At 43.2% G+C, this 58,872-nt stretch overlaps 1 protein-coding gene across 3 annotated transcripts; it reads right to left on the reverse strand.

Annotated features, from left to right (window-relative positions):
* Positions 1-630: 630 nt before the first annotated feature.
* LOC133368960 (C-signal-like) lies at positions 631-34,694 on the reverse strand. Of its 3 annotated transcripts, XM_061593676.1 has the most exons (7): positions 34,444-34,680; positions 28,656-28,707; positions 25,733-25,920; positions 17,416-17,574; positions 16,123-16,233; positions 4,854-4,939; positions 631-825 (listed from the first exon to the last, which is right to left on the reverse strand). In XM_061593676.1, the coding sequence occupies exons 1-7, from the start codon at positions 34,588-34,590 to the stop codon at positions 810-812; spliced, it is 759 nt and encodes a 252-aa protein (XP_061449660.1). In that variant the 5' UTR covers positions 34,591-34,680; the 3' UTR covers positions 631-809. The 3 variants fall into 3 exon arrangements, with proteins under 3 accessions (XP_061449660.1, XP_061449662.1, XP_061449661.1); XM_061593678.1 differs by lacking the exons at positions 631-825; positions 4,854-4,939 and adding an exon at positions 12,640-12,879 and having other exon boundaries at positions 34,444-34,694; XM_061593677.1 differs by lacking the exons at positions 631-825; positions 4,854-4,939; positions 17,416-17,574 and adding an exon at positions 12,640-12,879.
* Between the last annotated feature and the right edge of the window lie 24,178 nt (positions 34,695-58,872).

Raw genomic sequence — 58,872 nt, forward strand, 5'->3', positions numbered from 1 at the left:
GTGGGGACATCAGCCTCTTAGAGAAGCCTCTGTTGTTATCTTGGTTGATGGCAGCCCTGTGTATGCAGCGCGCACAGCACATGCAGCAACAGCAAAAAAGAGAGAGGTAGGTGGAACAGGCAGGAGCTGGGTGCCTGGGGCAGGCTGGTGCCCAAGGGCCCACTCATGCCTGGCGCCGACCCTGACTGGGCGCACAAAAAACAGTGTGTAGCTACATCATACCAGGAGGTTATTAGCTAATACGAATATTATCAGTGCTTGGAATGAACTAGTTCAGTTGAATGAAGTTGACTGAATGAGGTAAAAAATCTCTGAATTAGAACTGAAAGTAGTTCCATAACAGCTGGGTGAACCTTTTTCATTTTGAAGAAGAACTTTGAATGATTTCTAGCTCTTATTCGCATTATTTCCTCCCCCACCCCAGAGGAGTCCAGGACTCTTAGATTTCATTTTTAAAAAAGCAGCCCATCAGACATCTATAAAGAAAGTTAGAAAGCAAAATGTGGAGGCAATGTTCTAAGGCTGTGGTTCCTGAACCTTTTCCCCCCACGGATCACTTGAAAAATGTTAATGGACCACATTATAATTCTTCTGCTTGTTGTAGCAACTGTAATGTGCTATGCTAGATCCTTTTTTATTTTTAATTGTATTTTTATTGTTTCTTTTACTTCTTATATTGTTTTTTATTGTATTACAATTTGAATTCTGTTGAATGCTCCTCGGGTGGTCATGTTGGCTTGGGTCCAGGAATGTAGTCATCCAGGTCTTGGGGGATCTTAGACCCTTTACTTTTTTTGGGAGCAGGGTCCCTATGTCTCCAACATCCTACAAGCCAATCAGCATGAAAGAGGAATATATTAGCCATTGAGAATAATCTTCTAACTTGCTTCCTTGTCCTTCCCTGCTGATTGGAGCCAATCTGAGTGGAAGGAGGTGAGTCAGCCACTGAGAAGACTCTTTTCAGTAGCTAACATTCTCCCCTTTTTTGCTGACTGGCTCCTATGGGCGTCTGTTGTGAGGGAAGGCATTAACAAGGATCTCATTCCTCACCCAGCAGCAAAAGGAAAAAAAGGGGAAGGATGTGGCTATGACTATCATGAAGGGACCCTGAACGTCTGAACTTGCCACTACATTACTGCTTGGGACTGACCCCGGTTATAGACTTATAAACTTGACTGCACAGACCCAGTCAACATTCTTCAAGTCCTCCTGTTCCTGGCCAAGAAAAAAGAAGTATATTGCAGCTGATAGGGAAGGCAGTGCCTTGGGAGATGCAGGCTGCTTCCACGTTGGGTATTTACCACAGAACAAACACACTCTATTTACTTGGCTTTGCAATGTGTATATGTAAAGGAGCGCCTCCAAGCATCATCAGCTCTGCCGCCCAACAAGATCAGCCTCAAAAGACCTTCTCTCCATCCCATCAGTCAAAACAGCCAAACTGGTGAGGACTAGAGAGAGGGCTTTTTGAATTGTGGCCCCCACCCTGTGGAACTCCCTCCCAAATGATCTCCGCCATGCCCCTTCTATGATGAGCCTCCGCCGGGCCTTGAAGACCTGGCTCTTCAGGCAGGCTTTTGGGGTGGGTTAGATTTTATCTTCATTGTTTTTAGATTTTTAATGCCTACGTATTGTATGCCTATGTTGTACGTCGACTAGAGTGGCTGGGCAGCCAGCCAGATGGACGACTAATAAATTCAATAAATAAATAAATAAAAGTAAATAAATAAATAAAATGGATCACCTGAATGAAGCTCATGGACCATAGTTTGGAAATCCCTGTTATAAGGCTCATCAGCAAGACATGAATGTGCTGCTTTTGCTGCGGATGCTTAGTCACTTAATCACTATTGCTAAGCAATCAGAAGCAATGTGAAGCATTTCCTATATCTTCCCTGCTGGAGAAATTTACTCTCTTCCAACAGGAGCAGCTTGCAGTGACAAGTACAGGAACAAAGTGAATGATGCCTTGTGCCTTTAACGTTTATGATCTATTAATTACATTTATATCCCACTCTTCCTCCCAGAACATCTTTGTGGCTGGCACAAATTAAGCAAGAAACCAAAAAAGGGGTCAAAGACCAAGATGCTGGAAAATAGGAACTTTTATTATAGATAAAACCCAACGCGTTTCAGCCTATTATCTGCAGGCTTTCATCAGGGGATAATGGCTTATAAGATTATAAGACCAGCAAATCGCTTTCTGTACTGTGTCAAAGTCAAATGTCTCAATGTCTCAAATACAATTACGGGGAAAGCTTCACCTGCTCTCCTTCTGTCAGATACGTTATTATCTGATTTACTTTTGGACCCTACACTTCAGCACAGCAGCTTGTAATATTGTGAATGCTGGGGAAATATGTTAAGGAAGATCGGTTCATGAACGGAAAAGTTCATGTGGATGAACTTGAACTGACCTAGTTCATTTTGTGAAAGGACAAGGTGAATTGGAATTAGTTGATTTTTGGACAGGATAAACTGGAATGGGAACTCATTTCTTTTAAAAACGAACTGTCCAAACACTGATTATTATAGAATTCCTTACACAGTAAGAACTTTCAGGGGGCAGTGGGTATGGTTTTCTTTAAAAGAGAGATCATTGGAGTCTAATTGCTCTTTTAAATATTTGTTTTTATTTACACATACACAAGTTGTTCTTTTTATGTGCAGATCTCAGTTATAGCAGGGAAAGGCAGGTGGGAAAGGTGTCACTTCCCCTTTTCTCTTCCAGTGAGACAACCCATGACCACTTCTTTTGAGCTACTACTCAGCGATCCTCTAACAAAATGAAGGTTACATAATGCAGTGTGGGAACATTTATTTTTTGCACTGAGAGACCAGCCCATAATTGTTAGCACAAGCCCTGACAACTTGGGTCAAAATTCTTAACAAATCCCTCTCCTGACATTTCCAGCTTCTTTGGGTCTGTCATGGGTATGAGCTGTGTATTCATACTGTGCATTTTAAAGCAAGGGTAGGAAACCTTTTTGGCTCCACAGGCCAAACCCTCATCAGGATTGCTTGGACAGGCCAAATTTAACATGTGGTCAGGGTCACCCACCTGTCAATCACCTGATGTCACAGTAATGTCCTGTGATTTGGGGCTTTGAAATCCCAAAGTTGGGACTTCACAGCTCCTCACAGGCAGCAAGGTACTGCTAAAACCCTTCATTTTAGCAGCGGTTTCAATGCAACCCCCTTTGTGATCAGGAGGCGGTTTGAATTGAATCCTGCCAAAATGAGCAGGATTTAACTCCCACTCATCAGCTGATGAGCAGTGGGTTTAATCCTGCTGCACTGGCTGCACACACCGCTCCCTGCATGGAATTGGCACATGCAGTCAAAGCAGAATTCAACCCCACTCCTGCCCATCAGCTGAAGTTGCCCTCCCATCTGAGTGACATCCGTTGATTGATAGATGGGTGTGGTTTTGAGAGAATGGCCTCACGACCAGATCGGAACCCCTGGTTGGCCAAGGTTGGCTTGCAGGTGGGAGGCCCCCCACCCGTTTTAAAGCATTTTGGATGCCCATCTCAAAATGTAATGGTTATGGTGTGTTGGGAGTAAAGCACCACCAATGCATGTTGCAAGTGACCTGAACCAGTGGGGATGATAGACAGAAAGGCAATGTATTCTTTCCTCCACTGATTCTTTCTCCAAAGTGTTTGTTGTTTTTGCAGACTTTGCTCCTCGCCTTCCTCCCTTCTCTTCCTCTCTTTGTTCCCAGTGAATTAGTCATAGTTCCCTGAGTGGAAGCTGCATAGCTGCTTTAGCATGTATGACTTTATGTCTTTGTAGTAATAAATCTTAAGTTTCTTTATTCTTTCAGCTACCAGACTTAACAGACTAGTTATTTCTAATTTATATCTACCCAAAACTCTAACACGGTGGATATCAGGAGGGGAAGAACCTTGTTTATTGCCCGCTCTAAAAAGCTACGGCTGGAGGTAACAGAAGAGAAAATTCCCGCTCTGTTCAAAGGTCATCCAGAAGGTTAGTGCAAATCAATGGCCTGCATACAGCATTCCTCTCCCCCTTTGAAATATCTTTTCCTATTTTTTGCCAGGCATCCCCCCCCGCAGGACAACAAGCCAAACTTCTCCAGTCTCTTGCTAAGCAGTGCATGAAGGGAGCCCCCAACAAATCTGTTTCCCTTTATTTTTGTCATGTTGAATCTGGACTAGCCAGTTTCTCAAACACAGGATCTGAACAGACACAGGAGCCAAGCACTTTACCTAACCTTTGGAGGAGGAACTGGATGCTACAATAAGCTGTCTTTAGGTGCCACACAGCTTTGTTAGGTAGGCATGGGCATTTAATGTTTTGTTTTAATATGTTTCAAAGTCTTTAAAGATATTTAAAGTCTTTTTTAGTGTTTTTGTTTGCTGCCCAGGGCTCTTTCAGGGAGGAAGAGTGGGATATAAATTTAATAAATAAATAAATAAATAAATAATGTAGGGGCTTCTAAATTACTGCCGGCCTCACTCTGCCAACTTCCCTCCGCTGTTGGGCAGCAAGCCCTGTTCATCCAGCTTCCCGCTAATAATTGCAGGGACCCTGCAGTAAACCTCAGTTGGTTTCCCATTTCTTTTGACGGATGGCAAGTGCAGAACGTGAGCTGCTACAAGAGCCAAGCAGCTCATGCAAGCTGGGCTGGAAGAGCTGAGGGCTCGATTCAGCACTGGGATTGGGCTGGCAAAGGGCTTTGTCAGTCAGGCACAGTCTGGCAAGAGAGATGGCACTGCTGAATGCGCACAGCATCTTAGCGACTGGGTCGAATCGGGGCATTGGGCTAGCTGGTGGGGAAAAGCAACCGGCCAGAATTGGTATTTGCTTAAAAACAGTTGAGTTACCTCTTTATGTCCCTTGAGAACCCCTGTTCTTTGTAGAAATATGGAGGAATGTGTAAGAAGGAGCCTGATTTTCTCCGTGGATTGATCTGAAGAACATTTCAAGAGAGATGTTATTACCTTATTGGGTATTGGAAATTAGAAGAATAGCCAAGATTACACATTATAAAATACATGGCATGGAATGGATGGACATCACTATATAGTCAATCACATTGAGCTGAGTGCAGATTTCCTCTATGTCAAAGTCTCTAGGACTGCAGTATCTCTTTTTATGAAAGTGTAGGTATAGGACCAGGAGTGGGAGAAAAAACCCTTACAGTTTGTCAGAGTGGAAACTAATCTATATTAACCCATGGTGAGAACATAGCCCAATAAAAAAACCACTTGTTTTAACATGAGTTGTTTGCGACGACAGGATCAGTGAGTTGGTGGGTTTTGCAGAATTTACCCTACATACATTTTCCTGCATGAACTATAGTTGCATGATCTTGAATGCTCCCCTAGGACTCCACACTAAGGACAGGGCTCTTTACAAAACTCAAGTTCAAGCTGAGATACTTTCTGCAGGACAATTCTGCAGAGTAACGGCAACGCAACGAAGCAAACCCAGGTGGGACCTAATTTTCTCCTGTCTTCCCTTTCTTTCCTATATCCTTATTTCAAATAATCCTACTTCTAGGACGATGTTCCATCCTAAGTCTCTGGTTTATATATCTTTCAGGACTTGACTAATTTGGCTGCTAAGCATCAAGAAGTGGAGGTCATCCCACTGGGTATGTGTTACCATCCCCTCCCCAAATTCCCATACTGATAGGGAGAAGAGCAGAGAATCAAGGTCATTTCACAAGATTGCTTTTCTGAAGATTAAGTGTGTATTGGTTCCCCATTTATGGTGTTCAGTTAGAATGTAAAAATTTGAGAAATATGTGGAAAAAGTTTAGCTCAAGTACCAAGGCAAGCTAAGAAACCTAATATGCCAAAAATATTACAAAGAAAAGAATATGAATAGAGAAAACATTGGACTATGCCACTGAATTTGACCCAGTGTCCTTTCTTCTGAGAACACAGATTCTATAAGAAAAGACCACAGAGAACTTGCTAGCTGCATCTGGAGTAGGGATGGGCAAATCTGTCAATTTTGGTTTCACTCAGTCTCTCATTTTTCCAATGTTAAATTTGGTTCCCCACATTTCCACATCTCTGGTTGCACCAGCTGCAACTTCTGGACCAACCTCAAGGGCAGGCCCACATAGAGCACATTACAGTAATCCAGCCTGGAGGTTACCAGTGCATGGACAACAGTGGTCAGGCTTTCCTAGTCCAGAAACGGCCGCAGCTGTCTTACCAGCTGAAGCTGGTAAAAGGCTTTCTTAGCCACTGAGGTCACCTGGGCCTCTAGCAACAAAGATGGATCTAGGAGCACCCCCAGACTATGGACCTGCTCTTTCAGAGACAGTACCACCCCATCCAAAGCAGGCAACTGACCAATTATCTGAACTCAGGAACCACCAACCCACAGCATCTCCGTCTTGCTAGGATTCAGACTTAGTTTATTGGCCCTCATCCAGCCCACCACCGAGTCCAGGCACTGGTCCAGGACTTGCATGGCCTTTCCTGATTCAGATGTTACAGAGAAATAGAGCTGGGTATCAGCGTACTGCTGACACCTTGCCCCAAATCTCCTGATGACCACTCCCAAGGGCTTCATACAGATGTTAAACAGCATGGGGGACAAGATGGTACCCTGCAGCATCCCACAGCGCTACTGCCAGGAGGCCGAAAACAATCACCCAATGCTATTCTCTGAAAATGACCCTGGAGATAGGATCGGAACCACTGTTAAACAATGCCTCCAGTACCCATCTCAACAAGTCAGCCCAGAAGGATACCATGGTCAGTGGTATCAAAAGCCGTTGAGAGATCAAGTAAGGGTAACAGAGTCACACTCCTGTCCTTCTCCCGATAAAGGTCATCCATCAGGGTGACCAAGGCCGATTCAGTCCCATAACCAGGCCTGAACCCAGACTGGAACGGGTCAAGATAATCTGTTTCATCCAAGAGTACTTGCAAATTTTGCCATTTTTACTCTCCTAGACATTTTTTTGCCATTTTTACTCTCTTACACATAGAACTACATAGTTGTTTTATCCCATAAATCCCAACACAGATCACAATTCGCTCTCCAAGAACTCAGCAGCACCTTTATCAGCATGAGCAGTTGCAGCCCCCTCGTAGAACTGCATGCTTGCAAGTGCAGTCTTCTTGTATGGGATGAGAATCATGTGAATGAGCTTGCCACACCTTGTTCTTTTAAAGCTAGGCAGGCAGGGTGTGGCGACTTGCTGGGACATCTTTGTTGCTACCTTCTAGTCTTGAATCCCAGACTCTGCTCTTAGACTTTTGTATTGTGCCTCCCTGTTGCTGATCCTGCACTGAGCCCTGTTGAATAAATCTCTCTGTTACCTGAAAGTAAGAACCTTGACCTGGTGTTTTGGGGATGGTGAGCCAGGTCCAGGACAAGTACTTTAGAAGCAAACTCAAATTATATCTTCTTTGTTAGAAGAATAAGATGCCAGTGTACCTGTCCTCACAAGGAGGATATATCTAAATATTGACAGCGAGGAGAAAAAACAAAGGAAGGGCATGGACCAAAGACTTAGAAAGAGTGTGTAATGAAAATACACTTTCCTTTTTCTTTTACAGGTGTCAACATAGGCACCCTTTACCTTTTGCACATCTGTGAATATCTTGAATTCCTGGAAATATCTCCATACCTTGCTGCAACTGTAATTGTAACTGATTTATACTGCATTTGGTGGTGAGTTTCTGAAAAATAACCATGTTTGCAGATATGTTTGTAACTGTGAAAAATATACATTTGTTTATTATTTAGCCATATGTGGTTTGTTAATATAAGGGATGTTAAAGTGTGAAAAGAGTTTGAATGGGTTGTTTAACAAACACGCTCCGGCCTGTTTACCTATAAGGTGGGCAGCTGGTCACTGGTGTCTACTTTTGATTTCCAAATAATCAACTGGAAGGCACCTCATAACGACGACGTATGGGAGGAGGGGAGCAAAACCCACCCTCAACCACCTTATCACTCTTAGCTTCTTTTATTCTTTATTTATATAGTGCATTAATATACCACTTTGAATGTAATTAGGCTTAAGGTCTCTGTCTCATGCTGTCTGTAACATTAGGGAATGAATGATTGGGTGAAGTTAGACGCTGCTCATATTAATTGTAATTGAAAATGCTATTTTCCCTTTTCCTCTTTCAATAAACCAAACGTTATGTTACTCTTTGTGTGCTTTATTGGGGTTAAGAGTGGATTCATACACACGTAAGAGTGACACGCAGGTTTAATTCCAGTAGGAGGTTCTGCTACACTCTCGGGGGTGATGTTTGAGTTCCCAGTGAGTATACACGCATGTGGGGATTCACACCTACATGTGAAACAACCTCACTCTGCCTAATGGTAGAGGTGGCTTTGCTTTAAGATCCTTTCCCTCTGTCTGCCTTTTACTGACAGACAGCAATCCAGGCTAGAAGACAGCAGCTGAAGGCAACCAAGCACAGCGAGGAATGGGGGTGGCAGGATGCTGATTTAACATCCCTCTCTCGGATGTTCATTTTGATGTCAAAAGTAGACCTCCCACCACGGCTGATGTGGAAACAGACCAATGTGTATTTAATGAATAGACAGATAGATGGAGGCTTGCTTTTCATTCTCTCGAACAGCAAATGAGGTGGTCAGGCCGCCCTCCAGACTGCATCACATCAGCCTTTCAAAACAACTCTCAAAACATTCCCACACACAGAAAAAGTAACACAATCGGAACAAAGCCTGTCTACAAGTAGGGATGCAGGAGACCTTGGATTCAGTTTGCATAAGACGACTCTATCAAAATTGAAGTTTCCGAAACAATATGAGAACCGAAACGCAGCCATCCTTTGAAATTTACACTTATCCGAGTTTTGCGATGCAGTTCTCCAACCATGCAATGTTTACAAAAATGGATATATTAGGGGGAAATGCTCATGAAATGAATAATGTATTATTAGTGAAAATAATACAAAAATGCATTATATTAGGATAAGTTGCTCACAAAAAATGTGTACGTTAGTCAAACTGCATGCAAAAATATCTTAGGAGAAAGTCACACTAAAATGCTGAAGAATTTTCGCAAGGATTTCTTTTTAAAAAAACTGCAAATTGCTGCAACAATGTGGAGAATCAAATTTGTGATAGGAAAAATGAGAAACCGAGACAACCGAAATTGACAGATTCCATCCCTGTCTACGACCCTTCTCTCAGATGGAGAAATATGCCTGTCTTTTGTGTTTTGTGCTTTGGGAAAAATTTCTGTGACCTCTGTTGATGTCTTAGTAAATCTGTCAAAGTTCAAGGCCTTGTGCTATTATTATATGATAAGCCTGTTTAGGAGTAGCTGCTCGGTGATGGGTTCTGAAAGGAGTGTGGATTGCTTTTAATATTTATAGATGGGACCCAGATCAGGTAAATTCATTTTAATTGTTCTGACAAATGACAGGCTCTGATCGGCTGGAGGTCCTAATCAGTGAAGAATGGGGAGTTAACTGTCAGTTGGGAAAGTCAGTTGATAAAGGAGTTGCCAGGCAATGAACAGAGGTCAATGAGGGAGAAATGGAGAGCAGAGGCCTTAAGCTATTCTTCCCCAGAATGATAACTATACTTGCTGGCAAGGATCAGGAAGAGGGAGCCTGCGGCTAGATTATGTTTTCTATATGCTGTTTTACCAGGACCAGTCCTACCATGTGGCAGAGTGAATGAACCAGTTCAGGAGGCACTATGCTGGGGGGCGGGGATGCGGCATTTTGGCATATAGCAAGAGTTTTGGGCTGCGATGTCATCAATATGCCGATGACACTCAGCTCTATCTCTCCTTTAAGGCCTCACCAGAGTTGGCTGTGGAAACCATGTCCAAGTGCCTGGAGTCCGTAAGTGGATGGATGGGCGAGAACAGACTGAGGCTTAACCCCGATAAGACCGAGGTGTTGCTTGTGGGTGACAGGAGAAGGTTGGGAAACATCGACCTGGTCCTAAATGGGGTAAGATTGCCCCTGAAGGACCAGGTCCGCAGCCTAGGGGTCATTCTTGACTCCCAGCTGTCCATGGAGGCTCAGGTGACAGCAGTGAGCCCGGCAGCTTGGTATCAATTACATCTGATACAGAGGCTATGACCCTACCTTCCTGTACATCTGCTCCCACAGGTGATACATGCCCTGGTCTCCTCTCGCTTGGACTACTGTAATGTGCTCTATGTGGGGTTACCCTTGAAAACAGTCCGGAAACTGCAGCTGGTACAGAATGCGGCGGCACGTTTGATTAAGCATAGCCGTCGCCGAGATCACATTACTCCAGTGTTAGTGGATCTACACTGGTTACCAGTTGTTTACCGGGCTCAATTCAAGGTGTTGGTGCTGACCTTTAAAACCCTAAACGGTTTCGGCCCAGTTTATCTGAAGGACTGCCTCCAGTATCATCAATTAGGCCACCTCACTAGATCAGCCACACAGGACCTCCTCTCGGTCCCACCAGTCAAAGCAGCCAGACTGGTGCGGACCGGGGAGAGGGTGTTCTCGGTGGTGGCCCCCACCCTCTGGAATTCTCTCCCTTATGACCTCCGACATGCTTCCTCCCTGACGGGCTTCCGCCGAGCTTTAAAGACCTGGCTCTTCAGGCACGCCTATAATTTTGGGGTGGATTAGCTTTCTGTTGTATTAATTGATGTTTTATATCAGATATATTGTATATTGTAAATTGTTTTTGTATTGTATATTGTATTTTAACCGTTGTTGTAAGTCGCCTAGAGTGTCCGAATAGTCGGACAGATAGGTGACTAACAAGTAAAATTTAGTATTATTATTATTATGTGCTGATGCTGCCCTCAGGGACAGGAACATAAGAAGTTGCCATATACTGAGTCAGACCATTGGTCCATCTAGCTCCATCCCTAAAGATGGAGGAGATATTCAACTTAGGATGGATTTAAAGGCAAATTTAACTAATTTGCACTTTCCAAAACAATGCACAAACTGAAACACAGCCATCCTTCAAAATTTGCACTCTTCCAAATTTGGCAATATAGTTCTTTGGCCATATAATGTGTGCAAAAATGCATATACCGACGTAAAGTGTGCATAACGATGCACAGGGTAGTGAAAATAACATACACCAATGCATTATATATGGGGAAACTGGTTTGCAAAAATGTGCATATTAGGCAAATTGCGGACAAACATGTAGATGTTAGGAGGCATTCGCACTAAAATGCCGATAAAATTTCATGAGGACATTTTGTTAAAAATTTGCATACTGATGTGGAAATATGGAGAACCGAATTTAAGGCTGGAAAAATGAGAAACGGAGAGAAACTGAAATGGGCAAATTCACCTATCCCTGTTATCCACAGTGACTCTCCAGGGTTGCAGACAGGAATCTTTTACAACCCTACCTGGAGATGCCAGGGATTGAACCTGGGACCCTTTGGATACAAAACCGATGCTCTACCACTGAGCTGTGGTCCTTTAGCTTTGCTTACGAAGTCTGAATATTTGCTTTAAAGGAATGTAATTGGGCTCCTACAGCCTGGTATTTATGTTTCACTGCAGATTCTGGAAGCAAGTGACCTGTTCCATTATTTTTCATTCTATGCTCATGACACTACATACAGAATCCCATACATTGCCCATCACTCAGAGACTGTGTTGATGAGATGAGTAACTAATTTGCACCACCAGGGCCCAGAAGACAGAAGAGTGACACAAGACTTGCACTGTGCAAAAAATAAAATAAAAAAAATAACAGGCAGGTAAGATCATATAAGGTAACCAGAAGGAGGTTGTGAGAGTCCATTACATTATTCATCACTTGGATACTGTGTTCACAAAGCGAGTGGCTCACTTGTACGCTTGGGGCCCAGAAAAAAGAATAGCAATATAAGACTTGCACTGTGCAAAAAATAAATAAGGGTGGGGGAGAGTAACTATGATGTTCCATATATTTGTGTTAATGTTTCATGCTGTGGTATTCCTATATATATGGTAAGAGGTTTGTAGTAGAATGTTTTAGGTGAGTGGTGAATGTTGGGAGGGGGAAATGAGTAGAATGCTGCAGTGTGCTGGATGGTGATTGGCTGAGTGACTAGGAGAGGTTTATATTTGTGTGTGTGGCAGTTTGGCAGTTGGAGCGACTGTGTGGGATGGTTAGTGGTAGAGAGTGCAAGGTCAGTGTTGGTTTATTATCTTGGATTTAGATAGTGAAAAGGTAGAGACAGTGTAGGAATATTTGGATGGGCAGGCCAGGTAGGACCTTAAGGTGTTTAAAGAACATACAGTAACGTATGTGTAAGACCCTCATACAATGAATGAAACCACATGCTGATGAACAAGTAAACTTCCATCTTTTTAAATGCTTCTGTTCTATAAATAAATATAGTATTGGACTACGACCTGGGAGGCCAGGGTTTGAATCCCTGTTCAAAGTATCAGGTTACAGGAGCTTAACTCAGAGCTGTGAGCTTTAAGGAGACAAAGTGTCACAGGGGAGTTGAGGCTTGCCTAAATACCTGAGCCATTATGGCAACAGGGCTGGAGGAATATAGGAAGGAATTCCTAACAGTATTGCCATAAGTGATGTGAAAATCATAACCCTGTGTGTCCCTCTGCTAACAAAAGTGGGTTAATAAGGGGTGAGGGCACGACAGAGATCACATAAGGCAACCAGAAGGAGGCTATGAGATTTTCAGCAGAACATGTTGCATTTATTGAAAAGAAGGCTTGGTTATTTAGGTGTTGGAATTGCCTGTAGAGATGGGTTACTTCTGCAGAGCAGACAAGCGGGTTGTCATTTCCTGGTGTTTCACCAGGGAAGGGGTTTCCCGTCCAAGTTTACAAAAGTGCCATTTTCTTTCTCAGAGAGATGGGCAAGGGTGTTCAGGATCTCTCGCACACCCTCATCCACTGTCATTGGGGCTAGTCCCTGATGGAAAGAGATAATAGGTGAGTGATCCAATATTTGCACTGTGCAAAATATCATCATTTGCCTTTCCGTAGCAATCTATTCTCAAGGCGGTTCACCACATGAAAATAGTTACATAATTGACTGCTACAAAACAAAATTCAAATTGTCAAACAAGAAGTTAAAGAAAACATCTTATTAAGAAATATACAATAAACTGAAACAATACCCTTATAATTCATAATAAGGTTCAACAATAATACAAAAACATAATGCCAATAACAGCAAAATAACTGACCAGCAAAATTAAATTTGGGGCCAAACAAAAAACCCTAAACAACACCCCATAGTCTTTGCCATCTCCAGGTAGGAGTAGCTTTTATAGCTGCAATCAGTAGCTGCAATCAGTCAGGGCCCCACCCTCCCAGTCCAGGTGGAAGGAGACCAGCAAGCAGGGAGAGGGTCTTGCAGCACTCATTGTCAAAGTGGTCTCTGGCACAGTCAAGATGATGACAAATGGGTGAAGTCAATGAGATCCCATTTCAAAATATCCTTGTGGCAAGTTCAAGTATCAAGAGCAACCAGAGAAGTGTTCTTGATAGCTCCCCCACATGCCAAGTCTGAGGACATTTGGAAGCAGTGGATTTTTGCACCTGGGTAATATTTGGCAGATAGAGTTTTTATTAAATATGCAATTCTAAGGTCAGTGTGGTGTAGTGGTTAAGGTGCTGGACTACAACCTGGGAGACCAGGATTCAAATCCCCACACAGCCACGAAGCTCACTGGGTGAGCTTGGGCCAGTCACTGCCTCTCAGCCTCAGAGGAAGGCAATGGTAAACCACCTCTGAATACCGCTTGTAGTGCCAGCCTGCCAGCCTTGCCCTGGCCTGTACTTAAAATACGGCGCGGGACCACAATACCTTTCGGAACGCCTCTCCCGATATGAACCTGCCCGTACACTACGCTCAACATCGAAGGCCCTCCTCCAAGTTCCGACTCATAGAGAGGCTCGGAGGATGGTAACAAGAACTAGGGCCTTCTCAGTGGTGGCCCCCGAACTGTGGAATAGTCTTCCCGAAGAAGTGCGCTTGGCGCCGACATTGTTATCCTTTCGGCGCCAAGTCAAAACCTTCCTATTTTATCAGGCATTTTAGCTTTTCTTAAACATATTTTAATTGGTTTTAGATTGTGGATTTGCATTTATATTTTTTGTATTGTTCTGTGTGATTCTATTGTATTTATTGTAATGGTTGTACACCGCCCAGAGAGCTATGCTAGTGGGGCAGTATAAAAATTCAATAAATAAATAAAATAATAATAAAATGGCTGTACACCAAAGCCTTGTGGGGATTTTTCCCCTTGACATCTTTTTCTGTAACTTGCCAGCAGGCAGTTAAAGGTTTAGTTTTGCCTCATCGCTGTGACTTGGCAATTTACAACCCCAGCTGTATGAGATTACAAGCTAGCTTCATACTTTGTTATCAGTAGAAGGGGCCTGGTTCCATCAAGGCCATAAAATTCAAGGAACTGCCTTGGGAAACCAAGAGGAGGCGCCTGGTGTTGTGGGAACATAGTTTTTTCATCCTTTTGATAAAATCCTAATTGGTTAATTGTCTCCGGCTGGGCGGAAGATTTCTTCCATAAGAAGGAGCTCAGAACTTTGGGTTTTTGTGTCCCACTTCGGAGCACCACCTTGTCTCTTAGGTGATGTTCTGTTGTGGCTCCATTTCCATCCTGACTCACAAATCCCTGAGGGGAGAAGGCTATCCATCTGTAGATCCTATGGTATGTGAGTATAGCTTAGGCAAGAAAGCTTTGTTATTTTTGATTTGTGCCAAAAACTATCTTATTTGTTTTTCTTACCAAACCTTGCCTGTTTGGGGTGTATGGTAACAGGATTCAATTTGCTGCTAAAACTTACTTTGTGCACCTCTTTGTTATTTGTAATACTTTTATGCTTTTCTTATTTTTCTTTTTAATAAACTTTAATTACTTTAACCAATGTGTGTTCATTTCAGAGACAGGGGTCAGTTCCTAAATTCAGTCCTTGCCATTCAACTACAACTACCGTGTAACAAGTAACGTTTTACCTGAGACTTCAGAAGGGGCAAGGAGTGTATAAATACTCTTGTCCTGAAAAGCTCTGGTGCTTAACTGGTCTCTGGGATTCCCTTTGCCCCAGAGTAGTTATCCAGTTGGAAGGATGGTGGCAGTTACTACCTTGCAGGGTTGTTGTGACCGTGCACAACCTTGGCAAAGCAGGATTTGCTGGGATCAATTGCCCAAGGCTGGGAATTGACTCCTGGGACAGTGAGAGCAGACGGGGAAGGCTCCCCGCTTTCACTACATGGTGGTAGCGGGTGGGGTTTGCCCTCCCAGCTTTCACTACACCGCTTACCATGAAATCCCTATTCATAGGGTCGCCATAAGTCAGAAATGACTTGAAGGATGGTGTCTGTCTGGTCACACCCACTTTTGCCACATGCAGCATTGGTATGCAGCCCCCATAGGGTCGGCATAAGTCAGGATCGACTTGAAGGCAGTCCATTTCCATTTCCAAGGCATAGGGTGGCAAGGGAGCCAAAGGTGGTCCCACTGCCTTATCCAGTGCCTTGCTAAGGCTCTCATCAACAGGGTGGAAATATGAGCAGAGGAACACTTAGGCAGTCCACCATATTTCCCAGACCTTTTTATTTTAAAATCTATTTTCCTCCCTTTGGAAACAACGGGGAATAAATGGGATTGATTTATACCAGCTCCTGGCCTAATGTTAATTTCCCCCAGGTTTTGGGACATGTCAGGGAGCTGAAAAGGCATTGCATCCTTTGGTTCTTTCAACATCAGAGTTCTTGGATAGGTAGAGTAGCCATAGAAGTTGCTGCAGCAGTGGGAAGAGAGGATTAATCATTGGATCTCTCTCAGAGAGTGGAGCTCTCTCTCTCTCTGACCTTGGAGAGGGAGATTCAATATGGCTAATGGGTTTTTGGAGGGGATGGGACTAATTTGTGAAACTGTCAGCCACAATAATCAAGAAAAAAACCCTCCTTCTCCAGGGGTAGTATACCTCTTAATACTGGAAGATAGGGACAAGCAATTGGGGATGATCATGATCTTTATATATAGCATCATATTTTTTTATGATTTATTATTGTATGTTTTATTATTATTATTTCAAGATGCTTAGAGAACCTTGATATCATATGTTAAATGTTTGAACAGATTTCATGGTCTCTGCAGTTGCAAGTTCACCACAAATCACTTACAATTAAGTTTCCCATGTCTGTCTGTAGCCATCCCGGATGCAGCGAAATGCATAGGATCTCATCTTCAGCAAATCCCCGGGACTGGCATTGTGTGAGCATGTTCAGAGCAGCCTAGGAAAGAGACATATCAGAAGCAAGGAGGTGGGTGATGCATCCTAGTTCCATAGGAGGCAGCAGGTTCACAGGAGACCTCTGTAGGAATAAGACAGGGCTGGGGAACCTGTGGTTCTCCAGATGTTGCTGAACTCCAACTCCCATCAGCCCCAGCCAGCATGGCCAATGGTCCATGCCAGGAATGACAGAAGCTGCAGTCCGACATCATCTGAAAGGCCATTGGTTCCCCATCCCTGGACTCTATTATTTTAAATTCTCCATACAGACACAGTGAAGAGATACTCCTAGTTTGCCTCTAAATAAATGATGACAAAGATACTACTTTGGCTCCCAGAGTATGGTCACAAGATGACCACTGTGCTGAAGCTAAGCAGGACTGGGTCTGGTCATTGCCTGGATTGGTGACCACCTGGGAACTACAAGAATGCTGCCTTGAGTCCCATTATGGAAGAAAGGCAACATGAAAATACAGGAAAATAATTAAATGAAAATACTGGTACTATTTCAGAAATAAACTGAAATTCTTACAGTGCTATCAAGGTATGTTTTACATACTGTTTGAGAAGCAAAAAAGGGGGGGAGAAGAGGAGAAGGAAGACAGAGTACCTGCCCTTCAAGAAGCTGATATCTAAGGGCTGATCTACACGGTGGTTTACTGTATGTTTGGTGCTACTCGCATCTCCTTTTAATTTGCATGGTCCACATGACATTACCAGCAAACAGAAGCTATCACACAGTTTCCTTCCTGTAAATCTGTACTAACCCATCCACTGATAATATGAAAAGAGAAGAAAAAAAGTCTTCACTCTGTATCTCTAGTGCTTGCAGACGCTTTGCTCCAATGCTTTTATATGGGTGTGTCAATCATTCCCCTCTCCACACCCACTATCTGCTCCTCCCTTCTTTCATTTTCTTTCCTGTGGGCTGACAAGCAACTTCCAGTTGCTCTCCTCCATTCTGCTGGCCTTTTTATGTTGCTTCAAACGGTGCCTTATTTTCCCTCCCCTAACCTGTGTGCAAAAGCATAACACTGCTCAAACAAAGATTTGTATTTCAGCTGTATTGTAACAGTGAAAATACAAATAGGGTATTGGGCTCTTACTGTGGATGGTGCAAATAGAAAAAGGAGGTTCTTACATGTGAGCATAGCCTCCCTTCATCATTTGTATACCTCCATACCTTGCTGCAGCGATAGTTGATGTTATGTCCTAATTCCCATGCAAGGATATCTGTGATGGAGCCGCATAAACTGGAGATATTCACAATGGCAGCTTTGCTGCAGCTCATCCCTTTCTGTGAGCTTACTTCAGATGCCTTCCTCAGCAACGGCAAGAATGCCTGGAAAAGAAGAGGAAGAAATGAAGGACTGCCTTATATTTGGTGCGGAGGACAACCATCCCTTTATCAGTGCAGAGGCCACAGTCTGCCAGTGGTGTATTTTAATGGGATGCGATGGGCATCCCTTTACTTTTTTTTTGGAGCCACTCCCCTGCTGGGTCCCTCTGTCTCCAGCACTACAACCAATCAGGAATCAGGGGGGGAAATCCCCTTTCATGATTATTGCTCCCACTGACTATTGGTTGTGGGAGGAGGGGATCATGAGGAGACACAAGGAGGTGAGGAGACACACAGTGTGTGTGAGGGGAAAGTTTACAGAGAGGAGAGGAGAGTCCACAGAGAATGGTTTTCATTTTTTTCATCCACTGTGGCCTTACTAGCATTTTCCAGGTTAATTTCACTGTATTCTAAGTAATTTTGGGGAGTAATTCCCCCCAAATCTGTTTGGTGTCAATTGCTAGTTCTACTTCCTTATTAAACACACTTCCTTTTGCAGCAGTTGCCTTCTTCCGCTGCTGCCTATGACTATTTCTGCTGCCGCCACCACTCCCACTTTCTGCTGATAAGACCAAAGGCTGTCTGAGCTGGCAGTGGCAGAAGCAGTGTTGACACTGAGACCACATCCAATCTAGAGTGGGAGTAGTGAGTGGCCAATTTTTAAAAGTAAAAACATTTTTCAAGTATCTCAGGTGAAATAGTTTGGACTACCTCCTGTGAATGCACAGGATTGAGGGTTCAGACGAGTTCCCTTTTAACCTTGTAGCCCTGCAGAGCTCCACTTGCCAAACGCTGTGCTAACCTAAGCATGCACTGTCTCTGAACACAGGAGATGTCCACAGGGGCAGATCCAAAGTGAATGACACATTACAAACAACAAATCACATGGTACCTTGAGAATTTCTCACACTTATCAGTCTGGCCATCTCTAAATTCCCATGGAGATAGAGATTTCTATCACTACTAGAGGCGTCAGTCAGGGCTTATCCACGAAGGAGCATTACTTTGTACTAAATACGCTGTTTTTACCTCTGTTTTCTATTTGCATTGTCCACAGTAAGGACTCAATGCCAGCTGCAAACATGGTGGTTTCTATTCACACTGAGGGGAAGGATCAATCACGTAGTTTCCTAATGACCACATCCTCTAATTTAACATTTCTACTCCCTCTGGTTGCTTGGCAATCAAGCATGCTCATTTGTTCTACCAGCTGTAGTATCTTCTTCTTTATTTATTTACAGTCAACTGACCACAAATACAAAACATAATACTGGGAGTTATAAAATAAGACTACAAAGTAACACAGGGTACAACAAGCAACAAACTGGGTTATATAAACAACTCAAATTATTTGATTACTGTTGACAATCATAGAGGGTCTAGTCCAGATGGCCAAATTCAGGAATTTTGTCACTTGCTGAGTAATTGCCTTATCTGAACCCTCAAGTAAAACAATCAAAAGGGACTCACAAGAACGGCCTGGCCCCTTCATAATAGCTACAATTAAACAGGACATGTGAAATAGACTCTACTTCGTCATTATCACAGGGGCAGCACCTGTTGTTTCTTGGAGTTTTTTTTATATCTGCCTTCCAAAAGTGTAGATGGTAGAGCATTAAATCGAGCCAAAGAGAAAGCCCTCCTATACTTGGGAATAAATAACCAGCTTAGGTAGGGCATCCCATCTTTTCGAAGGAAACCTGATAGACCCAGTGACTGGGGAGAGCAAGGACCCTGTGCGGTTGCGTAAAGCTCTTGATTATCGATATCCACTAGCCTCTGTTTGACAATCCTTTTGGCACTTGCAAAATCCATAGAGAGCAGATCAGAAGGAGAGAGGCCTACTGAGGTAACTTTTTTCATCACTGTCTTTGACCAAGCTGACCCTGCGGAATCTCTCATTGCCTGGGATGTGAAGGAAATGTGAGTAAGTACCAGACAGCAGCAAAGCCAGAAATGAATAACGTAAGTCCAGGCTAAGCATTTTAGGGAGTTGAGGCCAGCCTCCAAATTGAGGGTGGCTCCAGAGACACATCTTGGGACACCAAAGATGGACCTGAGGAAAAAGGACTGAATTCCTTCAGGTGAACCCTTAGAATATGGAAACCAAATTGCTGCCCCGAAAAGAATCAGAGGAACTATTTTAGTTTTAAAAACACGGACGGCCACTGGCAGAAATTTCCCACTGTTGGCATGAAAAATATTAGTGCCTTAGAAGCTATTTTACTGGATCTAAAAAGCTTTCCCTTTCTGACTTCTGTTCTAACAAAAGTGTTTCTCTCCAAGAGAGAAAAAACTTCCCAGTGTTGTGGAAATTCTTTCGTAAACGTACTGGCAATTAGAATTCATTGAAGTGGCCTTCCTCCCTCTGGAGCAAAGGCAGAGAATGGAATGTGTGACTTTCAGATACACATTTCAAATGGGTATTTGACCCTGGGAAATAACTAAACATGCTCTTCCACTGTACTGATCACAGAAGGGGTGATAACATTAGGGTAAGATCTAACAAGAACAGGAAGACAGAAAGGATGAGACTTCACCTCCTGTTTCTTTTCAACATGTATGTTCCCTATATTACGTCTGTTTACATCCTCGTTTGATGACTCTGTCTTTTGCAATGTTTACTGCTTGGCATGCCATGTTGATCTATAAATTGTTGCTGTTTCCTGAATAAAGGTTGTACTCTCAGTTGGACTGAGAGCTTCTTTGGGGAAGTTAGAACCTTTGACCAAAGTTCTATTGTGTTTGGATCATGTTTTTCTTCCTCACTTGATTCTGGGTCCAATTGCAGCTCGTGTCCTACCTGGGGAAGGTGGCACAGCGAGATAGCCATTGAGATCTCGCCCAACACCACCCTTTGTAAGAAAAAAGCGGGTCAATGCACCCATATTTTTCTCAGCTTTAGCCCTAACAATTTTTTCCTGGGTTCTCCAGCTTGCTGCTTTGTGGAACCAAATACCCAGGTATTTATAGGAATCAGCCTGTTCAATTCTATCATTTCCCATAGACCAAGAATACCTGACCTTTCTCTTAGAGAATACCAGTACTTTGGATTTAGAGTAATTAATTGTGAGAAGATCTTTTTTACAATACTCCACAAAGCCACTCAGTAGTCTCTTGAGGTCCAGCCGAGTTTGAGAAATTAAAACCGCATCATCCGCATAGAGCAGAATAGATACCTTCGTATGCCCGATCTTGGGTGGATGAGATTGTATCATCTCCAACACAGATGGAAGGTCAGCCAAATGTAGATTGAATAAAGTGGGAGCAAGGACACACCCTTGTCTGACACCACGTGAGGAGATAAAAAGTGACCTCAGTTGCTACAGCGTACCTGAGCTGATGTGTTGTAATACAATGCGCTGATCAGGAACAGTAGCCTTTTCTCAATAGAGTACTGTTCTAATTTGCTCCACAGACAGTCACGAGAGATAGAATCAAATGCAGATTATAGATCTATAAAGGCTGCAAAGAGTTTACCTCCTCTTGGGTTAGAGTATTTATGCACTAAATGAGCCAGTACCAAACAGTGATCAAGGGTAGAACAGCCAACTTTAAAACCTATCTGCTCTTCCCCCAGGATGTTATTAACATTGATCCACGTTTTCAGTTTAAGACCTAAAAAGCTAGCGTATACCTTCCCTATTATAGATAGCAAGCTGATAGGTCGATAGTTGCTTGGATCATCTCTGGGGCCTTTCTTATAGATTGGAACAATGAAAGCTTTCAGCCAGGCTGCAGGAATTATACCAGATTTATTTATTAAGGTGAAGAGGGAGGCCAACAATGGGGCCCACCAACTGATGTTAGCTTTCAGCAGCTCTGGGGGAATACCATCTGGTCCTGGGGCTTTGCCTGACTTAACTGGAGTAATAGTAGGCAGATGGCGTTTCAACAGCTCCGCAGTATTTTCTACTTCTAGTTCTAAAAACTATTCAACTGTCGACAGTCGCGTTTTTGCTGCTTTTATCTCCTACCATACCAATTACTTTTGCAAAGCTTAAAAGCTTTAAAGCTGTTGTCTTTTGGCTGACGGAGAGTGAAAGTTTGTACAGCGTCTTATCTTACCTTCTCCTCCCGAAAGCGGCAGCCGCAACAGCAGAGTCAGCTGTAGTAGATTTCATTTAAAAAACAACAACCAGGAAGTGACATTATTTGTATTTTCACTGGTACGATACAGCTGAAAACAAATCTTTGAGCAGTGTTATGCTTTTGCACACAAGTTAGGGGGAAAAGAAAAATAAGTCATCCTTTGCAGCAACATAAAAAGGCCAGCAGAATGGAGGAGTGTAGCTGGAAGTTGCTTGTCAGCCTAGAGGAAACAAAATGAAAGAAGGGAGGAGAAGATAATGGGCGTGGAGAGGGGAATGATTGACACACCCACCTAAAAGCATTGGAGCAAAGCGTCTGCAAGCACTAGAGATATGGAGTGAAGACATTTTTTCTTCCCTTTTCATATTATCAGTGGATTGGGTTAGTATGGATTTAGAAGGGGACAACTGTGTGATAGCTTCTGTTTGCTGGTAATGTCATGTGAGCCATGCGAATTAAAAGGAGATGTGAGTAGCACCAAACACACAATAAATCACCATGTAGATGAGCCCACAGGCTGCAGTTGGGAACAGGAAAAACCACAACAGGCACTAAAGCAGGAAAAGCCATATATGGGCTGTCAGCCTTATCTGTTTATATTTCATGCCTGGGAGCTTGGCTGGCTTCCCAGAAGTGAATAAAAAAAACCTTGTATTTTTAAACTGGAGAAAGGAAAAAAATTGGACTAAGTGGCCTCTTTAAAACCTGGGGCTTCTTCTTAGAACACACATGGGGAACTCTGAGAGGAAATGTATAACTCATCTGAGGGGAAATCTCACTGATCAATATTCTATAAGGGCAGCTGACTCACAACAAAGGCATTAACAACTGAGTTCATTAAACTTGATGATTAAAGTCCTAAATGAACTCAGGAGTGTTGGGAGAGAGATTTAAATGTGAAAAAGGATGAAAAGCAAGAGAGCAAGTATACACTGATTATTGGAGCTTAAACTGCAGATTGCTTGAGAGAAGAGGATCTTTAGTGACGATCAAGAGACAGTGGGCTCATCTACACGGTGCTTTATTGTGTGTTTGGTGCTACTCACATCACCTTTTAATTCTGACTGAGCATGCTTGGTCACCTAGCAATCGGATGGAGTGGAGATCTATAATTAGAGGGCAGGGCCACAAGAAAAAGCACGGCTAATCCTCCCCAGAGGAATGCCTGCTTGTGTGAATGGGAAAAAGCAACTGGCAACTAAAATGGAGCAAGGACTGCGGACGATGTAAATGAAAAGCGAAGGTAAAAGAAGTGTATTTCCTTTGAAGAAATGCTCCCATGCAGATGAGCCCAGCATTTCCTCCTCCTCCTCCTCTCAGCATGGAGATGGGAGGAGGAGGAAGAAAAAACGTCATCTCCTGATCTTTCCTGAAAATCAGAAGACGTTTTCACCCCTTCACATGGGGCGGGGGGGAGAGAAACTGTCTGCTTTCTTCAGGGATGTTTCTCCCTCATCTCACTGTGGAGACGGGAGGGGAGAAGGAAATGTTGATGATCAAGAGACAACATTTCCTTCTCCGCATGCCTGAAGCTCAAACAGATTGTGTGGGAGAGAAAAAAAACCCTATGTGCCTGTGTGTGTGTGTGAGAGAGAGAGAGAGAGAGGAAGGACTGGGGAAAGAGACAATAATGTACGTCCCAGCAGAAGTCCCTCCTTCTGCCCGATTCTTGTCCACCCTGTGTGCCTCCAGGAACTAGGTAGTACAGTACTAAAAATAGACATGCAAGAGTATCATGATAAGCACCATTAATTTAATACGTGTGTGAGAGATCTGTAAAAAGCCATGTCCTTAGTGAACATCATTAATTCAGAGAGTTTGTGAACATAAAAAGCAACCAAAAGGGGAATATTAAGTGTGTGTGTGTGTGTATGAGGGGTGATACTACTAATAAATCCATTCTCAGTTTTTAAATGTTTTAATACCTTTTTTTAATTAATGTATTTTTTAAATGTTTTATTGAGTTTTTTATATTTTATATATGTAAAGAAAACAACATTAAAAGGTAAAGGTGTCCCCGCACTTATAGTGCGAGTCGTTTCCAACTCTTAGGGTGACATCTTGTGACGTTTACTAGGCAGACCGTATATATGGAGTGGGATTGCCAGTTCCTTCCCTGGCCTTTCTTTACCCCCCAGCATATGCCGGGTACTCATTTTACCGACCACGGATGGATGGAAGGCTGAGTGGACCTCGACCCTTTACCGGAGATTCGACTTCCTCCTTCCATTGGAATCGAACTCCGGCCGTGGGCAGAGCTTCAGCTGCGTTACCGCTGCTTACCACTCTGCACCATGGAGGATCTTAAACATTACATAAGAAAATAAAGTAAAATAACTAAAAGGGGGAAAGAAGGATGTTGAGAGTTGCTAGGAGATGCTCTGTTACCCTCACAGAGCTTCAGTTAGAGCAGCTGACTGTTAAACCACTGTGGCCACTGGAGCTCTGTCAGGAGAATAGGAGTCTCCCCTCAGCACCCTCCACAAACTACACTTCCCAGGATTCTTTGGAGAAGCCATGACAAAGTGAAATAAAGATCTGGTGTGGGTGTTGCCTCCTGATTAGCCAAGCCAAGCAGCTGTGAGTCTGGCTTTTAGAATACAGATAGCTGGTTCTTACTGAGCATGCCTGGGCTTATGATTGACTCCAAAGCTAAACTTCTTAAACTAATTAAAAATTGGCCAGGCATTTTTTTAACGTTTAAACTGCAGAATATGAAGGTCTGAGTATGGGGCAAGGTCAGTAAGAGGATTACAGGTACTCTGTGAACAAGGCTGATTTTTAATTAATTTCAATAAATTATGAGAACACTGACAGAAAACAGTCCAACAGGGGTCTGGTTTTTTCTCTCTCTTTTGACACTTTGAACTCTTGATTCTCTCTGAGGGCTTATCCAAACGGAGCGGGATAATCCACAGTTTCCATATTCGGTTTGTCATCTGATAGTCCTCACTTTGCCTTTTAGTTCGCTCTTTCCCAATTAAAAAAAACACTTTTTTGCACCCACACACGCAGTGGTAAGACCTCTACATTCTTTTTGCTTTTTCCAAGCTCCGCCTCTAAAACCTCCCCCTATCAACCAATTGGTCAGCAAAAAAATTATGTATGCTCCTCTCCCCCTTTGTAACGAAGCACAATATGGCTGTAAAGGCTGCTGGTCGGTTTCATGCCTGCCTTGTTTGTATTTGTGATATTACACTTAAACGAATGTATGCTTTTCTGCCTGTATTGATATTTAAGGAGATACACAGGCTGGCAATTGCACTTATTTCTCCAAAAAAGCAAGAAATGTGTCACACCCCCCTCCTTCTCCCTTTCCTTCCCATGAGAATGAAATTGACAAAGCTTTCTGGAGGCAGGCTGAAACCAACCACCCCCCCTTTCTCGCTTGCTGTGCATTGCAGATCTCACCCAGAGCGGCCGCCCAGTTTGCAGGCTGGCAAAAAATAAAATGCATCTGTGCAGTAGTTGCAGACCCCCCCCCAACACCCCACCATTGTGATGATTGGTTCAATTTTCCCTGGCTTATTCTCGCACATGCGCAAAAGTGCAGATACGTGATTGGCTGGAATGAGGAGAAGGGGCAAGGGGAAATGCCCAAGAACCACCCATCAGCTGTAAAGTCCGCAGTATTGCATCCTAACTCCTGAAGGCACAGCGGATGATTCCCGATTTTAAACAGCAAATCACATTTTTGCCGGTATTGCAAGGAGCGGATTTAACCCGCGAAAATGCGTAACAGCACGAGACGTCATTTGGACAACCGAAAAATAATGAACACACATAGCGGGCATGTCACACATTTTGCAGTCATCTGGATGAGCCCTGACTGTTTTGTGTCTCACCGTGAAATTTTAGTGGGTTGTAAAGCAAGCATTTCTGAGTTCAGGACTACGGGTTTTGTAAGGTTTTGTTTTGAAATGAGCTTATTGAAAGCAGCAGAATGGCATGGGGGGTATTTTCAATTTAACATTGTGGAATACAAAAAATCCATGCTGGCTATAGTATACAGCTACTCTTGTGGCTGTATAATTTCAGTGAAGAAAAAAAGATCAATGGATGGCCTTACCTGAGTCACCATCATGGGCCCAATCACATTAGTCTTGTACACCTCAGACATGCTCTCTGACGTTTCAGATTCCAAAGTGTGTTGCCTTACAATCCCAGCATTGTTTATTAGAAGATTCAGTCTGGCTCCGTTCAACTGCTCGGTGGCTCTGGCTACAGCAGCTTTGATGCTGGAGGGGTCACAAGTGTCTATGGCAGCAAAGGGAAGATTTTAATATCTTTGGTGTTGAGATTCTGAAAGATAACCATGTTTGGCAAATATGTTTCTAACTGTGAAAATTATACATGTTTTTATTATGTAGCCATATGTGGTTTGTGAATGTTAGGGAAATTGATGTGTGAAAAATAAAGTGTGATGATGATGATGATTGATGATGATGATAATAATAATAATCAAATCAGATCAAATTTTATTGTGCGGTCATAGATCCACAATACAAGTGATTAAGCAGTCAGTTAAACAAACAAGATTAAAACCAAATACAGTATTAACAATAATGATTTAGCAAGAGGCCAGGGCAGTACAGATTGGCCTTTTCCGTAAAGTCTAAGCTACATAGAGAAACTTCGCAACTAATTCAGTAGTGTCTTTATCCTTGTCAGACAGAACATATTGCACGAGCCACTCAATAGATCTACCGGGAAAGGCTTTGGTGATTGGAAAAATAAGTCTAGATCAAGCATCCCTGTATAATTCACAGGAAAGTAGGACGTGTCTAATTGTTTCAACCTCCCCCAATTTACAGAAGCATAGATGCCTTTCCAGGGGGGTTCCTTGAAAACGGCCCTCTAATACCGCAAAGGGAAGACAATTAAATCTGGCTCAGGTAAACAGGGATCGATAGTGCGAAAAAGTCAAAGTTTTAAAATAAGCTGCATATTTTGGAAACAAAAAGCTCAAGCCAAAATGGATGGGTGAGCAAGATGTATGTGCTCCGGCCATTGAGAATTGAAGGTCTATGTCCTTAATACGTTGACCAACAATATGATTCATTACCTCAAGGACCCAGGTTGACAATAGCTCCAGTGAAAGGCCAAGACACTTTATCTTTTCATTAAAGATCTTGGACCAAGAGGTTATAACAAGTTTAAGTACCCTAAGGAAGGTCCAGCGTAGGCCACTTTGGCCCAAAATCTAAAAGCCTGGAGCCAGGCTGAACACTCAATTGATGTAAAGCCCACTTCAAGGCGAAGTCCAGCCGCAGAGGCGCAGCGTGGCAACCCCAATATAGCTCGCAAAAAGCACGAAAACACCACCTCAACTTTGGCGCTAAAGCTCGTAACCCAGATAGGAATTCCATATAAAAGTTGGGGGAGAATTTTTACTTTGAAGATTTGGAGAGCAGCCGGGATATACTGGCCACCTCTAGTATAAAAGAATCGGGTGGTGGCCTTGGAGGTAGATAAAACTGCAGCTCGGACATGAGCGGACCAAGAGAGTGAAGAGCAGGAAATAATCCCAAGGTATCTGAATTGCCTAACCTGCTCAATCTTTTGCCCATTTATAGTCCATGATTGTTTCGAGAACCTACGTGTAAAAACCATGACTCTTGATTTTATAAAATTGATGGTGAGAAAGTTTTTGTCACAGTAGGCCATAAAAGCACGTAAGAGGCGTTTAAGGCCAACCTTCGAAAAGGATAATAACACCGCATCATCCGCGTAAAGCAGAAGGGAGCATCTCGTTTCGGCCAATTTAGGAGAATGGAAATTATCAGCAAGGCAATAACTGCTCAGATCATTGAGGAAGAGGTTAAAGAGGGTAGGGGCCAGGACACAGCCTTGGCGCACCCCTATGTTAGCAAAGATGGCATTGGTTAGATTACCATTCACACCACAGCGTACACGAAGTGAAGTGCACTGGTAGACACGACTAATCAAAAACAGGAGGTGCTTATCTATCAAAGTCTGTCATAACTTGGCCCATAATAGTTCCCTAGGGACAGAGTCAAAAGCAATCTTAAGGTCCATAAAAGTGACAAAAAGGCCCTTTTTGGAGATACACATATACTTCTCCACCAGGTGCCGTAATACTAGGCAGTGATTGATGGCAGATCTGCTCTTTCGGAAACCTATCTGCTCCCGGCTCAGAATGTCCTCCTCCTCTATCCTCCTCCTCTATCCAGGTTTGCAGTCTTACATTTAGGAGGCTAGCATAAATCTTGCCCACGACCGACAGGAGGCTAATAATAATAATAAAATTTCTTTCCTGCTCTTCTACCCTAAAATACAGCATTCAGGGTGGCTCACAATAAAATCATACACAATAAAAACACAAAAAACATTTAAATAGATAAAAATACAAAAAATACAGTTAAGGAATCCAGGGGAGTGATATTAAAAGGGGACTAAAGAGGTAAAACTAAAAAAGCGGGGGAAATAAAATCAGTTTCAGGCTCAGCCTTCAGTCCCTCCCAGTAGCTCTCCAGAACAAGTTGGTTTTCAAAAGTGTTGTTGTGGGAGAGGGAAGGATCTCATTCTCAACCCAGCAGCAAAAAAAGTGTGTGTTTGGCACCAACTAACATGAAGAGACTCTGCTCTTCTGAATTTGCCACTACACCACTGCTCTCAGGTACATTAGTTCAAGGCCGTTTAGAGCTTTAAAGTTTAAAAGCAGCACTTTGAATTGGGCCTGGAAACAAATTGGGAGCCAGTGGAGTCAATAAAGCACAGTGGTGGCTGCCCCAGTCTCTTTGCACTGTTTTATCCAGTTTGGTTAATCACAATTACGTTTATATATATATATAAACCAAATATATATATATATACCAAACCAGAAGTCTGTTTTACCTTCCCTCTGGGGAGAAGATGGAATGGCATGGAAGGGCTTTCTTTGCTGGAAAGAAGCAAAAGAGAAAGAGTCCCAAGTCTATAGGTTGGTTTTTCAAAGCATAAGAAGAGTGAGCCAGAGAAAGAAGACATACCCAACTTCACTATCGTCAGGTTTGGGTGGCTGGAAGCCAGTTTCCTCAGTTGCTGAAAAGATAAGAGATATGGACGAGCAGAAGAATTAATACAAGAAGTAAAATTATACCTCCCAAGTTGGTGCTGGATCATGCCAGCTTTCACAGAACTATTTCTTCAGGCGGTTTTTAAGGACAACAACACTGGGCGTGATCCAGCCACTGCTAAACACTTAGAAGCCCTATTCATTTCAGTGGGAGATGCTTACGTGCGTAGCTTACTCAGTGGGATCTGTGAGAATCAAAACACATTTAGGCTGTTCTCATCCCTACTGATTCTTTTAGAACTGGAACCAAATGATCTGTCAGGCTTGGGAGATTGGCTTTAGGAGCTGTCTGTCTGAGGGGAGGCTCCCTCCTCCTCCAGAGAAACCCAGAAAGGAAGGAGCGGGGGGAGATGACCCAACCGTCACTGTCGATTGGCTTTTGGGAGGACCCCGATGATTTGGAATAAGGCAAGGATGGATTCTAGCAACATCTGGAGGGCCACAGATTCCCCACTCTTGCATTGAGACGTTGGCCCTGTCCTGCAACTTCACCAAGAATAACAGTGTGACTAAAAATTTAGTAAGTATGCTTTCTCTCCCATCCCATGACCGCTGCACATGGTTAACCTTTGCTCTCCTTCCTTAATCCTTGTCCCTTTTGACATATAAAACCATTGGGTGTTCAGATAAAATCCTTATGCCTCCCGATTGGGGATTCCTCTCCCTACGTGCTCTCCCATCTCACCTCCCTCTTGATTTTGCTTACAGAATGAAGGGTTCCAAGAAGTCAAGGGTGCTTCCCAGCCCAGCCAGGATAACATCACGAGCTCGGCAGTACCCAGTGAAACTACTCAGCTGAAACCAGCCATATTCCCCTTATGCTCCAGCACTGAAAAGTCCCTTCCCAAATCCCCATATTCTCAGCCATGCCCTGGAGCCAGATGCCGACTCTTTGGGTGACAAACTGGACCTCCTGCTGACCAAAGACTTGTAGGGAGCAGGCAGGATGCCCCTTTGCAGCCCCGAAGACCCTGAGATTCCAAGGGCCACCTCCTCTTGAGGGCTTCCAGGGTGGATTCCAGTCAAATTGCCAGCAGAAGAGCCCCCAGTGGACTGAGAAGGTGAGATCAAGCCACCCCCTAGTTTTCGAGACCCTTATGCTTCCTTGAGAGGAAGAGCTCCCAAAACAGCCAGGGGTGGGGCTGAGTGGGGCTAGGAAGCCAGGTTATATCGGCCCTTACTCTGAGCCTGTCAGTTGCTGGAATACCAAAGATCTTCTGGCTTCAGTGCAACCTGACTTACCTGTGACTGGATTTCCTCTGTTGCTGAACATCAAAGCTCTTCTAGGATTTTTTCCCCCAGGGGCTGTCCCCTTATTTGAAATATTTTTATTCCTCTCTGCAACCAAAATCAGTTCCCAGAATGGCTTGGAAATATTGGGGGGGGGTATTTTTTAAATAAAACAATATTGTATTTTGCAAACTCAGGGTTTCCCTGATCATTCTCTTCATTCCCTCTCATCTTTCAGTGGTCCCATTTTGGCTCCAGTCCTGTCAATGTTCATCATCAAAGTTCACTATCAATGGCTAATAGCAACAGTGGCTATGTTCTCCCTCCACTGTTGGAGGCAGGATGTCTCTGAATGCCAGTTGCTGGGAATCACAAGTCGGGGGGGGGGCTTTTGGCTTCCTATAGGTATCTTGTTGGCCACTGTGAGAACAGGATGCTGGAATAGATGGGCCATTGGCCTGATCCAGCAAGTTTTGCTTATATTCTTGCTATTAGATAGAGGCATTATTTCACCTTTAGACATCTGAAGCCTGATTAAACACACCAGGCATCAGTTTTCAGGAAGCTCATGTATATGAGTTTAACATATAATCAGAAAAATTTCTTGGGTGATTTTTGTGGATAATATCTGTTGCTTCCTCCTCCTCTCTGGGCCAAAGCCCTTGGAATAACATCTACTGAGGCTGTAACTCTAAACACACTTACTAAGGAATAAGGTCCAATGAACACAGTTTATTTCTGAGGAAATATACAGCACACTCATATGCACCCTTTCTTTGTTCCATCCAAAGTTTCCTCTGTCTGCCTTCCAAAAGGAGAAAATCTGGAGCTTAAATCCATTAGAGAATGTTCTCCTGTCCTTGACTCTCCCGCATGTGCATCTATTGTTTTTACTGAGAGCTGATGCTAGTTAATCACCAAATCAAAATATAGCATTTTTAGTATGTTTCTAGTTACTAGACTGAAATTGGTCTGAAATTTGAGGGGGGATATTTTTTGTGGAGGGGGGGCAAGGCTCAGACTCCGGAAACTTTGCTTACAGCAGTGTTTCCCAAACTAATTTTCTCCATGGATCAACTTAAAAATGGCTGAAGGTCTTGGTGGCCCACTTAATGATTTTTCTGCCCGCTGTTGCAATTGTAATGCACTGTGCTAGGTGCTGTATGACCTTTCAGTGTATTTTTATTGCTTCGTTTATTCCTTATATTACAATTTGCATTCCCCTGTAATACAGTAAAATGCAAGATAATAAATAAAAGTTGTAATAAAGTACAATTAAAATCAATATGGATATTTAATGGAGACACACCACGGATGACCTGCATGGAGTTTGCAGACCACAGTTTAGGAACCTCCCTGGCCTACAAGAATAATCTCAGTCTTTTTTAACTTGGCACAGAAGTTCAAATAAATTGTGTTGACATTTTCAGATAAACTGCCCAGATAGGGCAAAGCTGGCTGCAGAAGACAACTCATTTGATAAAGTCCTTTGGCTTTGCCTAGTACATATATAGAATTAATTATTGCCAAGCACAATTTCACAGTGGGCTGAGATTTACCTTACCAATATCATTCTGCTTGGCCGCCTCAAAGGGAAAGGTGGCACAACGATAGGGGAGGGGCTGGAAACAATTGCTCTTTGGCGCCTCTTTTCCCAGGACTGACTCAGTCAGTTATTTCAACTTGTTCATTAATGACCTAGAATTAGGAGTGAGCAGTGAAGTGGCCAAGTTTGCTGATGACACTAAATTGTTCAGGCTTGTTAAAACAAAAAGGGATTGCGAAGAGCTCCAAAAAGACCTCTCCAAACTGAGTGAATGGGTGGAAAAATGGCAAATGCAATTCAATATAAACAAGTGTAAAATTATGCATATTGGAGCAAAAAATCTTAATTTCACATATACGCTCATGGGGTCTGAACTGGCGGTGACCGACCAGGAGAGAGACCTCGGGGTTGTAGTGGACAGCACGATGAAAATGTCGACCCAGTGTGCAGCAGCTGTGAAAAAGGCAAATTCCATGCTAGCGATAATTAGGAAAGGTATTGAAAATAAAACAGCCGATATCATAATGCCGTTGTATAAATCTATGGTGCGGCCGCATTTGGAATACTGTGTACAGTTCTGGTCGCCTCATCTCAAAAAGGATATTATAGAGTTGGAAAAGGTTCAGAAGAGGGCAACCAGAATGATCAAGGGGATGGAGCGACTCCCTTACGAGGAAAGGTTGCAGCATTTGGGGCTTTTTAGTTTAGAGAAAAGGCGGGTCAGAGGAGACATGATAGAAGTGTATAAAATTATGCATGGCATTGAGAAAGTGGATAGAGAAAAGTTCTTCTCCCTCTCTCATAATACTAGAACTCGTGGACACTCAAAGAAGCTGAATGTTGGAAGATTCAGGACAGACAAAAGGAAGTACTTCTTTACTCAGCGCATAGTTAAACTATGGAATTTGCTCCCACAAGATGCAGTAATGGCCACCAGCTTGGATGGCTTTAAAAGAAGATTAGACAAATTCATGGAGGACAGGGCTATCAATGGCTACTAGCCATGATGGCTGTGCTCTGCCACCCTAGTCAGAGGCAGCATGCTTCTGAAAACCAGTTGCCGGAAGCCTCAGGAGGGGAGAGTGTTCTTGCACTCAGGTCCTGCTTGCGGGCTTCCCCCAGGCACCTGGTTGGCCACTGTGAGAACAGGATGCTGGACTAGATGGGCCACTGGCCTGATCCAGCAGGCTCTTCTTATGTTCTTATGTTCTTATTATGTAACTTCACCTGTGTCTCTGTAACTGCATACCTGGGAATAAGCCCCACTGAACACAATGGGTCTTTCTTCTGAACAGACATATTGAAGATTGCACTATTCATTTTGCAAGAACTGGCACCTGAATTTCATCATTTTCCTTTTCAGTTCCTGTTATATCATGTTTCTTGGCTCACAAGCCAACTGTATTAACCTATAAGCCACCAAGTTTTTGCAGAAAAGGCAGGAAAAAATTAAAAGAAATAAAACTGGATCCACCCATGGTACATTTTTTTTGTTCAATCATGAATATGAAACCTATATTTCTTTTGCAGTGTTTTTCCACATAAAATATCCTTCTGTTCACCTGCAATTTTGGCAAATGTCCTTAGCTATTCTCAAAGGCTGTTTCATCTACTCAGCATTATCTCTGGAACTGAGGTTATCCCCTCATTATTGGTTTGATCTGTCCATAGACTAGGCTCACATTTCCTCCTCCTGTTTCAACTCAGTTTAACCCCCTGACACAATTTTCAACTAGACTGACCAATACCTGTATGTGGAAACTTCCTATGTTCCTAATATAAATACAAAACAAAATATTGATCATGAACAAGGTCTCTTTCGCATCAGCACCTGAAAGGTGAAGACAACTTCAAAGGAACATTGACATAATCAGACTGTTTTAAGGATATCCAGTAGGGTTGCCAGGTTCAGGGCCTGAGACTGATCCTGTATCTTTAGGAGAAGAGAAAGTCAGCCAAGTGCAGGTGTTCTTGCAACACTGTAATGGGGAAAACCACAAGGTGGAATTCTCCCTTCCCCCTGCACAACTCTGAAAGATACAGAAGACTTTAAAAGTTGTGCAGGGGGAAGGGTAAATTCCACCTTGTGGTTTTCCCCATTACAGTGTTGCAAGAACACCTGCACTTGGCTGACTTTCTCTTCTCCTAAAGATACAGGATCAGTCTCAGGCCCTGAACCTGGCAACCCTAATACCCAGCTCTTTTCATCATACATTTATAACTTTATAGATTTGCCTTTAATGAAGCCATGCATCCTTTTTTTGTCTCAAATGTATATTTGGTTTCTTATGAACCATGATGTATTTTATAGAAACCATTGCTTATCAACAACACAATCCTATATTTACTCAAAAGGAAGTCATGTTAAGGTAAACGGGACTTACTCATTGGTAAGTGAATATAGGACTGCAGTCTCCAAGTGCTCCACCTTGGCTGGATCGTGGCCATTCTCCTTGTTGTCATAAATACATACTTCGATTCAACCAAATTCTCATGCCAGGGCGGACGAGATTGATTGTAACCTGTTCAGGCCCTTCCATTAATCAACACAGTTGCTATCTCATAGCCCAGGCTCTAGCTCTCTGCTCAAGATCACAACAAACAGAGGAATTTTTTCATGCCCCTCTTTTTGAACTCCTCTTTCCCCAGGTGCTGTTTCCCGAATAGACTCTTCCTCTGCCCGTTTCCTCGGAAATCAACCCCGCTGAATTCCGTGGGACTTTCCCCCAAGTAAACCTACAATGCCGCTTGCACGCTTCCCTGGGAGTAAGGCTTACTGCCAGGAGTAGGACTTGCTTCCGAGAAGCCCTGCCCTGGAACGGGCTGCAATAACCCCGAGCATTCTGGCTGAACCCTGATCCAGTCCCACGGGAGCAGCCCCCGAGTAAGCCCGGTGCGCTGCCGGCGATGGGGCTGAGACTCTCACCTGCCCGCGCTCCCCGTCCGGATCCCGGCAGCAGGCGAAGAGCCACTGCGGCGGGTCGGAGCTGCCCAGTAGCTGGCGAACCAGCTCCAGGCCGATCCCGCGGTTGGCTCCGGTCACCAAGACGCTGCGCGCTCCCAGTCCCGCCATGAGCAGCTCCTGCAACCGAGTCCACCTCCTTCTCCTCTGGCGTCCGAGCAGACCCAAGACTGCCTCTGACCTTCGCAACACTCCCCACGCCTTCTCTTCTCGACACACACCGCCCCCTTGTGGCCGCCCGCAGGCACTGGAGCCAACGTCCTGCTCTTCAGCCGCCCATTTTTCTCCTTTTGCCTTTCAGGTGATGAGTCCACATAGAAAAGTGCGGTGTGGGTTCCAGCATTTTTTGATCGCAGTATGTAGAAGCGGGGGGGGGGTTACTTTGTAGAGGCAGCGTGCGATGTAAGGGTGAAACATCTTCTCATATGCCAATTAGGATTCTAAGAAGATACGTTGGTATTAGAGATGGAAAGACCGGCCAAATTCGGTTCTCTCCGTTTCTCAATTTTCTAATGTTAAATTCAGTCCTCTACATTTCTGCAGCAATCTGTGATTTTTTTTAAAAATCCTCATGAAAATTCTCCACCATTTTAGTGCAAATTTCTCCAAATAAACACATTTTTGTAGGCAGTTCTTGACAAAGGTACACATTTTTGCAAGCCATTTCTCATCATTTCATGCCTTTGTGCATGTTATTTTCACTCATGCATTTATTTTTGTGCACACATTCCCCTAATATATGCATTTTTGTAAATATTGTCTTGTTGGCGAACTGCGTCCCAAAATTCGAATAAATGCAAATTTCGAAGGATGGTTGTGTTTCAGTTCTCATATTGTTTTGGAAATTGCAAATTTGATCAATTCTGCTTGAAATGCGAACTGAATAGAAATTCTCACCCATCCCTAATTAGTACATGAGCAGATGTTTGCATGCTTCTTTCAAAGAGCGGGAGGAAGCCTTGAAGGCTGTCAAATCCAGTCCCCTACTCTGTGCAGGAAATCCAGAGCATTCCCACCAACAGCTGCCAACCCTCTTCTCCAACACCCCCACCCAAAGCAGGCCCGTTTAACTTCCTAGGGGTTTGGTTCCATTACATTTGCAAATGGCTCGTCACCATTTTGAACAAGGGTGGGGAACCTTTTTCAGACTGGGGCTGCATTCCCATCTTGGCAACTTTCCCAAGCCCTTATGCCAGAGGCAAAAGCGAGCAGAACAAAGAATGTACATATTTACCTAGTTTCTGCACACACCCCTCTCTATCCCGCATTGAGGCAGCCAAGAGGTATTATCAGAGTCCAAGCACACATCCCAGCCAGGCAAAAACACTCAAGGATGGCAGGAAGTTGCCTCTAAAGTGTCTTGAGAACAGCCAACAGTCTTGCCGAGAATTCTCTGTTGAAGCCTCCCTAGCCCCATCTTCTTCAGAAAGCTATAATTCCCAATTGAATTGCTTTGGAATAATTACAGTTGCTGAGTGCCCAGCTGCCTGTAGCTTTCCCTCAGTGCTCACTAGCAGCAATTGTTCTTTCAAACTGGAGAGCAGAAGAAGGGAAGGGAACAGGGCAATTCATTACAGCAAAGCCTTTGATTGTGTAGATCATGAAAAACTATGGAATGCCTTAAAAGAAATGGGGATGCCACAGCATCTGATTGTCCAGATGCACAACCTATATACTCTCCACAAGAGGCTACTGTGAGGACAGAATAGGGAGAAACCAATTGGTTCCCCATCGGAAATGGTGTGAGACAGGGCTGTATTTTATCACCCTATTTGTTTAATCTGTACGCAGAACATATCCTACAGAAAGCGGGATTGGACCAAGATGAAGGAGGTGTGAAAATTGGAGGGAGAAACATCAGTAATTTAAGATATGCAGACGATACCATACTCTTAGCAGAAACCAGTAATGATTTGAAACGAATGCTGATGAAAGTTAAAGAGGAAAGCATAAAAGCAGGACTACAGCTGAACATCAAGAAGACTAAAGTAATGACAACAGAAGATTTATGTAACTTTAAAGTTGATAATGAGGACATTGAACTTGTCAAGGATTATCAATACCTCGGCACAGTCATTAACCAAAATGGAGACAATAGTCAAGAAATCAGAAGAAGGCTAGGAGTGGGGAGGGCCGCTATGAGAGAACTAGAAAAGGTCCTCCAATGCAAAGTTGTATCACTGAACACTAAAGTCAGGTTCATTCAGACCATGGTATTCCCAATCTCTATGTAGGGATGTGAAAGTTGGACAGTGAAAAAAGTGGATAAGAGAAAAATCAACTCATTTGAAATGTGCTGTTGGAGGACAGCTTTGTGCATACCATGGGCTGCAAAAAAGACAAATAATTGGGTGTTAGAACAAATTAAACCAGAACTATCACTAGAAGCTAAAATGATGAAACTGATGTTATACGTTGGACACATAATGAGAAGACATAACTGACTAGAAAAGACAATAATACTGGGGAATACAGAAGGGAGTAAAAAAAGAGGAAGGCCAAACAAGAAATGGATTGATTCCATAAAGGAAGCCACAGACCTGAACGTACAAGATCTGAACAGGGTGGTTCATGACAGATGCTATTGGAGGTCGCTGATTCATAGGGTCACCATAAGTTGAAATCAACTTGAAGGCACATAACAACAACAGCAACTGTTGCAAGACCAGCTGCTTTTGGCTGTCCCTCAATGGTCACCTGGTGGCAGACATTTTGTTAAACTGCCTGAACTGTTTCCATCTCAGATGGTCTCTATAAAAACTATAACTTTAAAGAACTGGCATGCTTCCCCCCCCTCTCCCTTTTACCTTTTGAGTTGTGTCTTTAAGATTGGTGCCCAAGGGCAGGGACTGTCTGGTTATCATGGCTTTGTTTTTTAAGCCTCTCTAGAAGCCTTTTTGGTTGAAGGGTGGGGTAAAAATACTTGAAATAAGTACATTACATAAACTGGTTATTGTTCCTTGCCTTCCTTACCCTTTTCTCTCTTCTAAATGACATTTTTCTTCTATCTGCCAACTTCCCTACCCAAGACATTCTTCAACCCCTTGGCTAGGTTAGGTTTTATAAAATTTGTGAACCTCTCACCACAACAAAGTAGTGATTTACAACAAGAATAAAACAGTGTAATAAAAATATATCAAAATGTTTAAAAAGTACAGTAAAAACATCCAATCATGAGTGCTGCCCAAATCCCCAGGAAAACAAAAACTTCTCTGTCTGGAACTGAAAAAAGGGCTGCGTTTGGACTATACATTTAAAGCACATTGCTTCTCCCAAAGAACCCTGGGAATTGTAGCTTGTTGAGGATGTTGGGAATTATAGCTCTGTGCGGGGTAAACTACAGGTCCCAGGATTCTCTGGTGGGGAAAAGGTGTGGTGTTATGTATTCAGCCAGTGACAAAGTTGGTGCCAGGGAGGCCTTCCTGAGGAGAGCATTCTGTGGATGGGGGGAGCTACTGCAGAAAAGCCCCCATTCTCTTGTTGCCATCCTCCAGATCTCCTTTGGAGGTAGCACATAGAAAAAGGCCTCAGATGATGATTTCTGGGGGTCCAGGCAGTTTCATGTGAGGAAAGGTGGTGCTAGGCAGTGCCTCTGGGGAGCCTATAACAAACCCAGGTACTTGCTTTTGAAAAAAGAGGGCTTCCAGTGAAAATGGCGAAGGGTGAGTCTCTAATAGCTGCTCCTGGCCTCTGCTGAATCCCTCTTAATCGTCACATTACATTCATCGTACTTACCATCTTCAGACAGATGGTTCTTTTTAAACATATTGCAGTACTTTGACTCTATTTTTGAAGGAAAAGCGATAGTGTGAGGTTTGGACTGATAAAAAGCCGGCTGGTTAGCCAAAGACCTTGAATTCCAGCAAACAGAACGGCTGTCTGGCTGAATGCCATAAATAATTACATTAAGGCATGTAAATAAGTCAGTATTTATTAATGGCACTGACAAGAAAAGGGAGGAAAGCCTTAAGGACCCCCCCTCCTTCGAAAGCCTGCCAGCAAGGAAGCCAAAGAGGAGGAGGAAGGATCAGGAAGTAGTTACTCCACTCCAACCGATGGCAGATAAAGCAAAAAATAGCCAGCAAAAAATCACAAACTTTTTCCCTATCACGACCCATCAACAAAGCGAGACTAATGACCTGTCTCTAGCTGCCCTTACTTTGGACTGGTCTATCACTACTAAGGGTGTCTCGCAGGGAATTACGAGGGAATCTCCTGCCTTAAGTTTGGCTGAAGAAATAGCAATGGCCGAGTGCCAAAATGCAAGCAGTCCTACATCCTCCCAAGGAACCAGCGGAAAGGCAATTACAGCAGACACCCGAGAGTTTTCAGCCGACAACCCTGAGAAAGACCATGCTGATTTAATACAGGCATCTTATGCAGATCTGGGAGTCATTCCATTAGATGCAACTGCATGGGGCTTTCACCAGCAAAGAATCCTGAAGTCGAGGAGAACCCTAGCCCTTCCCTGGTATCTCCTCATCAACTCTCCCAAGCAGATCCTTTAGGACAGAATCTTCCCCTAAAGGGATGGCTGTTCATGCTGGCGATGGAGTTGGAACATGTGAAAACATTCCTAAAGGAATGTAACCAGCTATTAACAACATTAGTGGAGCTACAACAAAAATCCTCAGCTCCTCAACCATTATCTTCTGATGAGAAGTCTTTTATAACAAATGTTCCCTCAACAGTTCTCCCCCCCCCCAGATCAAATCTAAACAACTGAACATCACAAACCTGAGTAAAGGTAGACGGAGCGCAATTAACGTTAAAAAGAGTAAAAACTTAAAAACTCAAAAGCGCTTAAAAGATAAAAAAATGAATTTCAAGAGGCTGTTTGACCTGCTGGATAAAACTACAACAGAAAGTCCAAAGAAACCAAGGCTTTCCCCAGCAAAGAAGTCAACCAAGGTTAATACATCCACTTATTTAGGGGATGCCACTAATCTCTGTCCCCCCTCTTTCTCTTTGATGGCACCCAGAAATAACCCCATCATTAGATCGGGGGGCTATATTCCCCACCAGGACCCGTGGCATGACGCACTTGTGGAAGATCAGGCAAGACTGCCTAAGGTCTCCACAGTGGAATCTGGTATTGAATGATCGCAAGCTGGTATTTGCAAATTACCCTAAACCCAGGGGCGTAATTTTGCCTGAAGAGAGAAAACGCCATCTCATGAAAACGCTACAAAATGCCCTGTCTTTGCCTTTCAACTTTCATGATATTGTACAGATTGAATATCAATACTATAATGGCTATAGAGCTCGTGCCGTGGTCACCTTTTCTTCACAAGAAATTGTTAAGCACATCACGCACAACAAAGAGGCTCTAGCTAACCAGGGTTTAGTTGCACTAAGATTTTTCGAAAATCAGGCTCCTCCTGCGAGTTTAATACCCTGCTTACAAAGGAAAAGCCCGCAGATAGATGAACAGCTTACCTCTAGCTTATTGATTGACCTGGAGCCGATGGAATTACTAAATAGGAAAGAAGATATCTTAAGTCCTTTGCAACCTCAGACTTCTTTAGTCGATGCATCTTCTAGTTTATACTTACAAAATAAAAACCCTCAGCCGATGCCTACTCTAAATCTGATATTCTGACTGGCCTAGACCCCCTGGAATTATCTACCAGGATATTTGACCCGAACATAGAAACCTCAATGGGTCCTGTGAAGAGCCAATCACAGGATGGACAAAAAACTGAAGGACTAGTAAATGATTCCATGGACAACGAGGAACAATTGTTTTTATATTCCTTTGGCTCTCTACCTTTCAGTGAGAGGAAGGACATTTTAATAAGATTCGAAAATCTCACTGCTCGATTACTTGATATTCACAAGCAGGAGTACTTGAAGTCATCTATTGCACCCCATGAAACTGTTGATGGGAAGAATAAATTGGAGAACCAAAGAAAGACTAGCAATGGACTGGACAAAGAATTACCATCATTATCACCACCATTACAACAACTACAGGATTTACAACAACATCAACAAACTTCTTCCAGAAATTCCTTGCTGAATAAGGATAAGAACAAAGATCTTTTAATAAGTGTTCACTCATCTGTGGATCATTTGCCAGAGGGGACTCTTGACCCTAGCCTCAGTATAGCTGTCAAACAACTACCAGATCTCCATCCAAATGACCAAGATGGTTTCATATCGCTACCCCAACAGTTTCCTTTAAGACCAATGGAACAGCTTTGCGAGCGTTATTATGATTATACCAATTCGGCTCCACAACCCTATGACTGGATAGCTGTACAGTATCTGGAACCACATGAGATCGGCTTGCCAACTAGACCGGCCAACCCAACAATTTCAATTACTCCGTCGTCGATCCCTTAAAAGCCTTGGATGCTAACTGCTGTGTTGCACCGCCATCCCTAACAAATGATATTCAAGAGTGTGACTGACTTAGTCGCCCTTTTCTTAACCATTCCTTGAAAATTCTCTCATGGAATATAGCGGGGTGGAAATCTAAATCCAGAGAACCGAGTCTCCTGGCATACTTAAACAAATTTGATGTAATCTTATTCCAGGAGACCTGGTGTATGGACCAGGTTTGCATAGATGGTTTTGTTACTTTTAGTACTTCAGCCCTGCCTAGAGTTAATAAGGGGAGGGATAGACAAGGCCTGAGCATCTCGGTCTCGTCAAAATTAGATGTAAAGCTTACTGAGCTCACTGCTTTCGAGATGGGGGGAAATGGTTTTATGGTATCAACTCTACATATAGAATTTAGATCTATAAAATTGTCTATATTAATATTTAATGTGTATTTTATCCCCTCCTCGAATAGGGAAGACATTTTGTCAAGCTGGATCACCTTCGATTCTTTATATATTCATTGGACGTCCATATACCCACAAGCACACCCAATCTTGGCTGGGGATTTTAATGCAAGATCAGGATCCTACATAGTTGAGATTCCACAATCCGGCTTTCTGGTAAATGTGGATAGGAAGCATTTGAAAAGCAAGGCTCGCCAATCGATACTTTTTTGAACTTAGCTGGAACTGCTCTTCTCCAGTTCGTTTCCAAACATCATTTATATATTCTAAATGGCTCCCTTGAGGATGACCGGGGGGAATTTACATTTCACTCCACCCAAGGATCCAGTGTTGTAGATTACATAATAATCCCTTTTAAAAAGGAATACTTAGGCTATCACTTTAGAATAGCCGACCGTACTGATAGTGACCACTTGCCTTTAGAATACTCTTTCACCATTAGAGGTGAAATCTATCTAACAATCCAGCCTGGGTTATACCCAAATTTAGCAACTACGGATATTTACAAGAGAGTTAAGTGGTTTCCTCAACTTACTCACAAATTCCTTCAAATAGTAAAATCCTCCCAAGTAACACATTTGTCATCTCAAATGGCTACGACTGGGTCATCAACTGAAGGCCTGGTTACTTACGAGCAATTGATAAAAATAATCCTTTTTGAGTTATATGGATCTAATAGAACTGAACTTGGACACCTAAAAGCCCCACGAAATCGATGGTTTGATAGGGACAGCAGAAATTTAAAGAGGAAGATCGCTGCAGTATATCGCCAATATAGGAGAAATAACGAACGTTCTCTCCCAAATATATATTACATCTTACGTAGGGAATATAAAAATCTTATAGCTAAAAAGAAGAAGGAGTCAATGAGGGAATCTTGGCGCCTCCTAGAGGCCGCTGTTGCTTCTCGCAGTTTAAAGACATTCTGGCAGATAGTATCAGGTGCTTTTCCTAAACAAAATGCTACCCAAGATTGTCTCATTTCTGCGGATACTTGGGAACAGCATTTTCACGCAACGTTTAACAACGAGGACGATGTAAATATTTATTATACACTCCCAGATTTGACAGATATTCCTGAATGGGACCCTGTGGATACAGACACAATTGCTGAATTAATTTTACAGTTAAAAAACGGAAAAGCTGCCGGTCCGGACAGTATTACTCCAGAATTACTCAAAAGTAACATCACCTGGTGGGCATCTATGCTTGCTTCCCTTTTTACATTAATTAATAGCTCCAGAAGAATCCCAAATTCCTGGTTTAAGGCTTATATAATTCCAATTTACAAGAATGGCCCAAGGAATATTCCAAATAATTATCGCCCTATCAGTCTCTTGTCAGTGGTGGGAAAGGTTTATGCCAGTTTCTTGAGTAAAATCCTGAACTTATGGGTCAACACCAACAATATCTTGAGCCAAGCTCAGATAGGATTCAAGCCAGGGCATTCAGCACTGGCCCATTGCCTGTTATTATCCCAGCTCTCATATAAGTATACTAAGCCAAGCTGAGGTAAACTATTTGTCGCCTTTATAGACCTTAAAGCCGCTTTTGACTCCATCCCACGCGGCCGGCTATGGAATAAATTAGAATCTTTCCATATTGACAGAAGATTACTTCGGTTGATAGCAACATTATACAACAATACTACGGTTCGGGTCTGCTGTAACCATGCCGGACACCTTTCACGGGAGATATGCTCCACACAGGGAGTGAGACAAGGATGCGTCCTTGCCCCAATGTTGTTCAATCTTTATTTGGCGGATCTTCCTTCTGCCCTGGATGAAATTCAATCTCATGCTCCCAAAGTAGGAGGAGAGAGGGTGCCTATTCTGCTATATGCGGATGACATGGTGTTATTATCTCAAACACGGATAGGACTTAATAGATTATTAACACGTTTTGAGACTTATTGCCGGGATAACTCTTTAATAATAAACTATACAAAGACCAAGGTCATGATTTTCTCAAGGAAAAAAATCAGATTTTCATGGCACTTAGGATACAACAAAATAGACCAGGTTAATTCATACAAATATCTAGGGCTATGGTTCCAAGAAACGGGATTGTGGAATTCTCATATTGTCCATCTAAAAGCGAAAGCAACAAAAAATATGGGTGCGATTGTCCGATTTTACTTCTCCAGAGGCAGAAATTGTATTCCTGCAGCTATACGTCTAATTAGATATAAAATTATACCGATGCTGATGTATGGAGCTCCTATCTGGTCTCCATATTATAAAGGTCGATTAGATTCTTTTTTCTTTGATTTTTAGGTTAGCTCCCCCACCCATAATTCCAAACCTGGCTCCCCTCCTCCATTTCAAAACGGGGCAGCCAGCCTGGAGAGAGACTTTTTATTTGTTCATTCCTTATTTATTAGCATTGCGTTTATATCCATTCCACCTTTCCTCCAAGGAGCTCAAGGTGACATTCATGGGTCTCCATTTCCCCATATTATCCTCACATCAACCCTGTGAGATAAGTTACACTGAGAGACAATGACTGGCCCAAGGTCACACAGTGAACTTCCGGGCTGATTTTAACCCTGGTCCACAGGCCCTAGTCCATTTAATATCCCTCCCCTTAAATATTAGACAGGTGCCATCTCTGTTATCTTTGGCGCCTACTGAAGCTGTCCTCTGTCAACAAGCCTTTAAGTAGAGACCTTATCCCAGTCTGTGTTGGAATTGCTTTTTAATATGTTTGTAAACCTTTTTTTAAGTTGTTTTTAAAGCTTTAAAAAAATGTTTTTCAAGATGTTTTGTTTTAATATGTTTTTAAGGATGTTTTGTCATGATATCTTTTCAAGCCTGTTTTTATGATGTTTTAAAGTGTTTTTAGTGCTTTTGTTTGCTGCCCTGGGCTCCTACTGGAAGGGTGTGATATAAATCTAATAATAAATAAATATCCCTCCAGGTTATTCCACCTTCTGGAAAAAAGATGTAGAAGAGGCTTGGGGAGAGGAATCTTTTCCCGTAAATTGGGAAATTTGTGGGGTCCCTGTGTGTCACCTTTAAGACTAAGCAATTCAGGCTGTAATCCTGTACATACTTATCAGGGAGCAATCCCCATGGAATACAGTAGGGCTTACTTTTGAGTAATGTACAGCTTCTTTGGCATGAACCCACACTAGAAATTGTGACACCAGGGGTCCCATCGGAACCAAAGTAAGACACTTTTCAATTAAGTTAAGTGCTATTTGTAACATTGCAATGCTTTAGTGTCCACAGTAGCTTTCCAAGGGAGGTGGATGGGGAGAAAACCAGAACAACTTGGCCCCACCCCTGTGACTGTTCATTAGCCACACCTCCATGACCTCCTAGCAGCCCCACCAGGTCTAGTGGACAGCAGCCACCACTGTGTACTTACGACTTTTATATGTTACTTCTCAAAATTAATTTACCAAGTTTGCAAAGGGAAAAGTTACTATTACAAGAAAAAACACTAACATCAGCCAAAACCACTCAGCAGCTGTTTGTTAAACAGCAGTCCTAAATGTGAGAACAAATAGACCCTGTCATGACTATATAAGCAACGCCTCCAGCCAAAATGTGGTACTGTTTCATGTTCTTGGTACTTGGCTAAGGTTATGTGTCTTGTCTTATTTATTTATTGAGTAACTTTCTATCCCGCCTTGCCTCCCAGAAGGAGCGCAGGGCTTCCTTGGGGGAGATTCCTGAAAAGATCAGGGTTGCTTCCAGACACCTGGATTATTGAGCATTCACCCCGATTTGTTTGTCGGGAGGTTATATGATGTTGTGTCAAGCAATTATTACCCCATACATTCCAGTGCATTTTCCTATCACATTCCTTACAGCAAGAAGTCGATTTTATTTTTGAAGTGGGTTTGCTGTGCAACCCACCTTAATTGCACAACATGAACTTGCCGTGATGCAATTGAATCCCACCAGCAAAGTGGTCTGAAAGTGGCCCAGGTCCCTGCTGCAGTCCTGTGCTATTGGTTTAACCTACAGATCCTTAATCAAATGTGTTTCTCTAGGTAAGTATTACAATACATCTTAGTCCATTTTCAAAAGACAGCTTGTGATGGGGTTGACTATACCACCCATGGGAGAACATTCCACATCATGCAGGTGAATATTGAGACAATTCTGCTTTTAACAGACACCATTCTAACATCACTGAAAGATGAAACTCGAAAGAGGGTCTGTTTGGCAGATCTCAAAGCACACCACTGTGGTGCAAATATTTGGACACGTTCATTCAGTGGTTTAATTTAGGTCGGGGTTGGGACACCTTTTTCAGCCAGAGGGCTGGATTCCCTTCTGGGCAGTCTTCTGAGGGCTCAGTGCCAGTGGTGAGCAGAGCCAGACACAAAAGTTGGCAGAATGACAAATGTAAATACTGTCTTTGTACAGTAGCTAGTTACTACACACATCCTTCTCTATTTTCCATCCAGACAAGCAAGAGACATTGGAGGCAGTGTGGTGTAGCGGTTAGAGAGCTGGACTGGGCCCTGAGAGACCAGGGCTCAAATCTCCACTCGGCCATGAAGCTCACTGGGTGACCTTGGGCCAGTCACTGCCTCTTAGCCTAACCTACCTCACAGGGTTGTTGTGAGGATAAATTGGAGAGGGGAAAACCATGTACACCACTTCGAACTCCTTGGAGGAAAGGTGGCATATAAATGTAATTAAGAAGAAGAGTTGAAGGATACATTCCAGCTTGCCAAAATATTTGGGCTGTGAAGCAGGGCCCATTGGGTGTGTGGCCTCTGAAGAGCTCCAAGAGCCAAATAAGAGGCCTAGAGGGCATATTTAGCCCACAGGCCTGAGGTTTCCCAACACTGGTGTAGATATTTCTTTACTATTTTGCTGTATTTTAAATTTATATTGTATGCTTTTTCACAAGTAAAAACGTTTGTAGTAAGCAACAAATATAATAAGTATTAATAATAAACTGAACCTTGAGAAATGCCACACGACAATCCTGATAGGCAGGGTCGACGATCTCCCAGCATCACTATCTGGAGGCTATTGTCCCCAGGAAAGACAAGAACTTCACAATGCAGTACCTTCCAATCTTATCCTGCAAATGATGACCCTGAAACTATGGCTGATGTTAGGAAAGCCGCTAAGAGATCCAGCAAAAGCAAGTCAGTCATACTCCAGGAGAAAAGCATTAGCTGGGGCCTCCAAAGCCATTTTTGTTCCCAAAAGAGGCTTGAAACCAGAATGATACGGATCCAAATAGTGAAGTTCATTTATTTAAGTGCTATTTGTAACATTGCAATGCTTTAGTGTCCACAGTAGCTTTCCAAGGGAGGTGGATGCGGAGAAAACCAGAACAACTTGGCCCCACCCCTGTGACTGTTCATTAGCCACACCTCCATGACCTCCTAGCAGCCCCACCAGGTCTAGTGGACAGCAGCCACCACTGTGTACTTACGACTTTTATATGTTACTTCTCAAAATTAATTTACCAAGTTTGCAAAGGGAAAAGTTACTATTACAAGAAAAAACACTAACATCAGCCAAAACCACTCAGCAGCTGTTTGTTAAACAGCAGTCCTAAATGTGAGAACAAATAGACCCTGTCATGACTATATAAGCAACGCCTCCAGCCAAAATGTGGTACTGTTTCATGTTCTTGGTACTTGGCTAAGGTTATGTGTCTTGTCTTATTTATTTATTGAGTAACTTTCTATCCCGCCTTGCCTCCCAGAAGGAGCGCAGGGCTTCCTTGGGGGAGATTCCTGAAAACATCAGGGTTGCTTCCAGACACCTGGATTATTGAGCATTCACCCCGATTTGTTTGTCGGGAGGTTATATGATGTTGTGTCAAGCAATTATTACCCCATACATTCCAGTGCATTTTCCTATCACATTCCTTACAGCAAGAAGTCGATTTTATTTTTGAAGTGGGTTTGCTGTGCAACCCACCTTAATTGCACAACATGAACTTGCCGTGACGCAATTGAATCCCACCAGCAAAGTGGTCTGAAAGTGGCCCAGGTCCCTGCTGCAGTCCTGTGCTATTGGTTTAACCTACAGATCCTTAATCAAATGTGTTTCTCTAGGTAAGTATTACAATACATCTTAGTCCATTTTCAAAAGACAGCTTGTGATGGGGTTGACTATACCACCCATGGGAGAACATTCCACATCATGCAGGTGAATATTGAGACAATTCTGCTTTTAACAGACACCATTCTAACATCACTGAAAGATGAAACTCGAAAGAGGGTCTGTTTGGCAGATCTCAAAGCACACCACTGTGGTGCAAATATTTGGACACGTTCATTCAGTGGTTTAATTTAGGTCGGGGTTGGGACACCTTTTTCAGCCAGAGGGCTGGATTCCCTTCTGGGCAGTCTTCTGAGGGCTCAGTGCCAGTGGTGAGCAGAGCCAGACACAAAAGTTGGCAGAATGACAAATGTAAATACTGTCTTTGTACAGTAGCTAGTTACTACACACATCCTTCTCTATTTTCCATCCAGACAAGCAAGAGACATTGGAGGCAGTGTGGTGTAGCGGTTAGAGAGCTGGACTGGGCCCTGAGAGACCAGGGTTCAAATCTCCACTCGGCCATGAAGCTCACTGGGTGACCTTGGGCCAGTCACTGCCTCTCAGCCTAACCTACCTCACAGGGTTGTTGTGAGGATAAATTGGAGAGGGGAAAACCATGTACACCACTTCGAACTCCTTGGAGGAAAGGTGGCATATAAATGTAATTAAGAAGAAGAGTTGAAGGATACATTCCAGCTTGCCAAAATATTTGGGCTGTGAAGCAGGGCCCATTGGGTGTGTGGCCTGTGAAGAGCTCCAAGAGCCAAATAAGAGGCCTAGAGGGCATATTTAGCCCACAGGCCTGAGGTTTCCCAACACTGGTGTAGATATTTCTTTACTATTTTGCTGTATTTTAAATTTATATTGTATGCTTTTTCACAAGTAAAAACGTTTGTAGTAAGCAACAAATATAATAAGTATTAATAATAAACTGAACCTTGAGAAATGCCACACGACAATCCTGATAGGCAGGGTCGACGATCTCCCAGCATCACTATCTGGAGGCTATTGTCCCCAGGAAAGACAAGAACTTCACAATGCAGTACCTTCCAATCTTATCCTGCAAATGATGACCCTGAAACTATGGCTGATGTTAGGAAAGCCGCTAAGAGATCCAGCAAAAGCAAGTCAGTCATACTCCAGGAGAAAAGCATTAGCTGGGGCCTCCAAAGCCATTTTTGTTCCCAAAAGAGGCTTGAAACCAGAATGATACGGATCCAAATAGTGAAGTTCCTTTATTTAAGTGCTATTTGTAACATTGCAATGCTTTAGTGTCCACAGTAGCTTTCCAAGGGAGGTGGATGGGGAGAAAACCAGAACAACTTGGCCCCACCCCTGTGACTGTTCATTAGCCACACCTCCATGACCTCCTAGCAGCCCCACCAGGTCTAGTAGACAGCAGCCACCACTGTGTACTTACGACTTTTATATGTTACTTCTCAAAATTAATTTACCAAGTTTGCAAAGGGAAAAGTTACTATTACAAGAAAAAACACTAACATCAGCCAAAACCACTCAGCAGCTGTTTGTTAATCAGCAGTCCTAAATGTGAGAACAAATAGACCCTGTCATGACTATATAAGCAACGCCTCCAGCCAAAATGTGGTACTGTTTCATGTTCTTGGTATTTGGCTAAGGTTATGTGTCTTGTCTTATTTATTTATTGAGTAACTTTCTATCCCGCCTTGCCTCCCAGAAGGAGCGCAGGGCTTCCTTGGGGGAGATTCCTGAAAAGATCAGGGTTGCTTCCAGACACCTGGATTATTGAGCATTCACCCCGATTTGTTTGTCGGGAGGTTATATGATGTTGTGTCAAGCAATTATTACCCCATACATTCCAGTGCATTTTCCTATCACATTCCTTACAGCAAGAAGTCGATTTTATTTTTGAAGTGGGTTTGCTGTGCAACCCACCTTAATTGCACAACATGAACTTGCCGTGACGCAATTGAATCCCACCAGCAAAGTGGTCTGAAAGTGGCCCAGGTCCCTGCTGCAGTCCTGTGCTATTGGTTTAACCTACAGATCCTTAATCAAATGTGTTTCTCTAGGTAAGTATTACAATACATCTTAGTCCATTTTCAAAAGACAGCTTGTGATGGGGTTGACTATACCACCCATGGGAGAACATTCCACATCATGCAGGTGAATATTGAGACAATTCTGCTTTTAACAGACACCATTCTAACATCACTGAAAGATGAAACTCGAAAGAGGGTCTGTTTGGCAGATCTCAAAGCACACCACTGTGGTGCAAATATTTGGACACGTTCATTCAGTGGTTTAATTTAGGTCGGGGTTGGGACACCTTTTTCAGCCAGAGGGCTGGATTCCCTTCTGGGCAGTCTTCTGAGGGCTCAGTGCCAGTGGTGAGCAGAGCCAGACACAAAAGTTGGCAGAATGACAAATGTAAATACTGTCTTTGTACAGTAGCTAGTTACTACACACATCCTTCTCTATTTTCCATCCAGACAAGCAAGAGACATTGGAGGCAGTGTGGTGTAGCGGTTAGAGAGCTGGACTGGGCCCTGAGAGACCAGGGTTCAAATCTCCACTCGGCCATGAAGCTCACTGGGTGACCTTGGGCCAGTCACTGCCTCTCAGCCTAACCTACCTCACAGGGTTGTTGTGAGGATAAATTGGAGAGGGGAAAACCATGTACACCACTTCGAACTCCTTGGAGGAAAGGTGGCATATAAATGTAATTAAGAAGAAGAGTTGAAGGATACATTCCAGCTTGCCAAAATATTTGGGCTGTGAAGCAGGGCCCATTGGGTGTGTGGCCTGTGAAGAGCTCCAAGAGCCAAATAAGAGGCCTAGAGGGCATATTTAGCCCTCAGGCCTGAGGTTTCCCAACACTGGTGTAGATATTTCTTTACTATTTTGCTGTATTTTAAATTTATATTGTATGCTTTTTCACAAGTAAAAACGTTTGTAGTAAGCAACAAATATAATAAGTATTAATAATAAACTGAACCTTGAGAAATGCCACACGACAATCCTGATAGGCAGGGTCGACGATCTCCCAGCATCACTATCTGGAGGCTATTGTCCCCAGGAAAGACAAGAACTTCACAATGCAGTACCTTCCAATCTTATCCTGCAAATGATGACCCTGAAACTATGGCTGATGTTAGGAAAGCCGCTAAGAGATCCAGCAAAAGCAAGTCAGTCATACTCCAGGAGAAAAGCATTAGCTGGGGCCTCCAAAGCCATTTTTGTTCCCAAAAGAGGCTTGAAACCAGAATGATACGGATCCAAATAGTGAAGTTCATTTATTTATTTTCTGTATGTTTATCTTACTTTTCAGACAATCGTCGTCTTCCAAAGTGGCTCACATCAATAAGAAAGAGAGAGAGGTCCTGCTGTCAGGCTTACAAACTACAAAGACAAGATACAGAAAGAAAGGGGAATAGAGGGAAAGGGAACCCCTGGTGGGAGTAAAGCACCAATGCATGTTACAAGCAACCTGAACCAGTGGGGGTGATAGACAGAAAGGCAATCTATTTTTCCTCTGCTGATTCCTCCTCTAAAGAGTTTGTTGTTTTTGCAAGCTTTGTTCCTCCCCTCCCTTACTGTCTTTGTTCTCAGTGTGTAATGGCTGCCTGAGTGCAGACTGCATGGCTGCTTCAGCATATGTGACTTTACCTCTTTGTAGTAATAACCCTTAAGTATCTTTGTTCTTTCAACTACCAGTATTAGCAGACCAGTTATTTCTGCACTCTGCTGGAATATGTTGTTGTTGTTATGTGCCTTCAAGTCAATTACGATTTATGGTGACCCTATGAGTCAGCAACCTCCAAGAGCATCTCATGAACCACCCTGCTCAGATTTTGTAAGTTCAGGTCTGTGGCTTCATTGATGGAATCAATCCATCTCTTGTTTGGCCTTCCTCTTTTTCTACTCCCTTCTGTTTTTCCCAGCATTATTGTCTTTTCTAGTGAATCAAGTCTTCTCATTATGTGTCCAAAGTATGATAACCTCAGTTTCATCGTTTTAGCTTCTAGTGATAGTTCTGGTTTAATTTGTTCCACCAACCAATTATTTGTCTTTTTCGCAGTCCATGGTATGCGCAAAGCCATATACTAAAAATCTAACACCCCCAGAACTGCGGCACTTGCTGTTGGATTGCAGCGACTGAGAAGGAAAAGTACAGCAAACAGTGGCTTTGTTGGGTCTAGTCTCACAATGTGTGTGTGTGGTGAGATTTCACAAGAGCAGGAATTTTGGTCTGTAGGTGAGATGTCTAGCAGGGGAGGCTGCTTTGACAAGCAAAGCAGAGTGGCACCCTCTTAAAATTCTGTGGAAATGTGTAAATATTACTGTGGGTGTCAGAGAAAGATTGGCCTGTGGCTTTGGAGGTTTTGGGAGGTTCAGAATTTTAAGAACGATGAAACTGAGGTTATCATACTTTGGACACATAATGAGAAGACTTGATTTACTAGAAAAGACAATAATGCTGGGAAAAACAGAAGGGAGTAGAAAAAGAGGAAGGCCAAACAAGAGATGGATTGATTCCATCAATGAAGCCACAGACCTGAACTTACAAAATCTGAGCAGGGTGGTTCATGAGATGCTCTTGGAGGTTGCTGACTCATAGGGTCACCATAAATCGTAATTGACTTGAAGGCACATAACAACAACAACATATTCCAGCAGAGTGCAGAAATAACTGGTCTGCTAATACTGGTAGTTGAAAGAACAAAGATACTTAAGGGTTATTACTACAAAGAGGTAAAGACACATATGCTGAAGCAGCCATGCAGTCTGCACTCAGGCAGCCATTACACACTGAGAACAAAGACAGTAAGGGAGGGGAGGAACAAAGCTTGCAAAAACAACAAACTCTTTAGAGGAGGAATCAGCAGAGGAAAAATAGATTGCCTTTCTGTCTATCACCCCCACTGGTTCAGGTTGCTTGTAACATGCATTGGTGCTTTACTCCCACCAGGGGTTCCCTTTCCCTCTATTCCCCTTTCTTTCTGTATCTTGTCTTTGTAGTTTGTAAGCCTGACAGCAGGACCTCTCTCTCTTTCTTATTGATGTGAGCCACTTTGGAAGACGATGATTGTCTGAAAAGTAAGATAAACATACAGAAAATAAATAAATGAACTTCACTATTTGGATCCGTATCATTCTGGTTTCAAGCCTCTTTTGGGAACAAAAATGGCTTTGGAGGCCCCAGCTAATGCTTTTCTCCTGGAGTATGACTGACTTGCTTTTGCTGGATCTCTTAGCGGCTTTCCTAACATCAGCCATAGTTTCAGGGTCATCATTTGCAGGATAAGATTGGAAGGTACTGCATTGTGAAGTTCTTGTCTTTCCTGGGGACAATAGCCTCCAGATAGTGATGCTGGGAGATCGTCGACCCTGCCTATCAGGATTGTCGTGTGGCATTTCTCAAGGTTCAGTTTATTATTAATACTTATTATATTTGTTGCTTACTACAAACGTTTTTACTTGTGAAAAAGCATACAATATAAATTTAAAATACAGCAAAATAGTAAAGAAATATCTACACCAGTGTTGGGAAACCTCAGGCCTGTGGGCTAAATATGCCCTCTAGGCCTCTTATTTGGCTCTTGGAGCTCTTCACAGGCCACACACCCAATGGGCCCTGCTTCACAGCCCAAATATTTTGGCAAGCTGGAATGTATCCTTCAACTCTTCTTCTTAATTACATTTATATGCCACCTTTCCTCCAAGGAGTTCGAAGTGGTGTACATGGTTTTCCCCTCTCCAATTTATCCTCACAACAACCCTGTGAGGTAGGTTAGGCTGAGAGGCAGTGACTGGCCCAAGGTCACCCAGTGAGCTTCATGGCCGAGTGGAGATTTGAACCCTGGTCTCTCAGGGCCCAGTCCAGCTCTCTAACCGCTACACCACACTGCCTCCAATGTCTCTTGCTTGTCTGGATGGAAAATAGAGAAGGATGTGTGTAGTAACTAGCTACTGTACAAAGACAGTATTTACATTTGTCATTCTGCCAACTTTTGTGTCTGGCTCTGCTCACCACTGGCACTGAGCCCTCAGAAGACTGCCCAGAAGGGAATCCAGCCCTCTGGCTGAAAAAGGTGTCCCAACCCCGACCTAAATTAAACCACTGAATGAACGTGTCCAAATATTTGCACCACAGTGGTGTGCTTTGAGATCTGCCAAACAGACCCTCTTTCGAGTTTCATCTTTCAGTGATGTTAGAATGGTGTCTGTTAAAAGCAGAATTGTCTCAATATTCACCTGCATGATGTGGAATGTTCTCCCATGGGTGGTATAGTCAACCCCATCACAAGCTGTCTTTTGAAAATGGACTAAGATGTATTGTAATACTTACCTAGAGAAACACATTTGATTAAGGATCTGTAGGTTAAACCAATAGCACAGGACTGCAGCAGGGACCTGGGCCACTTTCAGACCACTTTGCTGGTGGGATTCAATTGCGTCACGGCAAGTTCATGTTGTGCAATTAAGGTGGGTTGCACAGCAAACCCACTTCAAAAATAAAATCGACTTCTTGCTGTAAGGAATGTGATAGGAAAATGCACTGGAATGTATGGGGTAATAATTGCTTGACACAACATCATATAACCTCCCGACAAACAAATCGGGGTGAATGCTCAATAATCCAGGTGTCTGGAAGCAACCCTGATGTTTTCAGGAATCTCCCCCAAGGAAGCCCTGCGCTCCTTCTGGGAGGCAAGGCGGGATAGAAAGTTACTCAATAAATAAATAAGACAAGACACATAACCTTAGCCAAGTACCAAGAACATGAAACAGTACCACATTTTGGCTGGAGGCGTTGCTTATATAGTCATGACAGGGTCTATTTGTTCTCACATTTAGGACTGCTGTTTAACAAACAGCTGCTGAGTGGTTTTGGCTGATGTTAGTGTTTTTTCTTGTAATAGTAACTTTTCCCTTTGCAAACTTGGTAAATTAATTTTGAGAAGTAACATATAAAAGTCGTAAGTACACAGTGGTGGCTGCTGTCCACTAGACCTGGTGGGGCTGCTAGGAGGTCATGGAGGTGTGGCTAATGAACAGTCACAGGGGTGGGGCCAAGTTGTTCTGGTTTTCTCCGCATCCACCTCCCTTGGAAAGCTACTGTGGACACTAAAGCATTGCAATGTTACAAATAGCACTTAAATAAATGAACTTCACTATTTGGATCCGTATCATTCTGGTTTCAAGCCTCTTTTGGGAACAAAAATGGCTTTGGAGGCCCCAGCTAATGCTTTTCTCCTGGAGTATGACTGACTTGCTTTTGCTGGATCTCTTAGCGGCTTTCCTAACATCAGCCATAGTTTCAGGGTCATCATTTGCAGGATAAGATTGGAAGGTACTGCATTGTGAAGTTCTTGTCTTTCCTGGGGACAATAGCCTCCAGATAGTGATGCTGGGAGATCGTCGACCCTGCCTATCAGGATTGTCGTGTGGCATTTCTCAAGGTTCAGTTTATTATTAATACTTATTATATTTGTTGCTTACTACAAACGTTTTTACTTGTGAAAAAGCATACAATATAAATTTAAAATACAGCAAAATAGTAAAGAAATATCTACACCAGTGTTGGGAAACCTCAGGCCTGAGGGCTAAATATGCCCTCTAGGCCTCTTATTTGGCTCTTGGAGCTCTTCACAGGCCACACACCCAATGGGCCCTGCTTCACAGCCCAAATATTTTGGCAAGCTGGAATGTATCCTTCAACTCTTCTTCTTAATTACATTTATATGCCACCTTTCCTCCAAGGAGTTCGAAGTGGTGTACATGGTTTTCCCCTCTCCAATTTATCCTCACAACAACCCTGTGAGGTAGGTTAGGCTGAGAGGCAGTGACTGGCCCAAGGTCACCCAGTGAGCTTCATGGCCGAGTGGAGATTTGAACCCTGGTCTCTCAGGGCCCAGTCCAGCTCTCTAACCGCTACACCACACTGCCTCCAATGTCTCTTGCTTGTCTGGATGGAAAATAGAGAAGGATGTGTGTAGTAACTAGCTACTGTACAAAGACAGTATTTACATTTGTCATTCTGCCAACTTTTGTGTCTGGCTCTGCTCACCACTGGCACTGAGCCCTCAGAAGACTGCCCAGAAGGGAATCCAGCCCTCTGGCTGAAAAAGGTGTCCCAACCCCGACCTAAATTAAACCACTGAATGAACGTGTCCAAATATTTGCACCACAGTGGTGTGCTTTGAGATCTGCCAAACAGACCCTCTTTCGAGTTTCATCTTTCAGTGATGTTAGAATGGTGTCTGTTAAAAGCAGAATTGTCTCAATATTCACCTGCATGATGTGGAATGTTCTCCCATGGGTGGTATAGTCAACCCCATCACAAGCTGTCTTTTGAAAATGGACTAAGATGTATTGTAATACTTACCTAGAGAAACACATTTGATTAAGGATCTGTAGGTTAAACCAATAGCACAGGACTGCAGCAGGGACCTGGGCCACTTTCAGACCACTTTGCTGGTGGGATTCAATTGCATCACGGCAAGTTCATGTTGTGCAATTAAGGTGGGTTGCACAGCAAACCCACTTCAAAAATAAAATCGACTTCTTGCTGTAAGGAATGTGATAGGAAAATGCACTGGAATGTATGGGGTAATAATTGCTTGACACAACATCATATAACCTCCCGACAAACAAATCGGGGTGAATGCTCAATAATCCAGGTGTCTGGAAGCAACCCTGATGTTTTCAGGAATCTCCCCCAAGGAAGCCCTGCGCTCCTTCTGGGAGGCAAGGCGGGATAGAAAGTTACTCAATAAATAAATAAGACAAGACACATAACCTTAGCCAAATACCAAGAACATGAAACAGTACCACATTTTGGCTGGAGGCGTTGCTTATATAGTCATGACAGGGTCTATTTGTTCTCACATTTAGGACTGCTGTTTAACAAACAGCTGCTGAGTGGTTTTGGCTGATGTTAGTGTTTTTTCTTGTAATAGTAACTTTTCCTTTGCAAACTTGGTAAATTAATTTTGAGAAGTAACATATAAAAGTCGTAAGTACACAGTGGTGGCTGCTGTCTACTAGACCTGGTGGGGCTGCTAGGAGGTCATGGAGGTGTGGCTAATGAACAGTCACAGGGGTGGGGCCAAGTTGTTCTGGTTTTCTCCCCATCCACCTCCCTTGGAAAGCTACTGTGGACACTAAAGCATTGCAATGTTACAAATAGCACTTAAATAAATGAACTTCACTATTTGGATCCGTATCATTCTGGTTTCAAGCCTCTTTTGGGAACAAAAATGGCTTTGGAGGCCCCAGCTAATGCTTTTCTCCTGGAGTATGACTGACTTGCTTTTGCTGGATCTCTTAGCGGCTTTCCTAACATCAGCCATAGTTTCAGGGTCATCATTTGCAGGATAAGATTGGAAGGTACTGCATTGTGAAGTTCTTGTCTTTCCTGGGGACAATAGCCTCCAGATAGTGATGCTGGGAGATCGTCGACCCTGCCTATCAGGATTGTCGTGTGGCATTTCTCAAGGTTCAGTTTATTATTAATACTTATTATATTTGTTGCTTACTACAAACGTTTTTACTTGTGAAAAAGCATACAATATAAATTTAAAATACAGCAAAATAGTAAAGAAATATCTACACCAGTGTTGGGAAACCTCAGGCCTGTGGGCTAAATATGCCCTCTAGGCCTCTTATTTGGCTCTTGGAGCTCTTCACAGGCCACGCACCCAATGGGCCCTGCTTCACAGCCCAAATATTTTGGCAAGCTGGAATGTATCCTTCAACTCTTCTTCTTAATTACATTTATATGCCACCTTTCCTCCAAGGAGTTCGAAGTGGTGTACATGGTTTTCCCCTCTCCAATTTATCCTCACAACAACCCTGTGAGGTAGGTTAGGCTGAGAGGCAGTGACTGGCCCAGGGTCACCCAGTGAGCTTCATGGCCGAGTGGAGATTTGAACCCTGGTCTCTCAGGGCCCAGTCCAGCTCTCTAACCGCTACACCACACTGCCTCCAATGTCTCTTGCTTGTCTGGATGGAAAATAGAGAAGGATGTGTGTAGTAACTAGCTACTCTACAAAGACAGTATTTACATTTGTCATTCTGCCAACTTTTGTGTCTGGCTCTGCTCACCACTGGCACTGAGCCCTCAGAAGACTGCCCAGAAGGGAATCCAGCCCTCTGGCTGAAAAAGGTGTCCCAACCCCGACCTAAATTAAACCACTGAATGAACGTGTCCAAATATTTGCACCACAGTGGTGTGCTTTGAGATCTGCCAAACAGACCCTCTTTCGAGTTTCATCTTTCAGTGATGTTAGAATGGTGTCTGTTAAAAGCAGAATTGTCTCAATATTCACCTGCATGATGTGGAATGTTCTCCCATGGGTGGTATAGTCAACCCCATCACAAGCTGTCTTTTGAAAATGGACTAAGATGTATTGTAATACTTACCTAGAGAAACACATTTGATTAAGGATCTGTAGGTTAAACCAATAGCACAGGACTGCAGCAGGGACCTGGGCCACTTTCAGACCACTTTGCTGGTGGGATTCAATTGCATCACGGCAAGTTCATGTTGTGCAATTAAGGTGGGTTGCACAGCAAACCCACTTCAAAAATAAAATCGACTTCTTGCTGTAAGGAATGTGATAGGAAAATGCACTGGAATGTATGGGGTAATAATTGCTTGACACAACATCATATAACCTCCCGACAAACAAATCGGGGTGAATGCTCAATAATCCAGGTGTCTGGAAGCAACCCTGATGTTTTCAGGAATCTCCCCCAAGGAAGCCCTGCGCTCCTTCTGGGAGGCAAGGCGGGATAGAAAGTTACTCAATAAATAAATAAGACAAGACACATAACCTTAGCCAAGTACCAAGAACATGAAACAGTACCACATTTTGGCTGGAGGCGTTGCTTATATAGTCATGACAGGGTCTATTTGTTCTCACATTTAGGACTGCTGTTTAACAAACAGCTGCTGAGTGGTTTTGGCTGATGTTAGTGTTTTTTCTTGTAATAGTAACTTTTCCCTTTGCAAACTTGGTAAATTAATTTTGAGAAGTAACATATAAAAGTCGTAAGTACACAGTGGTGGCTGCTGTCCACTAGACCTGGTGGGGCTGCTAGGAGGTCATGGAGGTGTGGCTAATGAACAGTCACAGGGGTGGGGCCAAGTTGTTCTGGTTTTCTCCGCATCCACCTCCCTTGGAAAGCTACTGTGGACACTAAAGCATTGCAATGTTACAAATAGCACTTAACTTAATTGAAAAGTGTCTTACTTTGGTTCCGAAGGGACCCCTGGTGTCACAATTTCTAGTGTGGGTTCATGCCAAAGAAGCTGTACATTACTCAAAAGTAAGCCCTACTGTATTCCATGGGGATTGCTCCCTGGTAAGTATGTACAGGATTACAGCCTGAATTGCTTAGTCTTAAAGGTGACACACAGGGACCCCACAAATTTCCCAATTTACGGGAAAAGATTCCTCTCGCCAAGCCTCTTCTACATCTTTTTTTCCAGAAGGTGGAATAACCTGGAGGGATATTTATTTATTATTAGATTTATATCACACCCTTCCAGTAGGAGCCCAGGGCAGCAAACAAAA

The sequence above is a fragment of the Rhineura floridana genome, chromosome 13, assembly GCF_030035675.1.
Source record: "Rhineura floridana isolate rRhiFlo1 chromosome 13, rRhiFlo1.hap2, whole genome shotgun sequence".
NCBI classification, from domain to species: Eukaryota; Metazoa; Chordata; class Lepidosauria; order Squamata; family Rhineuridae; genus Rhineura; species Rhineura floridana.

Bases quoted from the DNA above. Each gene is read 5' to 3' on its own strand.
- LOC133368960 (XM_061593678.1), bottom strand. From the start codon at position 34,590: ATGGCGGGACTGGGAGCGCGCAGCGTCTTGGTGACCGGAGCCAACCGC. The intron at 16,234-17,415 runs GTATGGAGGTAT...TCTCTTTCCTAG, and splicing joins TCAACTATCGCTGCAGCAAG to GCTGCTCTGAACATGCTCAC. The intron at 12,880-16,122 runs GTAAGTGATTTG...TCTTTCCATCAG, and splicing joins CAGACATGGGAAACTTAATT to GGACTAGCCCCAATGACAGT.